A 72,089-nucleotide genomic window follows, 5' to 3' on the forward strand; every position below is an offset into this window, starting at 1 on the left:
ATCATGTCTTTAATACCAAGAGTTAAAGACAAATGAAGGCACGACTTAAATCAAGTACAATTAATATTTTAATAGAAGTCACATGGAAATAAATCACTAAAATAAGCACTTTAATTTGAGGCATAGGTTTGACTTTGTAAATGACTAGATTCACACACAAGGTATTTTAAGCCCTTTCAAAACCGAATCCAATTGTATTTATCTACCCGAGCTATTGGCATGTGAAAGGCGCCATAAGTTTCCAGAGGCCCCTAAATATGATGGCTGCTCCCTATTTTTAGCCATAAGTAAGAGTTGCTTAGCAGCATTGGAAACTCTTGTCAAAAACTACCGTCACTGTTTGGATGGCATTGGAAAATATCTGCTGCCGACAACCTCACACCCAGCATGGAAGACACTCAGCAATGACTGCCAGTGGAGAACTTTCCCAAGACACTCCAAAAAAAGAAGCCCACTCTTCCAAGAAGGGAAATAAATAACATGGAATGAGAAGAGAATTCAGAGTAGGTTATTTTAAGTTCAGAATCCCTTAAACTTGATGGCAAACAGGACTAAGATGTTGGTATATGACGGTAAATTATAAAAGCTACATTACTAGAGTTGTAGCACAGATATGCTCTGGTTTATTCCAAACAAAATGTGTACCAACATGTCTCTGACATTCTGCCATCAGTGGATGGCTACAGACAAGTTCTTTCAATAACACACTTAGCTCCTTAGTTCAATCAAACAGTGGTTTCTAATTGGATCAGCAGCACCAGAAGGAAATGATAACTTAAGAAACCCTAAAAGGGCTAATCTTGATAGGTTTTCCCCAAGAATACGGGAATATCATGGGAACTTATTAGCAAGAAGTTTGAAGAAAATTAAAAAGTACACTGGTGAGAAAAAAGCCAGGGAGGTGGAACTGAGGAATTTTCTTCGATCATGACAATGTCCCTGCCCATTATGTAAGGGTAGCAAGCAAGGGTTGTCCTACAATTACTTCGTTGGGAACCTTGGCCATATCCATCCTACAGGCCTGATTGTGCTCCTTTAGATTTTTAATCCCCAAACTCAAAAACATTAAACTGACGAAGAAGCATGCTGTAACAGGTGTTAAAGCTGTCTCTGTGACATAGTGTCAAACACAGAGCACAGAACTGGCAGAAGAAAAGAAAGTTGAAACACTATCTCTACAAGTATATAGATTTAAATAGAGGCTATGTTGAGAAAGACTACATTTCCATTTGGATGTTTTCATTTAATAGATGCTTCTATGATATTGTAAAAAACATATGTTGACTTACCTTAAAGATGCCTTGAGACTGAAGATTGCCTTGTTTTACCTAGTCCATTTAGTTTCCAATTCACTCACCCATTAAACACTAAGACTATATTCTAGTAAAAGTTTATAAACTGATGAAAATTCAACAAATGAGTCATTGATGAATTTAAAATATTAGTTGAAGCATAAATTATTTTAAGTGGCATATACTTAGACAAGTTATCTAATATTTAATGACATGTACAGCCATTCTCTTCTTCTTTGGTTATTTATTGCCTTTTCACTGAATTTGGGTTCTCTGATTTACATTTCTCATAGTTATTATTGTATAAGCCACTTGTTAAAACATAAAGATCTACATTCTTTGAAATGTAGCATGTATATAAAACAAGGATTTAGTAATTTAAGTGAAAATTTTCTAGCATTTTGGTTTTATTTTTTCCAATTTCTTAAAATCATCCTCTCCCCCACATAATTAGGAAATTATTTCTACATCAACAACTTACCACTATCCAGTCTCTTCTCATTACTTAATTTAGGTTTAATAGAAAGCTATCTTTTGAAATTCATATTTAGTTCACTTATATAATATCCAATTAGATAAAAATAATTTGATTAATAAGTACAATTGGCATCAACTGGTTTGGCATTAAAGAAAACAGCTGTTGTTAAGCATACGCATCAGTAGGTGGAAGCAAAGGTGTACAAGGGGTTAGCCAACTAGCTGTGAGTTTGCAATGTGCCTCAGAGCATCAATAAGTCAGTTTTTTTAACTGGAAATTAAAAACTGATGTTAGTATATAATATTTCAAAATATAGCAACATAACCAGAAATCAATAAGTCAATTTTATAGAAGAAATAGGGAGCATTAGAAATCTAGCAAGAGGTCAGTTATGAGAATTTCTATTCTGTATGCCAACCACTGTGCCAAGGATTGAGTATATGAAGTTAATATTTCCCATGCTCAGGCTACATTAGTAGGAAACTTCAACAATGCTTCCCATGAACAGCTCAGGTAGGCATGAGACCTTGTTCTCTCTTTAACTTGCACAGTGATATTTGTCGGTTATTGTTTCTTTCAGGGCCTGTGGTAGTTACATAATTTTGTGTCAACTTGAAGACATAAAAGTTTAGGGGTGGAGTGCCAATCAGGTGCCTTCTTGTTGGCATGACCTTTTCATAAGGAGGATCCTGGAAATCTCCTCACTCTCTCGGCCTTCACCTTCCCGTTGGTAAGCCAAGCTGAGATCTGTCAGAGCCCTATTGGATCCGCAAGGCTTTGTACCCACCAGTCTGTGATCTTCCTGCATTCTGCATCAGTGCATGTGACTGAGTGAGTCTGAAGAGGAATTTATGGACTATTATTGGACTTATGGACTTGTACAGACGTATGGACATAAGTTGGATTAAGATGGGATGTCTTCCTGGTAAATAACTACTCCTTGATATAAAACTCTTTCGTACACATATATGAGTGTCACTAAATTTGTTTCTCTAGTCAACCCGGCCTAACACAGGGTCCAAATTTTTCAACTCATGTTTTGAAACAGTAGGACAGTTTTACTTAGTTTGTTTTTTGTTTGTTTGTATTTACTATTTTCTATTTCTAAGAACTGATTTTCTGCCTTTTAAAGTTTCTATTGTTGTTTTTGATATGCAAAGAGAATGAGTAAATAATGAATCTATCCATTTTGATATCCCTAATTAGGATTCAACAGTGTTTTTGAATTATTTATTCCAAGTTGCAAAATATAAGTGTCAGATTATAAGAAATAAGTTATTCAAGACAGACGGGGTATAGCACAGCACCTACAGAACACACAACATTTCCCTAGTTCTTTAACACTTTCTACCTACCCTCTGTCATAACCCAGTTTTACCTTACAAATCCAACTAGACAGGAGCATGTACACTGGTACAGATCAGAGCTCTCAACACACAGAATCCAGGAGAGATAAAACCCTCGGGAACAGTAATGGGAGTAGCAATACCATGAGGGTTGGGGGAAGGTGAGGGGAGAAAGGGGAACCGATTGCATTGACCAACGTATAATTCCCCCACCTCCCAGGAGTAGGAAGATGGATGCAGGGAGACAGTGGGTGGTGCAAGATATAAACATAATACTAATCTATAATTTATCAGGGGTCCACTAGGATAAAAGGTGGGAAAAAGAAGGAGAAAATATCAGGAACTGATACCAGAAGAGCTCAAACAGAAGGAAAATCTTTTGAAAATGATGATGGCAACATATATACAAATATGCTTGATACAATTGATTGTTATAAGAGTTGTAAGAGCCCCCAACAAAATAATCAGTTATTTACATACTACTGTTGGTACTCTGATATAATAGAATAAATAATGAATGAGAAGTCATAAAACTAGGATCTGGATTATAGCCCTAAAATTTCAAATTGTTGTGTTAATGGAACAAGCCGGTAAACTTTTGAAATCTCAATTTATTCTCTGTAAAATAAGCATAATTATGTCTTTATCAGTTTACTTGGGAGCTTCAACAATTTCCTGAAAGAATAGAATCCCACTGGTATTGCTGTGTAACAAATCACCTCCATTTTGAAGGCTTTAAACAACAAACGGAATCATTTCTGTAAGTCACGAATACCACAGTCGTTTAGTAGTGTGGTTCTGATTCAGGGTCTGCCATGAGGTTAATCATTTTCCTCAGATATACAGACAGACACACATAAAGTTTCCCTCTCAGTCATTTTTATTTCTACTTGTTTATGGTACCTTAATTTAGTTAAAGGAAATTTTATTACTCTTAAAGTATGCTAAAATACACTCATTTGGTAAAAAAAATAAAAATATTTGTTACTATGATGTTAGATGTTAGCACATTTAGACATGGTTTCCCTCATATTTTGTGTCTTCCTCTTTCCCTTGTAAAACATACTTTGCTTTCCTGTGGTCATTCAACTAGTCTCATATTATATTCTTGAGTGTTACAATTTTGATCTTCAAATTTTTATTTTTAAATCCAGCTGAATTTATTTTTATGTCTGCTGTGAAGTATAATCTAATTTTATTTTTCCCATATGGATAACAAGATTTCCTGCATCACCTGTTGTTCCCCCCCCCCCACAAGTGTGAATTGCCGTCTCTTTCCTATATTAGGTTCATGTATGTAAGTAGGTCTGTTCTAGGCTTTCCATATGACTTTTTTTGGGGGGGTGGGGGAATCTCTCCAATATCACCAATAGCACACTGTCTTAATTATCTAGATCTTAGAACAATTGCTGCTATGTGATCAGATAAACTAGCCACAACTTGGTGTTTTTCAAAACTGTATTGGTGATACTGTAGACTGATTATAAATTTGGAAAGCTTTTTTTCCCCTCCTTTTTTAATGTAGGCATTTGAAGCTATAACTTTTCCTGTGTGCACTTCCCCCAATGAATGCCATAAGTGTTTGTATGTTGCATCTTCATTTGATTTTAACTCTAAATATGTTCTGATTTCTCGCTTGATGTCTATTGACACATTGATAGTTTAAATGTGTTGTTTTGAGGTCCATTCCACATACTCTCTCTTTCTCTCTCATTAAACATTTCTCTGTTCATTCCGTTGTGGTCAAGAGAATATTTTGGATGTTTTCAGTATTCTTAAAAATGTACTGAGATTTGTGACCTAACATTTATTGTGCAGAGATCTATGCACACTACAGAGAATATGTCTTCTCCTGTTGTGTGAAGTATTGTGTATCTGTCTGTTGGGCCTAGTTAGTTGATTTATACCGTTGAGCTCATCTTCTACTCCTTTATTGATCTTTTGTTTAAAGGGTGTATTATTTATGGTGGTATGTTAAAGTCACCTACTATTAGTCTAGAACTGTCTATGTCTCCCTTTAATTCTTTCATTGCTTGCTTCATGTATTTTGGGGCTCTGTTTTTATGTGCCTGGGTATAAATAATTGTTATATCTCCTTCTTGAATCCACCCTTTTTTCACCAGCTAATGTCTTTCTTTTTCTCTTGTAATCGAATTTTACTTAAAGTATAATTGTATTTATACAGCTGCCCCACTCAATTTTGGTTACTGTTTATGTGGAGCATTTTTTCATACCCTCTCAATTTCAATGCATCTGTGTCCTTTAGGTGTCAACCATATTAAAGTGAGTTACTTGTAGGCTGCTTATACTTGAATCACAATGTAACCCAAAATAAATTCTAGGCTTCACAAATTGACTCTGTGCCAGGACTCACTGTCAGCATTTAGTGAGGCTTATGGAAAGTCTTCTCAGGTAATTTCTGAACATACATCTGGCCTATGGCTTTGCCAGTTATATGTTGTTCTTGTTAGGTACCGACGAGTTGGGTCTGATGTATAGCAATGCTATGCACAGAAGAAGAAAATATTGCCCTGTTTGGTGTCCTCCTCATATTCATTGCTGTTTGAACCCAGTCATAAGGATCTTCCTCTTTTTCACTGTTAGCTGCAAAGGGTCCCTCCTAATAGGATGTTGTATAAAGTATAATCATCCCTGGTTCCAAGAAGAATTCTGGCCATAGTTTCACAAGACAGATTTGTTTGTTCTCCTGTAAGTCCCTGGTATATTTCATATTCTCCACTAACACCATAATTCAAAAACTTTGATTCTTTTTCAGTCTTCCTTATTCATTGTCCATCTTTTGCATGAATATAAGTTGATTGAAAGTACCATAGCTTTGGTCAGGCACACTTCATTTCCCAAAGTGACAGCTTAGTTGCCTAACACTGTAAAGAGGCCTTTTGCAGAAAATGTTCCCAATATAATAGTTCACTTGATTTCTTGACTGTTGCATCAATGAAAGTTGATTATGAATCCAAGTAAAATGAAATCCTTGACTTCAATTTTTTCCAAATTTACTGTAAAATTGCTGATTCCTTCAGTTCTGAGGATTTTGTTTAGATTATAGTTTTTGATTTTCATCAGTAAGTTCTCTTCTCTTTCAGTGAGCTTGGTTGTGTCATCTGCATATCAGAGGCTTTAATGAGCTTTCTTCCGGTCCTGATTCTGCATGCTTCTACCCATAGTACACATTCTGAGATTATGTTTTCCGTATACAGATTAAATAAGTATGGTGGAAAGACCCAGACTTGATACACACATTTTTTTAAGTTTAAACCATCCAGAATTTCTTTGGTCCAGATGACTAATAGACTTTTGATCTACTTAAAGTTTCCACATGAGCTCAGTTACCATACATACTCATGTATAAGCTGAGCTTTTCAGCAAAATTTAATGCAGTTTTTATGGTAAAATTAGGTGCCTTGTCTGATATTCAGGTCAGCTTATACTTGAGTATATACAGTAAGTGTTCTGGAATTTCTATTCTCAATTTTAACCACATTTTAAATTATTATTATAATTACTATTTACAGAGTCAAATGCCTTCGCCTATTCATTAAACACAAGTTAAAATCTTTCTGGGATTGCCTACTTTCCACCAAGATCCATATGACATCACCAATTATATTCCTTACTACATGGTCTCTTCTGAATTCAAATTGAATTTTTAGCAGCTTCCTGTTGATTTGGAAACTGATTTTTAAATAATCTTATGAAAAAATTCTCATCACACATTTATCAGCTTTTCATACTATGGTGGCTTGTGTGTTGCTATGTGCTGGAAGCTACACTGGTATTTCAAATACCATCAGGGTCACGCTAGGTTAACAGATTTCACTAGAGCTCAATACTAAGAGAATTTTAGGAAGAATACATTGCCTACCAAATTCTGTGGGATCAGCACTGAAAACCTCCACAATAGCAGAACATTGCATGATATAGTGCCTGACGATGAGACCCTTTGGTTGGAAGGCTTGGCTGGAGATGAACTGACTCTTTAAAGTAGGGACTACCTTAAGGATGGAGAAAAGTTTTCAAGCCCTTTATTGACTGATAGGACATAACTCAAAATGAGAAAAAACAGCTGTGAACATTAAGGATTGGTATAAAAAATGTATGGATTGTGAATATAGCAAAATTGGAAGTCTTTGAAACTGAAATGCATAAAGATAAATATCCTACACAGCAGTGAGCTGAAATGAACTGTTATTGACCATTGTTAATTAGACAATCATATGGTTTACTGTCTTAGAGGAAGTACAATCTGCATATTCCTTAAAACAGAAGGTGAAAGACTGTCTAGTGTACTTTGGATATGTCATCAGGAGAGATCGGTCCCTGGAAAAAAAGTAACATGTCATGGAAAAAGTAACACGTCACGGGAAAAACAACTTGTCACGGGAAAAGAAGATCTTTGACAATGTAGATTGACAATGGGCTACAACAGAGGATTGTGCAGGATTGAGCAGAGTTTTATTGTTGTACTATGATTTGGAGCCAACACAATGTCACCTAAAAACAATAAGCTAAATTTGACTTGTATTTGATATTAATAAAACTGTTTCATAATCACTGCATTCTATTAAGTCACCTTTATTTGGAATGGGCACAAGGAAGAAGCTCTCTTCCAGCAGAGATGTGTAAAAGCTTCCAGCCTTGTATCTGTTTCTTGAAATATCTCAAATGCTAGGTATTTAATCAATCCTTGAAGTTTTGTTGCTGTTACCAGGGCCTTAAGTGAAACTTGGACTTCTTTAATATTATCTGCTCTTTAGCACATGCTATTTCTTCAATTTGTTGAATATTGACCAAATAGTTTAGGAAAAATGACAGTGTTTTCATTCCATCTGCTTTTGAAGCTTACTGCTTTGCTCAATATTTTGTGCATAAAATCATTTAATATTGCAACCTGAGAGTTGAGTTTTTAATTCACTTCTTCAGCTCAGAAATGGCAAGCATGTGTTCCCCCTATGATTCTACAAATCCATATCTTAATGCTTTACTTTGTTTTCTGATCTTGCTGGTCAGCTCATTCATATAAGGGGTTTTGAAAGTCTTATTTTCTTTATGCTGGGCTCTCATGTACCTCCCTAGGTGTGGCCTGCCCTCCCTCCAACTACGGATCCAGTTGGGAGAAGAGGAGGTGAAACTATCGCTATTTGCAGATGACATGATCCTATACATTGAAGACCCCCAAAACTCCACAGTTGGAATATTTACAGCAATAGAGGAATATGGAAGAGTAGCAGGATACAAGATCAATAAACAGAAGTCGGTAGGGTTTCTATACACATCGGACAGGGCCATGGAAGAGGCGATTAAGAGGGAAGTACCCTTCACAGTAGCCAAGAACAAACTGAAATACCTAGGAATATATTTAATAAAAAATACTGAAGACCTTTATAAGCATAATTATAAAACCCTATTACAGGAAACCAAAAGCAACCTTCACAAATGGATCACCCTCCCCTGCTCATGGTTAGGTAGGCTGAACATAGTAAAGATGACAGTTCTTCCTAAAGCACTCTACAAGTTCAATGCTATACCAATCCAATTACCATCAACCTTCTTCAAAGAATTGGAAAAACTGACCACCAACTTCATATGGAGAGGGAAGAAACCCAGAATTAGCAGAGAACTCCTCAAGAAGAAGGACACAATTGGAGGACTCGCCCTACCTGATTTTAATGCCTACTACACAGCTACAGTGGTCAAAACAGCATGGTACTGGCACAATGACAGACACTCAGACCAGTGGAAAAGAATAGAAAGCTCAGGAGTAAAATCATCAGCATATAGACAACTGATCTTCGACAAGGGTCCCAAAAACGTCAAGTGGGAAGCAGATGCCCTCTTTAATAAGTGGTGCTGGAAACACTGGATATCCACATGTGGAAAGATGAAACAAGACGTTTACCTCACCCCATGCACAAGAATACACTCAAGGTGGATCACAGATCTAGAAGTCAAACCCTAAACCATCAGGACCATTAAGGAGGGAATCGGGACTAATCTCAGAGCACTGGCCCAGGGAGCACATAGGCTCATTGCAACAGGGAAGGGGACACACACAGGTGAACTGGAAATCGACAAATGGGATCTAATAAGAATAAAACACCTGTGCACCTCGAAAGACTTTGCCAAGAGGGTGACAAAGCAACCCACAGACTGGGAGAAGATTTTTAGTAATGACACATCAGACAAAGGGCTCATTACTAAAATCTACAACACCATCGTGACCTGCAAAAAGAGGAAAACAGTTAACCCCCTAAGGAAGTGGGCAAAAGAAATGAGAAGAACTTTCACTGGAGAGGAGATCAATATGGCCAATAAACATATGAGAAAGTGCTCAAAGTCCCTTGCCAGAAGAGAAATGCAAATCAAAACAACCATGAAATACCACCTAACACCCCTGAGGCTAGCCCAGATCAGTAAATCAGAGAGCAACAAGTGTTGGAGGGGCTGTGGTGAAGTAGGAACCCTCCTCCACTGCTGTTGGTCATGCAGATTTGTACAGCCACTGTGGAAAGCAATCTGGCGATACCTAAAGAAAATGGAAATTGATCTACCTTATGACCCAGCCATCCCTCTACTGGGCATATACCTGGTTGAAGCAGCAAATAAAACACGACCAGTCATATGCGCTCCAATGTTTATTGCAGCACAATTCACAATAGCAAAGACTTGGAAACAGCCTAAGTTTCCACCGATAGACGAGTGGATTAGCAAACTTTGGCACATACACACAATGGAGTATTATGCAGCACTGAAAAGCACCGATGAGCACATGAAACACGTTATTCTATGGGAAGAGCTGGAAGGAATTATGTTAAGCGAGGTAAGCCAGACCCAAAGGGACAGGTACAACATGAGTCCCCTGAGGTAAGTACAATCAGCATGACAGAAATAGAAGTCTTATTTTCAATAGAACCAACCTCAGACTATTTTTCTGATTGTAGATGTTTATTATATACCTTCATGGCTGGGTTTAGCTCCATCTACCTACCAGAAACGATAGTCTTTAGGCATGATCTTCTCCCCCTCAGCTTGGCTTGGACCCCAAGACAAGTCAAATTAAATGATCTCCTTCTGTCAGTCCTTTCAGTAATTTAATGTGATACTCTCAAATCACATACATACATGCCATTCTTAATTAAAAATATATACATGCCACACATGCACATGTCATTATTCATTTAAAAATAGAAAAAATTACAGTAGGTGAAGTATGTAGTAAACAACTACTCACAGATAGCCCTGCACGTTCATACTGTGATAAAGAAAATGTAACATATAGTCAAATTTTTATAAGACACTGAGCAGGACATAATGTCCTTAATTTCTAATGACAAAATGATGTCATTTACAGCTAACCTCTAAGGTTAGAGGCAAAGATGTAACATTCTAGTCTTACATCATCTGACCTTATAATGCAGTGCTAAAATGAGGAAAAGCACACGTATATATCATAGGCTTGATATCACTGAGAGATGGCATAAGGTAAGACCACCAATGAAAGGTAAAAGTCTGATGACTAAAGTTTTGGACTGTAATGAATTTGACTATACTTACAGGATTATGATTCTTCAGTTCTATCTGAATATCTAATGATGCATGATTCCTCTGCAAGAAACCCAGTGATTGTGTGCATACGAAAAAATAATGATTTTTTACTTAATTTCAAAATCAACCCACAGGGAAAGTTTTTTCTTCTCCCATGAGAGTCAGAGGGCAGACTCTCCCTCCAGGAGTGGGTACCACCCTACGTTAGGATGGCCATATTGAGCTAGAAAGCTGTGGGCCATGCCACATAGATGACTGAAGCCACTCTCCTATTTCAACAGCACCTTTCCCTTGACTGGAGCCCTGGCGGTGCGATGGGTTAGGCATTGGGCTGCTAATGTCAAAGTAGTTGATTCAAACTACTCGTCACTCCACAGCAGAAAAACGAGGCTAGCTGTTCTGAGAAGAGTCAAGGTTTACATACTAGGATGCTCATCACAAAGTTCACAGTTGCTCACCAGGAGAAAGACAGGGCTGCTTACTCCTGTCATGATTTACCACCTTGGAAATCATAGAAAAGAGTTATACTCTGCCCTAAAGGGATGCTATGATAGTAATGAGTTAGGGGTAGTCTGAAATTTTTATAGTCTTGTAAACTCCATATAAAGTCGTTATGAGTTAGAATTGCCTCAAAGACCATGGTTTTGGTCTTGACTCATAGTCCTTGATACTTAGTTGCTGACCCATTTTATTGGGTTTTTGACTACTAATAAAATTGTCTTTGGAAGTTTCTCCCCCTGTTCCCCACCCCACCCCAACCCCAACCCGGGGCATGGGAGTATGCAGCCACATGTATCACCACCTTTCTGTCCATAGTCATATTTGCCTAAATCTAAATTTTCTAAGATTTCTAGTAAATGAATGGCATGAACAGCCCAATGGAACAAACACTTGGTGCCCTTAGTCACTTTGTGCAAGTCCACCTTGAGCTATTTCTCTTTTCTATGTCATAGAAAACCAAACCAGCTTGGACTGCCACCATCCTCATTGAGAGATAGGTTGTCAGATGAGATCACAGATTTGGGCAAAGTCCAAGTCAGATGGTCATTTTTCACTGCAGGGAATGCAAGTATACCATATTCTTCCAATCCCAAGTCTGCAGAACTTAAAGGATTCTCTGTATTACCTGGTGGTACTAGAAACATGAGATGAACATGAGAGTAGTCACATTGAGACTGTGCTCAATTAAAGGTTGGCAGACAATAAGATACTTCCGAACAACTCCATATTTTAATTGTGAATATGCGGTATTTTTATCACAGATTATTTCTAAAAATAATTAGGGGAAATACTTTGGTAAAAATGCGAAGACAATATCTTTGTGTCATGACTCTCACAGTTTTTGCTATCCACCTTGAAAGAAAAATAATCTTTCTTTGCTCTTAGTGGGGTTATAAATTAAGCTTGGTTGTGTCATTAAAAGCAGCAAATTGGAATGCTTCAAGTATTTTTTTTTCTATAAAGGAAGAAGAAGTCCTAATCAGTCACATCGACTCCATCTTGCCCCCACACAAACACCACTAATTGACATGACATTATTTTCCATGGCTTCATTAGAAGTGATTTTAAATATATTAGTCTCTGATTTCAGGGTTCATACATCAAAGCAGATATGAAATTGCTTCACTTAAGAGAGCTCCAAAATGACATTTTCCTCATAATCCAACCACACACAAAGCACACACACACTATGAAATTGATCTCTTGCTTTTGTGTAATGTAAAACAAAGGAGCACTAGTGGTGGTAGTGGGTTATATAGGGAGGCTGATAATCACAAGCTTAATTGATCAAGCCACAAGCCCCTCTGCTGGAGAAAGATGAGGCTGCTCGCTGCACTAAAGATGACAAGTGTCAGAAATATAAAGAAGTACTTCTACTAAGTCCTATAGGATTGTTATCAATGAAATTAAATTCACTACCAGTGGATTTTGTTTTGGTTCTTTGGGTTGGAAATGTCAGGCAGTTTAAAGACTTTGGGTATATTTTACAGTTACATCTGTAAAAGGTAGATGATGGTATACATTGAAGGAAGACTCATAAAAATTTAAAATAACACCATTTTGTGTATCCTACAGAAATAATACCAATGACATAGCTTCCAGCATCACAGCAAGACACAAGCTACCACAATGTGACAAATTGACAGAGAAGTGGTGGAATAAGAATGAATAAGGATGAGAACAGAATGAATAAAGAAAACCACAGAAGAAACAATGCATTTGAATGGTGGTGCTGGAAAAGAATATTGAAAGTACCAAGGACTGTTCAAAGGACAAAAATGATCTGCTTTGAAAGAAATAAAGCCAGACTGCTCCTTAGAGGCAAAGATGAGAAGAATTCATCTTACATACTTTGGACATATTGTCAGCAGAGACCAGTTCCTAGAGAACGACATCATGCCTGTTAAAATGGGGGGGCAATGAAAGGGAAGACCTTCCATGAACATATGTAAATGTAAATATATATGAAAATAGGGAAATTGATCTATGTACATATATTTATAGGTTTAGTATTAAGGAAGCAGATAGACATTGGCATCTACTCAAGTACTCCCTCAACACAAGAACACTTTGTTCTAATAATCCAGCATTCTGAGATGCTCACCTTTATAACATGATCGCTGAAGACAAAGTGGGTGCATAAGCAAATTTGGTGAAAAAAGCTGATGGTGCCCAGTTATTTTGAAATGTAGCATCTGGGGTTTTTAAGGCTTGAAGATGAACAAGTGGCCATCTAGCTGAGAAGCAACAACCCACATGGAAGAAACACGCCTGCCTGTGTGATCATGAGGTGTCAGTAGGATCAGGCATCAAAAACCCAGAACAAAAAATCAATGTGAATGGGGCAGGGAGTGCTGAGTGGAAACGCAAAGCCAATATCTAGGAAATCGAACATCCCCTTGCAGAAGGGCCACGGGGAAGAGACAGGTCAGTCAGGGTGCCGTATAGCACCAATAAAACATACAGCTTACCTCTAGTTCTTTAATGCTTCCTCCCCTTACTATCATGACCCTAATTGTACCTTACAAATCTGGCTTAACCAGAGCATGTACATGGGGGTACAGTTAAGAGCTGGAAACACAGAGAATCCAGGACAGATAAACCCCCAGGACCAATATTGAGAGTAGCTATAGCAGGAGGGTAAAGGGAAGGTGGGGGAGAAAAGGGAAAATGATCACAATGTTCTACCTATAACCCTCTCCCAGGGAGATGGGCAACAGAAAAGTGGGAAAGGGAAACATGGTCAGTGCAAGACATGAAAAAATAATTTGTAAATTATCAAGGGTTTGTGAGGGAGGAAGTGTGGGGGGGGAGGGGAAAATGAGGAGCTGATAACAAGGGCTTAAGTAGAAAGCAAATGTTTTGAGAATGATGATGGCAACAAATGTACAAATGTGCTTGACACAATGAATGGATGTATGGATTGTGATAAGAGTTGGATGAGGCCCCAATAAAATGATATATTAAAACATTTTAAAATAAATAAATATAAAGTACATATATACACAGAGAGAGAGAGAGTGAGAGAGAGATGGTAAATGGAGATGACTCTTTACCGATATATTGAAGATTATAATGTTTTTTGTTTCATTGTGAGAAAAAGGAAGGGTATGGAAATTCATATGAATTTTTCTAAGATCCCTTATAGGTTAGTTTGTTGTTATTTTCTCCTAAACTTGTTTTCTTCCATAAATGGGATATATAAATGATTACAATAAAGCTAGCACAGCATTGCAGATTCTAGGTTTCTAGGGCTAGTTTCTTACTATCACATGGCCAGTGGATGCCTTGTCAAAGAAACTGCAACCTTCCTCATTACCAAGAAATGCAAACCCACTGCTGTGCAGGCAGTTTCAACTCATAGCAATGCAACAGAATAGAGCAGAGCTACCCCTGAGAGCTTCCAGGGTCATATGAGTTCACAGGAGCAGACAGCCACCTCTTTCTGCCACGAAGCAGCTGGGGCTTAGCAGTCCAGCGCTTTATCAATGCATGACCATGGTTCCTTCCCTGCTTCATCAAATGCTTGGGAATCACACGTGTATATTAGTATCCAAATGAAATCTACTTTTTAAGAGGATTTTAAAGCTTATCAGAAAATAAAACTTGGAGCTTTAGTTTGGATTTTCCTATCTTTTAAAGTTTGCATGGACTTATTACTTCTGAATTCAAAATCGTTCCTCTTTTTCTATCCCTGACTTATTTTATTTCAGTTTTCCCTGCTTCACAGAGGCAAACAGTTCTAAGTTGATGTTTGGTGCACTCTGTAGAGGAAAACTAACTGGCCTTGCCTCATCGTGATCCAGACACGTGACACAAACTGCCCTCAGCTCCCACACATTGCTCTGCCAACCTTGTTGCCTGAATATTTATTCATGCTAGTATTATTTCAGCCTCCTTAACATAGGTCAGTGAATAAAGTAATAAAAACCACGCGTTCTCATCAGGTGTATTAAAGCAATCCCACTTGGATTATGCTTGGGGGTCTCTCTCTCTCTCTCTCTCTCTCTCTCTCTCTCTCTCTCCGCAGACACTTGCCTTTTAGTGAAAATAGGTAAAGTTCTTGTTTGGTGCTTTAGTCCATACCATACAGGTCTAAAACTGTGAGATTCTGAATCTTAACCAGGAATGCTGCTCTATTGTTTATGTCTGTTTTCTTCATAACTAAGAATGGCAAGAGCTGAAAGATGAGCTACAAGGACTTAACATGAGACCAAACTTAATGAGTACTGTGCCTACCATAGAAAATTCTTTCCTCCCTCAACAAGCAAGCCCAGCCAGAAAAGAGTCTGTCTCTTAAACAGATTGGGCACAGCCAATAAGACTTCTCTGCACTGCATAGCTGAAAGAAGCAGCCCGATAACAGCACAGCAATTGTTTCCTTTTCCTCTCTCTCACTCTCATATCTGGGCTTCACATGTACATAACCTAGCTCTACAGTTCAAGTTCACAATAAAAATGAACTTACAGTTTAAAAATGGGGGAGCTCTTCAATAAGAGGGATTGACACAGTGGTTGCCACCATGGGCTTGACTAGAAGAACCGCGGTGAAGATGATGGAGGACTACGTGGTGCGTCACTGTATTGTAGGGGTGCTATGAATCTGAATCCCCTGCAAGGCATCTAACAATAGGAAACATTTATAGAATACTTAAGCCATCTAGTGTTTACAGATTTTAAAAATATTTCTCACTAATGAAAGGTGAAATTGGAGAGATTTATAAAAACAGAAAATTAAGATCCAGCAGCTATGTTCAGCTGGGTTCTCTAGAGAGGCAAACTAATGAAGTTTATATATCTATATATACAGACAGTTTTATTTTAATGAAATGGATTACACAGCTGTACTGGCAGGCTACTTTGAAGTCAGTGTGTTGGATGTAAGGCTGGGGGCTTCTTTGTGCAATTTTAATTTTAGGGGATGGTGAGCTGAAGATCAGAAATTCAGATGACAAACTTCTACCTGGAAAGGATAAGGAATCGAAGGACAAAAGGTAAAAAGGTAAGCAGCTGACAAGTCCAAGGATTTGTACACAATAAGGAAGGCCACTAGCTAAAGTTCAAAGAATCAGGGGTCATTGGACAAGACAGATACAGGACCCTGATCTAGCACAAAGCTAGCAAAATTGTCCTCAGTGTTAATTTATATTGGAAACATGCTCGACCCTTGTGGAAATTTCCTTTCAATTGATTGGTTGTTCATAGTAGATATAATTATAGAGATGGTTATAGTATGTGAGATCTCCTAATGAAGGACCCCTAGGTTTTGACTGCCAAAGCACTGGGTCAACTGGCCCAGCCATGCTAACACAAAACTTTCACTATCATGCCAGCCATCTCACCACCTAAAATACTGGCTCAAAAATTTACTTAATTCCAATCTTTTAACCTCTATGCATATTTGTAGAATAATTTAGAAATCGTAATTTATGCTTTCTGTATTGTATTGCAGGGAGTGCTGATGGCATAGTGGTGATTTGTTTAGCTGCTAATTACAAAGTCAGCAATTCAAAACCACCAGGGTGGATAGATGGGGCTTTCTACGCGGTAAAGAGTTACAGTCTTAGAGACTGACAGGCGTAGTTCTACCGTGCCCTATAGTGTTTGGGAATTGCCTTGATGGCAGTGAGCGTTTTGGTGTTTGGTATATTGTATTACATTCTAGTTTGTTCATTGAAGGGAAACTTTAAAGTGGACTTCCAGCAAGATAGTGAATTAGGCAGACAACACTACACAGACACTACAAAAAAAAGACATGATGTATCAAATGAAGCAATTCAGAAGGTAGTCCTGCAACCCTGAGATTTACTTCGGAGAAGTGAAATGAAAACCAACTAGGAGCAGAAGCTGAACTACAAAAAGGCAAGAAGAGATAGATTGCCAGCCAGACTAACATGGTGTGGCCTTTTTAGGCAGCATTCCATCCATGGAGCAGTCAGACATGCCAGTGGCTACCAGTGAGAAAAGTGGCATGCTCTCCTTTCCCACAACGTCCTGTTGACAAGAAGGATGATAACAGCTCACACACACACTGGCCATTGACACTGCCACCCTAGCAGTCCCTGCTTCTCTTGAGGTGGAAGGTATGCCCTTGAGGATAGGACACTGGAAGCTCTCGAACTCCCCTCAGCATACCAGCAGAGCATGCAGGACTTGGGTTCATGGCCATCCTAGATGTGCAGAAACTCCTTCCATGACCAGCTGTACTGAACTCTGGGGCCAAGGATTTCCTTCTGGGAAAAAAGCACCAAGACAATAGTCACCATGTGAGTTGGCATGAAACACTTCCTGCTTAGGTATCCTAGTCCCAGAAAGCATGTGACCTAGCAAGACCTCTATCTAAGACAAGTACCCTACCCTCTTTTACTCTGCCTTAGAACTTGTGAGTTCCTTAGCTTTCACATATCCAAAAGAGAAAAGAAAGAACCAAAATCAATACACTGCCTCAACCTCTCCAACAATTAGAAAACCAGCAGCAAAGTGAGTATACAGGCACCAGAAGAAAAGAAATAATAAAGATTAAAGCACAAATAAAAGAAACAGTACTCTGAAGTAGAAGTAGAGTGATCATGATGGTGGGACAGAAGGATGGTGAAAGGAAACATAGGAATTATCTAGGAAGAAAATCTATGGATATAGGCATGAGCATAGGATGTCCATATGTAATTATATTAATGCATAAAATAGAAGTATTGGCCTATTTGCATATATTTACATGGAAATACATTGAGGTAGTAGACGGACTTTGGGCCTCTGCTTATAACGCCCCTCAATACAAGAACATGTTGTTCTTAGAAATTGGCAATCTAAGATGTTCACCCTCCCAACACAATCGCTGAAGACAAAATGGGTGCATAAGGAAATGTGGTAAAGAAAGCAAATGGTACCCAGCTATCAAAAGATACAGTGTCTGGGGTCTTAAAGTCTTGAAGTGAAACAAGTGGTCATCCAGCAGAGAAACAAAAAGCCCACATGGAAGAAGCACACCAGCCTGTGCGAGCATGAGATGTCTTGGGTCCAAGTAAAAGGCATCAGAAGACCCTTAACAATCAAGCCAACAAAATCATGTGGTTAAGAATGAGGGGGATCGGAGCAGAGACACAAAGCCCATATGCTGCCTCTCATTTTACTAGACTGGAACATGCACGCCACCGTAGATAAGAGATAAGAGCTCAGGATACACGCAACCAGGAACAAGAATGGGAAGAGAGATACTAGATGGGAAGGTTGAAAGTGGGGGTGGGGGAAAGAAGGGAAAACTGATCGACACACAACCACACACCCCTCCAGGGGAAAGAACAATGGAAACCATAGGGGAAGGGAGACAGTGGTTAGTGTAAGACATGGAAATAATAATTTATAATCGTTTACCAAGGGGTCACGAGGGTAGGGGGTAGGAGGAGGGGAAAAAAGAGGGTCTGATATCAAGGGCTCAATAGAAAGTCACTGTCTAGAAAAGAATGACAGCAACATATGTACAAAAATGCTTCATACAATTGATGTATGGATTTTAATAAGCATTGTAAGAGCTCTCAATAAAATGATTTTTAAAAAACAAATAAAGAAACAGTAAAAATATCAGCAACAAGCCACTAAAGGACAAACCAAGCTATTAACTTATTACTTGTGATCATTATACAATTTCTTGTCAACTTGATAAATTAGTGTACAGTTAAGAGTCTAGCCTGTCAATCAGTTCACAGACTAATGATGTCTACTTGTGGGTGTGACCTTCTCATGAGAAACTTCCTCTCTCTCTGGAGGCTAAACACATGCTTCACCTTTCTGCTGGCAAAACACTCAGAGAGCAAGAGGAGCCAGATGGAGACCCATGCCAGTGCTGAGATGCTTCCACCAGCATCGGATACACAAGACGTTCCACCCACTTGCCTGTGACCTTCCTGCATTCAGCGTCATTGTATGTGCTGTGTGGCTCTAAAGGGGGATTTATGGACTAGTGTTAGACATATGGGCAAATATAGGAATTATGGACTTGATCTGGACTGGCCTGGGATGTTTTCTCAATATTGTCTTTTACACATATATGAGCGTCATTGAATTTGTTTCTTTAGTCAACCTGGACTAGCACATAACTTATTAACAAAATTGACAAATGGACTGAAATAAAAATGATTATGACAAAATTTGTGAAGATTTATCCTCAAACAATTATAAAACTTAGAGTAGACCTATTTCTAGAAACAAACTATCTACCCACACTAACACAGACTGCAGCAGAAAACCTAAACAGATTTATAATAAAAGAAGAAATTTATCATGTATCCTTTAAAAAAATCTCCACAAGTCAAGTCTAGACCTAGGTGACTTCACTGGCAAATCTTACCAAACATTCAGAGAAGAGCTGACACCAATTCCACTTAAATTCTTCTAGAATAAAGAAAAGGATGAAAAATCTCTCAATTCATTTTATGAAGCCAGACTAATCCTGCTAAAAAAAACAAGGCAGATATATCACTGAAAAGGAATCATAGATGAACACTTTCTAACCCAAATCCTAGACAATGGAAGTTAAGACTGCATTAAAAATTAATACATCATGACCAAGTAGGATTCATATCATGTAGGCAAGGATGGTTCAGCATTAGAAAAACAGTCTTTGTAATACATCTCATAAATAAAACAGAGCAAAAGGACCAAGCCATGATATCGATTGATGCAGAAGAGCTATTTTTTAAAATTCAACATCCATTTATGATTAAAAACACTCAACAATATTGGAATAGAGTGAAATTCCTCAACATAATAAAGGACATATATGCAAAAGTACTGGCCAACACTACTTTCCTTGGAGAGAAACAGAACACATTCCCCTTCTGAATTAGAACCAAATAGGATGGCCTTTATTACCACTCATATTTAATATTGTGCTGAAAGTAGTAGCCATAGTTATCAGACAACATAGAGATTTTAAGATATGCAAATTGGCTTAGAAAATGTAAAGCTCTCTATTTGCAGATATGATGCTATGGATGAAAACAATCCAAAAGATTCAGTTAAAAAAAGGTTAAAACTAATTGAAATATTTAACCAAGTGGCAGGGTACAAGGATAACATAAAAATCAATTGGAATGGCTTACACTAACAAAGAGATCTCTTAAAATAAAATTAGGAAAACAATGTCATTTACAAAAATCCACCCAAAAGATAAAATACTTGAAATCACTCTAACCAGAGAAACAGAAGACCCATTTAAAAAGAACCTTATAAAACACCACTATTACAAAGACACACAGAGACAGAGAGAGAGAGAAAGAGAGAGAGAGAGAGAGAGAGAGAGAGAGAGAGAGAGAGAGAGAGAGAGAGAGAGAGAGAAATGGAAGAGCATATATTTTGAGGGACAGCAAGAATGAATGTTTTAAAAATGTCAGTACTTACCCAGAGAAATCTATACACATTCCAACATCATTCTTTTAAGAGAAGAACAAACTAGTCAATAGCTTTATATGGAAATGAAAGAGATCCTGAATAAACAAAGTGCAACTAAAGAACAAAGTAGGAGACCTCTCCTTTCCATTCCAAAAACTTACTATACAGTAAACTACTAGGTAGTAAAAATAGCCTGGTATTGGTAGAGTGATAGAAACATTTACCTATGAAACAGAAGTGAAAGCTCAGAAATTAATCCATCCTTTTAAGTAGAGTTGCTCTTTGAAAAGGCGTCCAAACTCATTAAACAGGGGAGATACATTCTCTTTAATGAATTGTTAGTAAAACTGGATTCCCATTTACAGGAGGACCTAAATCCCACACCATGTACAAAACGGAACTCAAAATGAATCCAATGTAAAAATTAGAACTGTAAAGATCATAAATATAAAAATTTCAAACTTAGGAGTCCTACTAGAGGGCATAAGAATGCTATGAAATATAATACAAACATAAAAGCAGCAGAAAAAATTACATGACTGGATCTCCAAAATATTAGACACTATGTACATCAAAATATTTCAACAGAGAGAAAACCCACCCACTAGAATTAATTTTGGGTGAAACATATAAGACAAGGGGAAATATTCCAATTTTTAAAAGTGTTGAGAGAGTGTGGTGAAAAATTAGATGGTACCTGGCTATCAGTAAAAATAGCATCCGGGGTCTTAAAGGTGTGTTTCCAAATAAGCAGCTGTCTAAGTGTGATGTCAACTAAGTCCATAAGGGAGTAGCACATCAATATCACTGACCAAAGGACTGTAAATTATACCATCTGAAGCTGAAGGAGGGAACACTATCAGAACCAAAATTGTGAGGTTCTGGTTTGCAGAAGGCTATACATGACAGTGAAGGTGCAAAAAATATTTGTGAGCTCTATATAGGAAATTGGCTTCCAGGGATTTCCCTCTATCTATAATAGATGGATGGGAAGAAAGTGGTCAGCCAACAGAATGCATTGGATAGATGACTACAGGAGGTCAACATGATAAACCTGAAGTGAGTGGTTAAAACCTTGTCAGTTGATCCCCACTCAGGTACACTTTGGGCCTGAGCTGGTTTTCAGCATTATCTGGTTTTTTTCCCTTTCATATTGGTGCTTATATCAGATTGGTTTTGTCACTGGGGGTAACCTTCTTGAATGGTTGTTATATGTTTTCCTAGTTTGGGGTATATAAACTCCAGGATTGATGAAACTATAGAAACAGCAAGTAGAATAAGTGTTTCTTGGGGACACAGTAAGGTAGGGGGGTGAAGGGGAGAATAAGGAGTTCAAGAAGGAAGAGAATGTTGTAAAACTGATTGTGATAGCAATTGTACAGTAATCCTGGTTATGATTGAACTACAGAATGATATAATCCATATTAGCACCCAATAAAAACATTTTTGGAAATAAAACTGTTATTTAAGATATAAAGTAAACATGTTCAGAGAACATGAACAGACATTTTATTCAAGTCACTAAATTCGCCATCAAATATATGAAAACATGCTGGTAATCATTAGCCATTAAAGAGATGCAATTCAAAACCATGAGATGCCTCCTTCCACATTGATAGCAAAGTTCAAAAAGCCAGAAAACAATACATTTGGCAAGAGTGTGGAGAGATTATGCTCAGACAGTGCTGGTAGTATTGTAAATGTGTGCAGCCGCTGCGGAATGTGGTATTGTACTTCTTCACAAAATTTGGACTACAAATACCATGTGACCCAGGAATACCTCTTTCTGGTATACAGCCAAACAAGTAAGACCTGGAACATTAAGCGATGTGTGCACACCTGTGCTCATTGCAGTGGTACTTACAATAGCAAAGAGAGAGAAAATCCCGCAACACCGAGCAGCAGAATAATGGATATATACTATGACACATGCACCCAATCTTAAATAATAGCAATGGATCTGTGAAACACCTCCTAAATGCGTGAACCTGAAGGACCTTATGCTGGGAGAAAAGAGTCCATTATCCAAGGACAAATATGGTATGAGATCACTATCATAAAAAGCGAAGAAAATATTTTAATACTAAAAGAAACATTGTTTGGTAGTTACCAATTCATGAATGGCCCACTTTACTTCATCTCCCATCTGATTTTATTGTTACCATGAAACTGAAAGCTGTGTTTAACCTATTACAGGTGGGGGATTTTATCTCCTACCCTTCAAAACACTTTAGTTTGTAAGGGCATTTCTCAGTCCAGGTTTTCCCCCTTGACAGTTTTTGTTATGTATGGATTGTGATAAGAGTTGTATGAGTCCCTAATAAAATGTAAAAAAAGAAAAGAGGAGAAAAAAAAGAAAATGATTAGGGCAAAGAATGTACAGATGTGCTTTATACAATTGATGTATGTATATGTATGGACTGTGATAAGAGTTGTATGAGCCCCTAATAAATTGTTTAAAAAAATGCTATCTATCTTAGGCTTTCATCGTGGATTATTTAATACTCCCACTATATGTTACTGTTTCTTCTGAGTCAATCCCTAATTCACCTTGCAAATATCTACTTATTCTTTGAGGCAAATTTAAATTTCAAGTCTTATTTGACATAATTTTGGTTAGCAAACCAGGGTAACTCTTTAGAAAACATTTGCTTGTGAAGTTGATGAGCAAAGTAGACCATACATTTTACATTTTTTTAAATCTTTTTATTGGGGCTCATAAGGCCCTTATCACAATCTGTGCATACATCAAATGAGCAAAGCACCCTTATACATTCGTTGCACTCGTCACTCTCATAATTCACCTTCCACTTGGGTTCCTGGAATCAACTCGGTTTCCCTTTTTTTTCCCCCATCCCCCTCCCTCCCCGATCCCACCCCTGGTCCCTTGATAGTTTATAAATAATTATTATATCTTATCTTACACTCCCTGGCGTCTCCCCTCACCCGCCTCCCCCTTGACAATCTCCCAGAGAGGAGGTTACACATAGATCTCCGAGATCGGTTCTCCCTTTCTACATGCCCTTCCCTCCTGGTGTCGCCTCTCCCACCGCTGGTGTTGAAGGGTTCGTCTGCCTAGATTCCCTGTGCCTCCAGATCCCCACTGCACCACTGTACATCCTCTGGTAGAACCAGGTCCCCAAGGCAAGGTAGGATTGGGGTCATGATGATTGAGAGGGGAGGAAGCGTTCAGGAACTAGAGGAAGGTTTTGAGTTTCATTGTTGTTACACTGAACCCTGTGTGGCCCATCTCCTCCTCACTACCCCTCTGGAAGGGGTGTTCAGCTCTCTACAGGTGGGCATTGGGTCCCCATCATGCACTCCCCCTCTTTCACGGTGATGTGATTCTCACCACCACCCCACCTTTGATGTTGGAGACCTGGTCTCCTCTGTCCTTCATGGTCACCTATGTTGGTGTGCTGCTTCCGTGTGGGCTCGGTTGCTTCTGGGCTAGATGGCCGATTGTTTGCTTTCAAGCCTTTAAGTCCCCAGACGCTATATCTCTCAGTAGCCGGGCACCATCCGCCTTCTTCACCACACTTGCTTATGCACACTTTTGTCTTCAGCCATTATGTGAGGAAGGTGATCACACAATGATTGTTTTTGTTCCTTTGTATCTGCTACATGGTCCATTCAACACCTTGTGTTCGCTTAGGCCGTGTGCTTCTTCTCTGTGGGCTTTGTTGCTTCTGAGCTAGATGGCCGCTTATTTGCCTTCAAGCCTTTAAGACCCCAGACGCTATATCTTTTTTTGATAGCCGGGCACCATCAGCTTTCTTCACCACATTTGCTTACACACACGGCTGTCTTCAGTGATCATGTCGGGAAGATGGGTATCCTGCAATGGCTGCTTAGCAGGGCGAGGTGCTATTGTATTGGGGGATTATGCATGAGGAGGCCCAATGTCCATCTGCTACCCTACTACTGAACCTATAAATATATGCATATAAATCTATTGCCCCCATAAATATAAATATATTTACATATATACATGTCTGTATTTAGGCTTCTCTGTATGCACTTTGCCTCCTACTCCTTTCCTCTATTTCCTTTCGCTTTCCTCCCGACCCATTCCCATGTTTGGCCTGCATTCTGGATTCAGTAGTTCCTCTCAGTTACCTTGCTCTTAGTCACTCCCTTCCAGTCCTCCCCTCCCCTCCCTCCTCTGGTTTAGAACCATTCGCTGTTCCCTTGTTTCTGTGTTGGGCGACACATCCTCCCTTCCCCTACCTCCCACGCTCTCATGTCCCTCCAGGACCGTTGGTCCTGTTGTTTTCTTCTCTCATTATTTGTCCAGCCTATCTTGTCTAGGTGGACCTGCTGACATAGTAATATGTGCATACAAATGGATATGACTTTGACTGTACCCAAGTGGCCCATAAGAACATGGCTTTGACAGAAGCAACATCGACACGCGGATAAGAAGAAAAGCCACTAACATACAAAATTTAAAAGGTAAAAAACAAAACAAATTAAAAAAGACTAAGCAAAAAGATAGCAAATATTAAAAAGAAAAATTGCTAGTAGTTCAAGGTCCTTTCGCTGGCCTGTAGACCATCCTTTATACTCCCTCGGGCCCCCTCTGCTCTGCTTCCTCCGCTGCTCCATTGCACGCCCCCAGTGTTTGCCTCAGTGTGGCGGGGTCAGCTCAGTCGCCCATCCCCCATTGTGTCTCAGGTGCTGTCCCATGTAGGGCCATGTGTTGGTGCAGGATGTTGTATCTCGTAGTGTGGTCAGCTGAATGGTCCTCTCTGTATGACGGGCCCTTCTAGCTGGTCTATCGACTTTGGGCTTGGTGGACCCAGGTGTACTCCACTACGTCCTTTCTCCTTCTTTTGTTTCAGCTTCCTTCTGGATGTGGTGTGGTGGGTCAGTTCCTTTCCCACTCCAGACGATCTATTTTTGTTTTCTGTGGTATTCCCTTCGAGTGTGGGGGTCAGCCTAATTCTAGTTTGGGCCGGCTTGTCGTCCAGCCTCTTTGTGTAGACCTCTGTACTTTGCGTTGCCCTCCTTGTTTGGTGTGTCGTGTTGGGGCCCGTATGCATGTTCCAGATCTGTGGGGACACAACTGATACTCTCCCCCGGGTGGGTTAGTACCCTGCCCCCCCCCATACCATCCATTCAGATTCTCCCCTTCCCGGTTCTCCCTCTCTCTACCCCACTATTCATTCTTTATGCTGGGCTCTCATGTACCTTCCTAGGTGTGGCCTGTCCTCCCTCCAACTATCTATGCTTCCTCCCGTTTATTGTGGGATGGATGTTTATTCTTCTATTTCTGTCATGCTGATCGTACTTACCTCAGGGGACTCATGTTGTACCTGTCCCTTTGGGTCTGGCTTACCTCGCTTAACATAATTCCTTCCAGCTCTTCCCATGAAATAACGTGTTTCATGTGCTCATCCATGCTTTTCAGTGTTGCATAATACTCCATTGTGTGTATGTGCCAAAGTTTGCTAATCCACTCGTCTATCGATGGAAACTTAGGCTGTTTCCAAGTCTTTGCTATTGTGAATTGTGCCGCAATAAACATTGGAGCGCATATGACTGGTTGTGTTTTATTTGCTGCTTCAACCGGGTATATGCCCAGTAGAGGGATGGCTGGGTCGTAAGGTAGATCAATTTCCATTTTCTTTAGGTATCGCCAGATTGCTTTCCACAGTGGCTGTACAAATCTGCACGACCACCAGCAGTGGAGGAGGGTTCCTACTTCACCACAGCCCCTCCAACACTTGTTGCTCTCTGATTTACTGATCTGGGCTAGCCTCAAGTGTGTTAGGTGGTATCTCATGCTTGTTTTGATTTGCATTTCTCTTCTGGCAAGGGACTTCGAGCACTTTCTCATATATTTATTGGCCATATTGATCTCCTCTCTAGTGAAAGTTCTTCTCATTTCTTTTGCCCACTTCCTTAGGGGGTTAACTGTTTTCCTCTTTTTGCAGGTCATGATGGTGTTATAGATTTTAGTAATGAGCCCTTTGTCTGACGTGTCATTACTAAAAATCTTCTCCCAGTCTGTGGGTTGCCTTGTCACCCTCTTGGCAAAGTCTTTCGAGGTGCACAGGTGTTTTATTCTTATTAGATCCCATTTGTCGATTTCCAGTTCACCTGTGTGTGTCCCCTTCCCTGTTGCAGTGAGCCTATGTGCTCCCAGGGCCAGTGCTCTGAGATTAGTCCCTATTACCTCCTTAATGGTCCTAATGGTTTGGGGTTTGACTTCTAGATCTGTGATCCACCTCGAGTGTATTCTTGTGCATGGGGTGAGGTCGACGTCTTGTTTCAACTTTCTACATGTGGATATCCAGTGTTTCCAGCACCACTTATTAAAGAGGGCATCTGCTTCCCACTTGACGTTTTTGGAACCCTTGTTGAAGATCAGTTGTCTATATGCTGATGATTTTACTCCTGGGCTTTCTATTCTTTTCCACTGGTCTGAGTGTCTGTCATTGTGCCAGTACCATGCTGTTTTGACCACTGTAGCTGTGTAGTAGGCATTAAAATCAGGTAGGGCGAGTCCTCCAATTGTGTCCTTCTTCTTGAGGAGTTCTCTGCTAATTCTGGGTTTCTTCCCTCTCCATATGAAGTTGGTGGTCAGTTTTTCCAATTCTTTGAAGAAGGTTGATGGTAATTGGATTGGTATAGCATTGAACTTGTAGAGTGCTTTAGGAAGAACTGTCATCTTTACTATGTTCAGCCTACCTAACCATGAGCAGGGGAGGGTGATCCATTTGTGAAGGTCGCTTTTGGTTTCCTGTAATGGGGTTTTATAATTATGCTTATAAAGGTCTTCAGTATTTTTTATTAAATATATTCCTAGGTATTTCAGTTTGTTCTTGGCTACTGTGAAGGGTACTTCCCTCTTAATCGCCTCTTCCATGGCCCTGTCCGATGTGTATAGAAACCCTACCGACTTCTGTTTATTGATCTTGTATCCTGCTATTCTTCCATATTCCTCTATTGCAGTAAGTATTCCAACTGTGGAGTTTTGGGGGTCTTCAATGTATAGGATCAGGTCATCTGCAAATATCGATAGTTTCACCTCCTCCTCTCCCAACTGGATCCCTTTGATGTCCTTCCGCTGTCTTATGTTGTTAGCCAGAACCTTCAAAACGATATTGAATAGAAGAGGGGACAGGGGGCATCCTTGTCTTGTACCCTTTTTCAGTGGTATTGTTCTTGTCTTTTCTCCATTGACTATGATGTTGGCTGTTGGTCTTTCATAGATAGCTTGTATGAGCTTGAGGAACTTACCTTCCAATCCTATCTTCATGAGTGTTTTGATTAGGAATGGGTGCTGGATGTTGTCAAATGCTTTTTCTGCATCTATGGATATTGTCATATGGTTTTTATCCTTTTTCTTCTCGATGTGGTGTATGATATTGATGGATTTTCGGATGTTAAACCATCCCTGCATCGCTGGGATGAATCCTACTTGGTCGTGGTGAATGATATGTTTGATGTTCCTTTGTATTCTATTGGCCAATATTTTGTTAAGGATTTTTGCATCTATGTTCATTAGAGATATTGGTCTATAATTCTCTACACCTGTGGGGCCTTTTCCCTGTTTGGGTATCAAAGTAATGCTGGCTTCGTAAAATGAGTTTGGGAGCTTGCCGTTCTTTTCTATGTTATGGAATACTTTGTGGAGGATCGGTGTCAGCTCTTCCCTGAATGTTTGGCAAAATTCTGCTGTGTAGCCATCTGGCCCTGGGGCCTTTTTCCTTGGTAGGTTTTTGATGACACTCTCTATTTCTTCCTTCGCTATGGGTTTGTTGAGGTTCTTGATCTCTGTCTCAGATAATCTAGGGATAGATTGTTTTTCTAAATATTTATCCATGTCTTCCAGGTTTCTGAATTCATTAGAATATAAACCTTCATAGTACTTTGTGATTATCCTTTTTATCTCATTGGGGTCTGTTGTTATTGCCCCCGATTCATCATTTTACATTAAATGATTCATATGCATTGTTTTTTCTAATAAATTGCCATTCTCTCAATGTAGCATGTTCCTTCCTTCTAGTGTTTCCTGTGTCTATTCCTCTTTTCCTTATCCATCTGAACTTTGTCCTTGGGAAAATACTGTTCTTTGATCCCAAATGGTCAATTATTCTAAGGTATGAAGATACAAACCGTGGTGTTATTGCCCTTATAGACCTATTTGGCTGTAAATTAAGGCATGGCAATGATTTCAATTCCAGTCATGAAGGGTGGCCAAGGAGCATTGTGTTAGAGGTTCCATTGGGTTCTATCTGGCAGAAGCCTTGTCTTTCTTATGATTTTGAGTTTTGTTCCACTTATTTCCCCCACTCTTTTCAGGACCTCCTAAGACAGCGGTTTTCAACCTGTGGGTCGCAACCCCTTTTGGGGTCAAACGACCCTTTCACATGGGTCACCAAATTCATAACAGTAGCAAAATGACAGTGACGAAGTAGCAATGAAAATAATTTAGTGGTTGGGGGGTCACCATAACATTAGGAATTGTGTGAAATGGTTATGGCCTTAGGAAGGCTGAGAAGCACTGGTCTACTGCGATCCCTCTCAGCACAATTGGTAGTGGTAGCCAGGCACCATTTAGTTATGTTGTTCTTCGTCTTGGAGACCGGTGAATAAGTGGTCGATAGTGCGCTGGACTCATTGCTTCCTTGTATCTTTGGATTTTCATCACTCTGTTTCCTTTGGACAGTGAGAGACTGACATCTGTACCTCAGATGAACACTCAGAAGCTTTGAACACTTCAGTCACTACTCACCAATGTAAGATGTGAACTTGATGAATGATGTTATGCCACTTGACCTTCAAACCAGCATGTCTTGCTGCTTATAAACATGACCCGCAATGATAGATCATAGATTGCTATTGTTTGTGCTTATGAAAAAGCATCATAAGCCCTGGGTATAAAAAGACTGTAGGAGAGGAAAGCTATAGATTCATGAATCTGGCAAGATGCTAACTTGTGCAGAAAGTGTAACTGGCAATTGAGCAGAGCCAAGAGTCACTACATCAAAACGCACTACATCTGTTGCTACCTGGCAGGGCCATTTTCCTTCCAATAAAACTTGTGTTCTTGGTAAATTCAATTGAGAAGTTAATCTAATCTAACACTTGGGAAATGTGTGTTAACTTCCCTGGCATCCAAATATATATTTTAATGATATATAAGCTTCTGAGTATCAGGTTTGTAACAATTAAGCAGATGTTAGAAGTGAAAATTGCTCAGTGTTTATGGCAATTCTTTTGGAAATATGTATCAAACTTTTAATTTACCATATACTTTAGTGCAATAGTCTCAGGTCTCAGAATATATCATAATGAAATAATATAACAAAGAAGAATACACACTATATACATGCGTGCATGTACGTAGACACTAGTGTACAATTGTTTCTAATAATGAGAAACTGGAAGTGGAAGGTTGGTAAACTTGATTGTGGTAAAACCATAAATTTCTGCACTGTGAAACCAGTGATGATAATGAGGACATTATATTCACTGCCGCACAAGAAAGGTCGCACCACACAGAGTGAAGTAAGAAGAGCAACATGCATAGCAGATATAGAACAATCCAGGATTTATAGTCTAACACATACACACACATACCACACATCCATAAACATAAACATGCTCTCAGACACAATGGACATATGATTAAAGAGATGTCTGAAAAGACATTTATCAAAATATATCACTGTTTTAAACTGTAAAATAGGTGGGGATCTTTTTTCCTGTCTTCATTATAGTTTCTTCAACATTGAGTTTGTCAAAGTGATGAGACAAAGAGGGGTTCAAAAATTTTGTGGACAAAATCCACTATCTGTAAACTCCACTTTACAAGATTTGTTCAAGGCTCCCCATGATATGAAGAAAAGCCATTGGATTGTAATTTATACCTTAAATCACTAAAGCACAAGGAGAATCCCTTAACCCATGGAAGTGCAATCTTTGTAAGACTGCAGGAGGTTTTTCATAGCCTGGTAACTAAGGCAACTCTCTTTCAAGATGATATTTGTAGCATTGACTGTATGATAACAAAGAATCTCAGCATTGATTACAACTTACATGGGAATTGATGCCAGATTACAGCTCCATGGGAATTAGGGAAAGTATGTTCAGAATGAGTAAACAATCGTGGAACATTAAATCTCCATAAAATTGAAGATGAACTTAGCAAAAAGAAGACATAAAAGATTCCATTAATTTGCAGTAAATGATATTATTCAATTAGTTAAAAGATGAATACAAAAAAAGCTGAATACTGTGTGAATGGGTTGTAATAGTTTAGGCCTGCTAAGGACAAGGCCAGCAATTCAAACCCACCAGCCACTCCGCAGAAGAAAGAGCAAGCGGTCTGCTCCTGCCAAGATGGACAGTTTCAGAAAGCCTCTAAAGGGGTGCTATGAGTCTGAATAGACTCAGTGGTAGTTGGTTTTTATTTCCATCTAATAGAAAGTGTCCAAAAGTGATTTCTTTCTATATTTCCCACAAGGACATCTGGTGGTGTAGTGGTTAAACATTGGGCTGCTGACCCCAACCTCAGTAGTTCGAAACCACCAGCCACTCCAGCCACTCTGCAAGTGAAGGGCAGGGTTTTCCACACCTGTAAAGAGTTATAATCTCAGAAACCCACAGGGGCATTTCTACCTTGTGCTATAGAGTCACTGTGAGTTGGCATCAATTTGATGCCAGTGAGGCTTTGTTATTGTTGTTGTTTTTGAGGAGAGGGGGCATTATTGTTCACTGGGAAAGGAAAAGCTTTTCCAAAATGCCATTAATAAAAATCAGTAAAAAAATGCAGGCTTTTGTATGAGTGGTCCTTTTCAACACTGTAGACAATTTACCATTTTCTTTCAGATGCAGAACTGTGTGTATGTGATTTTAAATGTCAGTGATACCTTAAAAATGTAATTCTTAACAATCTAAGTAATATAAAACAAGGAAAGGTTATCTGCAGCTGTTTGCAAACTAGTGGTGAAAGATTTTTAATATAAAACTGTGTGTGCATATTTAAATTGTTCCACGTAACAATTTAACCCAAGAAGCTGGACACAGCAGGTACAGCTAACAGCATTTCTCCTCTCCCTCAAAGTCCTTTTCTGTGGAGCAGCTTCAACATAGTGCCAACACACTGAACTCTCCAGGTAGGAAATGTGATCTGCACATAGCACCTCTGGAACCAACTGGGAAATTCTTTCTGAACAGAAAATTCTCTATTTTATCACTGAGTTTACACCTAGGGTTAAATAAAACAATGCAAAGTATCCCACCTGCCTGCAATACAATATAGTTTTAATAAATAAAATAAAACTCTATTAATGGGTTGTCATTATGGGCCATCAAGTCAGCTCTGATTCATAACAATACTGGGCAAAACAGAATAAAACTATTCAGTCCCATGACAGCGTCACAATTCTACACGTGTCTGCGTCCATTCTTGCAGCAACTGTCTCAACCCATCTGATTGAGGGACTTCCTCTTTTGTACTGACCCTCTGCTTTATTAGGTATGCTATTTTTGTCCTGCAACTTCATCCCGCCTGATAGCATGTCCAAAGCACGTGACATGAACTCTCACCATGCACCCTTTCAAGGAGTAATCCAGCTGCACTTCCTCCAAACCAGATTTCCTCATTCTTCTGGCAATTCATGATATTTTCAATATTCTTTGCCAATACCATAATTAAAATGCATCCATTACTTTGGGGTCTCTCTTATTCCGTGTGCATGTCTCACAGACCTATGAGGATATTTAAAAATACTCTGTGGTCAGATACACTTTTGTCCTCAAAATAAGATCTTTGTTCTTTAATATTTATAAAAGATCTTGTGTTCACCATATTTTCCCAATGCAATGCCATTTCATTTTGGGGCTGCTGCTTCCATGCGCACTGATTGTGAATCTGAGGAAAATAATACTTGACAACTTCAATTTTTTTCTGTTTAGCATTATGTTGCCTGTTGGTCCAGTTTTAATGACATTGGTATCCTTTATATTGAGTTGTAATCCAATGCAAAGAATGTACTCTATGAATTTCATTAGCAAGTACTCTTGGCTTCCAGAAACCAAGCACATATGTTGGGGAGCCTTCCTCCAAGACATGACATTGGGATTGGAGGAAAGCTCATTCTATACTACTATGGTGATCATAATCAGTGCTTCGTATAGAATAAAAAGGAGCATGGGGTCAAAATAGCTGAAAACATAAAACACAATAGTAGCCCTTAAGGACAAAATATTTGACTTGCTTCATCTGCAAATATTACAGTCTGGGAAAATCTGTGCGATAGTTCTACTTGGTCTCTATAGGGTCATTGTGAGTCCGAATAGACTTAATGGGATACAACAACAAAAGTATGGGCACTGCATTTTCCTTCCCTGAAAACAACTTGCTAATTTCTTATATTGTCTCTTTTAATAGGATTCCATTCAAAGGTTTGCTGTTAAACTGGTGTAGGGAGTTTCCAGTCTTGAAATTGTCCACTGAGATGGGCAGTGGATGATTCTGCTAGATGTGAACAGATCAATCTGCTCCTGTATGAAACACTCATTTTGTTGAGTCCTGGTCTGAGGTAATTATAGTCTTTAACTGACCTCTCTTTTAATTTGGGGATGTCAATAAAATTATTAAAACACAGTGAAAAAAGAGAGGAAAACACCAAATTTATTAGATAACTACTTGTCCAACTATTGAACTAGGAATTGCTAGGCACTACTTTAATTGCAGCTCTGTGGTAGGCCAGTTGACTAGAGAAACAAATCCAGTGATACTCATATATGTGTGAGAGAGATTTCTATTCAGAAGTACTCATATAAAGAGGAAACATTGTTCAGTTCAACACAAGTCCATAAGGCCACTACTAGTTCATAACTCCCTCTCCAGACTCACACAGCGTTGCAATGACGCAGACGGCAAGATCCCCATCTGGTGGGTGCAAACTCACGTGGCTCCATGATCAGTGGAAACATGCCAGAGCTCCGGCAGCTCTCAGGGTCAGCAAGAAAGAAAGGTGAAAGCAGAGATGGGGGGAGTTTCCCAGGGCCCTCCTTATGAGAAAGGCACACACCCAAGGAGGCACCATTAGGCTGTAACCTGAATGCCAGGTTGGCATAACTTTACATATCTTCAGGTTGACATAAAATTATCTATCACAACTACTTTCCCAATCTAGGTATATGGGTAAGATTTGTATTGTGTGTGTGTGTGCATGTACATGTGAATGTGAGTGAAGAATTCTATTACAGCAGAAGGAAATATGAATTATATATTTTTAGAAAGATATATGAAACATATGTATGTCTTGTCATATGAACTAAAACCTATATTGCATTTATTAACACCATGTTCATGATGTAAGAGCAGACAGGAGAGGGCACAAAAAGAGCATCCCATTGTGGAGCTCAGTGTGGCAGCCAATTCTCGGGCATTGGGGTCTGACGGGGCTATGAAACCGAGCTCTTCAGCCTCATATTAGTCTCCCTCACTCTACTTCTTACACCTCCTCTTTGAAATTAGAATGGCAGGGTCTACATCTCATTGTTTGGCTATTTTGAAAGTTAGTTACGATGTTGGAATGATTTTATGATTTTAATGATGCTGAAGACTTTTATAATGTTATAGCATAATCAACAGAAAGGTGACTTACTTGGTATGGAAGGTCATGCATAGAAGGAATGATTGAAAAAGGTTGGGGGCAGGAAGATAAAGGACTATACAATTTTCCATCTAAAATGAATTCAGATTTTCTTTTGCTATAAAGGAGGAGGTTTTTCAGCCCTGTACTATGTTTTTTCAGTTTAACTTTTGAGAAAATATACATAGGGAAGGACACATCATTTCAACAATTTTTACACATATGCGTCATGGAAATTTTTTATGTTCCTCAAAGTGTAGAACCCAGGCTTCCTGACCTTTCCCACAACATTCTACCACTATTAACATAAAGTCACTATCCCTTAAGTTGCTGTGGTTAATTTGATGCCAATTAGACAAACCTCGGAGAATGCACAATGCTTATTGTAACGGGAAAAATCTCATACAGTTCATAAATTATAGTAAAAGAATTTTTTCAAAGAGATAGTGGGGAAAGGTACATTCAAATGCAGGGAGACATCAGTTCATGTTTGGGAGAAGTGCTGACTTTAACTCAAGTGCAAAGACTGATATTGTCCAGGGAACAAGGAATTACACTCCAGTCTTTGATTAGTTCGTCTATAGTTGAGGTGCCAAGGATGATAGGGTAGGGGTGGGGAATGGGCCTTAACTGGATAATTGAGGACAGTAGCATACAGTGATTGATTTCAGGGTCTAATTACATAGGTTTTCAATCACAGTCACAAAGCCTTCAGGAGGGAATCATAAAAATATTACTCACTGATGTGTACACAAGGTGTCTCTAGAATGGGTACACAAGATGTCTCTAGAATTTGTGATAACCATTAATACCAGCTCCTTATTTTCCAAAAGCAGGTTGCTAAAACAAACTATTTTTAAAGTTTTATGTGAAACTTCCAATAAAACTGGATCCTGGACCCTCAAAACAATGATCTTAATTACATTCTTGTTACAAAGAATTCTAGCCTAAACCCTCTCTATACAAAAGATAGCTAGTTCAAGATTCCATTCCTTAGAGGGGATGAGGGTAATTCAAAAAGTATTGCTACAAAACAGAAATTTTATTGAACAAAAATATCAACATTTAAAGTTATTGGCCTCAGCATATCTTCCATCTAGATCTATAGACTTGTAAAATAGTGTTTCCATCTCTAACATTTCCCCCTAAAATTTGGACCTCTTTGGTTTACATCATGTCAGGTAGTAGATTTAGTACCCTTGAAGAATTCAAATTATGTTCCTTTTCAATTTTTTTTTCAGTTTAGGCATCCAAAAGTCTTCTGAAGGGGCAAAATCAGATTTGTAGAGTGGTTAGGATAAAGTTACCAAAGAAATTCTCACATGAGAGCAGACGTGTTCTCATCATAGACACAAAACATTCTCACCCCAACTTTCCTGGCCTTTTTCTCACCAATCTGGTTTTCAATTTTTGTAAAATTTTAAAATAAAAAAACCCTTTGATCTTAGGGGAAAATCTACCTGACCCCAAAGGCTCTCCTTTGCAGCACAGATGGAAGTTTTCAAATCTGTTAGTCTGCACGGGAGGCGTGCTTTTGAGGCTGTGAGATCATCCCTCTCCTTAATAACACTTTCCATTGCACGAAGGACTAGCCAACCAGCTTCCCTATACTTGTCATTATCGCAAAACTCCTGGAAAATATCAAATATACGATTGCCTGTAGCATCTCCTTTGTCCAGCACGTCATCTACTTTAGGTGCTACTTTAGGTATTATCTTTGCTATTTCACACCATGGATTAGTACGGGTAATAGACGTATCCCCGTCAAGACTAAATAGGTTGGTAATTTTTTTGCAGACATCTTAACTAAGATATTCCTGGGAGAACATGCCTGCAACCATCCATTGATTGGAGGTACACGTTGAAATATCTGTGTTCAGAGTCAGTCTGTGCATGTATGGACTGGTACTACAGTCGCAGTAATGCTCGACTTACCCTAGTAAATCTTTTACATTCTGACTTAATCAGAATATATAAAGAAGAACTTGACATAAGTGTTTCCTTCTGTTGTACATAGGTCCTCTATGAGTCAGAGCCACATTGAAAGACATCAAGTGCATTATCCATTGCCAACCCAGTCAATGACAACTCATAGCAACCACATAGGACAGGGTAGATTGCTCTTGTGAGTTTCCAAGACAAACTCCTTATTGGAGCAGAAATGCCAGTCTTTCTCCTACATCTACAAAATTACACAGAAATCAACTCAATGACACTGTTTTCTGTTTTGCTTTGTTTTATAAACATTTCATTCACATCCTAGCTTGACAAGAAAGTGAAATTACTCATCTAAGTTCCCAAGGACTCGTATCAAATAAAGTACCTTGTGACATCTGCCAGGGAAAGTTTGAGTTTACTCCCTTGATCTCAGCTGAGCGAACATAAGAGGGTAGTCATATAAAAAGAGCTGTTTAATTCAGTGAAATAGATGTTAATTCATCCAGTACTGGTCAAAAGAGCTTGATTAACTGTTCTCCTTTACATGCTCATGGTGGTAATTTTAAGAAACAAAGGAAATTATTTATACAAACTAACAGAGTCACTATATCTTTTGATAGCCAGGCATCATCAACGATTGTATCTGGGAGATGGGGAGGTGGGCACACAGTGATAAGGCTTTTTGTTCTTTGATGCCTGATAACTGATCCCTTCAGCACCTTGTGATCACACAGGCTGGTGTGTTTCTTCCATGTGGGCTTTGTTACTTCTGAGCTAGATGGCCGCTTGTTTACCTTCAAGTCTTTAAGACCCTAGATGCTATATATTTTGATAGCCAGGCTCCATCAGCTTTCTTCGCCACATTTGCTTATGTATTCCCTTTGTCTTCAGTGATCGTGTTGGGAAGGTGAGCATCATGGAATGCCAGTTTAATAGAACAAAGTATTCTTGCATTGAAGGAGTACTTGAGTGGAGGCCCAATGTTCTTCTGCTACCTTAATACTAAACCTATAAATTATGCACATAAACCTATTTCCCCATCCTCATATATAAATATATTTGCATATGCACATGACTTTATTTAGACCTCTATAAAATGCCCTTTGCCTCCTAGATCTTTCCTCTATTTCCTTTGACTTTTCTCTTGTCCCACTATCATGCTCAGCCTTCTTTTGGGTTGCAGTAATTCCTCCCAAGTTACATTGCCCGTGATCAAGCCCTACCAGGCCTTCTGCACCCTCCTCACCACTGATTTGGATCACTTGTTACCTTTTACCTGGGTTTTGTAAATACTACTTCCATTCCCCCTCCTTCCCCATCTCCCATGTTCCCCCACAGCTGTTGATCCTGTTGCTTTCTCCTCCAGATTGTTTGTCTAGCCTATCTTATTGAGACAGATCTGTGGAGATAATAACGTGCACAAAAACAAGACAGAGCAAAACCAAGCAACAAAAGAAAACAAAACAACAACAACAACAAAATCCAATGACAAAAAAATAAACAAAAGAAAAACCGCAACAAAAAAATAAAAGCTTGTAGTTAATTCAAGGACTGTTTGTTGGCCTTTAGGAGTGTTTTCTGATGGCGTCTGATGGGGTGCCAAGTACTGGCTCCAAAGTCTATTTTTGGTATTCCCTGGGGACTTCATTGTTTTGTTCCCCTTGCTGTTTTGTTTCACACCCTTAGTGTTTTGTCTCGGTGTGGTGGGATCAGATCGGGCGCAATTCCCACACTGTGTGTCCAGTGTTGTCCTCTGTAGGGCTATGGGTCAGTGAGGGATGTCTTGTCGCATAATGGGGCCAGTCATATGGTCTTCTCTATGAATTGGCTATTCTGAGCGGGAATATCATCCTCAAGGCTTGGTGGGCCAGGATGTGCTCCACCTTCATTTGCTCCCATGTACTCTGATCAGACATGTCCTTCTGCCTACACTGAAGCTTAAATGCTGTCCTTTGAAATAAATGCTTCTAGAGGGAGAGGCAGCTGTCCATGTAGTTGGGATTAGGGTTGGTCCTTCAGAACTCACCACTAGTTCCCTACTCCATGCCAGCATGTTGCATTCATATCTTGGAGCACCTGGTTGAAGTCTGGTCCCTCTTTCTCTGCAGAGATATAAACAATGCCCTCCCCTTGGATGGGTTAGTGCCCTGTTCGCCTGCTATCCATTTCTTTTTTATTTTTTTCCTTCCCCCTCCTCCTTTTCAGTTGACCATTTGTATCCCCGGATTTGAAGGCAAAGCAGCAGCCATCTAGCTGAGAAGCAACAAAGCCCACATGGAAGAACATACCAGCCTGTGTGATCATGAGGTGCCAAATGGATCAGTTATCAAGCATCACAGAACAAAAAAAATCATATCATTGTGTGCTCACCTCCCAGATATGATCACTGAAGACAAATGGGTGCATAAGAAAATGTGGTGAAGAAAGGCGATGGTGCCCGGGCATCAAAAATTATAGTGTCAGGGGTCTTAAAGGCCTGAAGATAAACAAGTGGCCATCTAGCTCAGAAGCAACAAAAGCAACAGGTTCATGCATCAAAGAACAAAATATCGTATCATTGTGAATGAGAGGGAGTGAGGAGTGGGAACCCAAAGCCCATCTGTAGACAATTAGACATCCCCTTATAGAAGGGTCACGGGGAGGAGACCAGCTTTCCTCTAATTCCTAAATGCTTCCTCCCCATACACTGTCACAATCCCAATTCTACCTTAAAAATCTGGCGAGACCAGAGGATGTACACTGATATAGATAGGAACTGGAAACACAGGGAATCCTGGACGGATGATCCCTTCAGGACCAGTGATGAGAGTGGCAATACCAGGAGGGTCGAGGGAGGGTGGGGTAGAGAAGGAGAACCAATTATAAAGATCTACATATAACATTCTCCCTGGTGTACAAACAACAGAAGTTGGTTGAAGGGAGGCATCGGACAGTCTAAAATATGACAAAATAATAATTTATAAATTATCAAGGGTTCATTAAGGAGAGCAGAGCGGGGAGGGAGGGGGAAAATGAGGAGTTGATGCCAGGGGCTTATGTGGAGAGCAAATATTTTGGGAATGACGAGGGTAACAGATGAACAAATGTGCTTTATACGTTTGATGTATATATGGATTGTGATGAGTTATATGAGGCCCCAATAAAATGATTTAAGAAAAGAAAGAAAGAAAGGAAATAACAGAACTAACACAGTGCCTTAGCCAAGGAAGACAATCCAATGGCTATCTTTCCTTCAGAGACAGTGTTATTTATGAAAGTCATTTTAATGAGACCCAAGCTACTAGACAAGATATCTCTCTCAATTTAGGTAATGCAAAATCTGATGATTAGATTTTAAGTCAACATGAACCTGTGGAAAAATAGGAGTGGAATTCAGCCTGTTAATTAGGTCACACACAGCCTGATGATGTCTCCTTGAGTGTAGCCTTTTTATAAGTGAGAAATTGGGAAGTTCGCTTGCTGGTGGGCTCGCTCTTCACCTTCCCTGCTTGCCTGAAATCTGTGTCTGCTTCCAGGGGCTGCCCCATGTGGGCTAGTTACCAACCCTAGGAGCTGTCTGTGATGCTGCCATGTTCCCACACACTTTGTATTCATGGGACTGTGCACCCACCAATCTGTGATCGCCCGGTATCTGTATCACTTTTCTGCTTCACTGTCTGCAGCCATATGAGTCTGAACAGGGCTCTAGCTAGGGACTATAGATGGACTGTACCTGGCAAGTCTTCTTGACATAAAGTTCTTTCCTATCCATATAAACAAATAAGGGGTACATCACCCCCCAAAACCCGATTATTTTTTTCAAATCTATATATTTATTTTTTTTAACAAAACAACCTTATCAGCTTCAAAATACTCTCCATTACATTTAATATATTTGTCAAATCTGTGATTCCATCTGGGAAACATTTGTCAAACTGGATTTGATGACTGACAGCACCTCCCCCACTTTTTTTCCTTCTGTGTCATCAAATCACTGTCTTTTCATGTCCCTTTACATTTGCAGATAAAAAGAAGCTGCAAGGAGCAAAGTCTGATGAGTAAGGTGCTGTTTTTTTTTCCCAAAACTGTCACACTGAGATGACTGCCCGAGCAAGTACATTGTCTTGGTGGCAAAACCAGTCCCCATCTGTCACAAATCAGCCCTCCCCCTTTTAAAGGTCACTCAATGTTATGTAATCTTTTCACAACTTCTAAACAGAAAACTCGAACAATCTGACCTGGTGGAAAGCACTCCAATGTCACTACGTGTCAACATTTGCATCCATTTGGGAATTGGATGGATATCCAGAACAAAGTTCACCATAAAGGACATTTTACCTTTCGGAAATGCGAAAGCCACCCATATGCTCCAGTTTTGCTCATAGTGCTGTTCGTGCAAGCTGTGCTCAATATCACAAGTTTCTGTGGCAGCTTTCCTGAGCAGGAAATACAATTTCACAGATATACACCGTTCTCTTAAATTGGCCATCACAAAAACAAACAAACAAATAAAACCCTCTATTTATGTGAAACTGCTTTCATGAAAAAATTCACTGTGACCAGAGAGAACGTTCCCAGGCATCAGCAGAGTGCACTAACCCAGAGCGATTTGCTGGCTGCTTGCCTAATGGGAAAAATTTGCAACTATGGAAGCTCCACCCAGTAGAGCTTTTTCTGATTTGGGGGGATACCCACACTTAAGTGTCACTGGTTTTGTTCCTCACTGCAACACAACTTGATGCAGTAAATACCCTGAAGTGAATACCATCAGTCAATTCTATTCAATCAATTCTGCCAAAAAAAAAATAGGAACCAGCAACAAATAGCTACATTTCTAAAATTAAAACAAATAACTAAAAATAGGTGTTTAGTCCTGCTCCCAAATTTCTCATGCTGGCACATTACAGAACAATTTTAGGTACAGGGACAAGCCATTTAATTTATAAAGCACCAAACCCAGTGCAGATTGAATAGTAGAGAAGAATTTCTGTGCTGAAATCTAAATATACCATCAACTGATTGTTCAAAAAGAGATGAATTATTGTAGGCACTACATAGTGACTTAAGCAAGACATCATGGTTCGTTACAAGCCTGGACTTCTGAGCTATTAAGGCATTTATTACTAGCACTCCATAGCTTTTGTGAGGGATAGGCTCTTAGAAAACTGAGGGTAACTTAAAGCTGGGAATGTCAAAAGCAATTTTCTCCTCAGAAAGAAAAGACAAAGGGAGGCTATGCGGACATCCGTTTAGCGGAGCCAGCTGCAGCAGTCAGTCCAGGGCTGAGGAAAAGAAGAGCTGAGGCGTGTCCATGCCGGCACCCTCCTCTCTGCAGTAAAGGAAGAAGGCACCTGAAAGGGTGCCTCCTGAGATGGAGGCCAAAGCTCCCCCCCTGAGTACATCTGCAGAAATAAAGAGCCTCACTTTCATCGGACCCCACTTCTACAGAGTTTAAGGACCTGCCTGAAAGCTTCAGGGATATTTTTCCTACACTAGAACTTGCCTGATGAATTTGATGGAGCAAAATTGCATTTGAGGAGCTCTGGAGGTGCAATGCATAAGTGCTTGGCTGCTAACGGAAGGGTTGATGGCTGGAACCTGCCGGATGCTCTGAGGGAGAAGGATGTGGCGGCATGCTCCCCAGAAGTGTGACAGCCTGGAAACCCTTAGGGAAGCTCGGGGCTGTTCTATAGGGTCACTGGGAGTCGGGATTTGACTTGATTGCAATCAGTCTGTGTTTATTTCTTGGCAATTATACTTTTTTGAAAGAACTAAGTCGAAAGGACCAAGCATTATGGTGCAAGAGAAGACAAAAGAGAAACTTGACTAGTGAGCTCAAGTTGCCATTGCTGCTTAATGTCCTGAGATGATTGTTGGCTGAGAATAAAGTTCCGTCTTGAACAGCAATTCAGTATGTTAATAAAACTCAAAGTAGAGGTGGTGGCCTATTTTCTGCCTAATTTCCATCAGTTGTTTAGAACAATCCCCTCTATGGAATAGTTGTCCTGTGTCCTGCCCTACACCAGGGATGCTTTCCAAGAATCAGCTCAGTAACAGCACATCAATCTATTGACCTTAGAAATGCTGCCTCGGGGAGACTGTGTGGTAGCAATGGTACAAATCTGGTTGAACTATATGATATATGTATTAACTCCCAATTAATAACAATCAAATACATAAATAAATAGATAGATAAATGATAGGGTTTTGTTGTTGGCCTTGCTGTTTAAAGAAGTGGGTCAAGTCCATGGACACATAGCACTTTTACCTTGGAACCTGTACTGTTCACGGAGTGCTTTGGCATACATCCTATGACTCACTTTCACAGGATCCAGCATAGAAATCATTCCCCACAAGGGTACAGCAAAGAAGTGGCAGAGAAATTCCAACCCAGGTCTTTCTGACCCCAAATTCTCTGCATTTTCCATTACATAACACAATATCTTGACATTTGTTCCCTGAACAATGGCTGGAAAATGCAGCATTAAAAGCACTGTGCTCCATGATATATAACTATTAGGAAATAAAATATGAGAGGCAGTTTGTAATCAGCCCCTCATTTAGATTTCAGTACTTGGACTTTCAGATGCTTTTTAAATGAAAGTTTCCAAAAAGTCCACATGCATTCAATTGTGCTTGAAATGCTGCTATGGGTGAAGTCTCAATGCCTTTCAGGAAAGCAAAAGCAATTCTCGAGAAGGATTATCAGGGTTCCTAATTTCTTCTTTGTGTCCTCCTGAATGTTTTAAACTAAAATAGAAAATTTAAGTTTAAGAAAACTCAGTGTTTCACACTTTCTTCAGCTTCTATCCTACACCCAGCCAACCATGAAGGTCATTCTGAAATTTAGACAAAGGGACAAGCAGTGATTAAGCTCATGGCTCAAGATTTTGAGACAAAATCATACTAGCGTGTCATGTTTAGAAGTAACTCCATAGCATTGCAGCATGTTTAGCTCACACATTGTCTACGAGTTCAGGAAGGTTCAATTCTCGGCCAGGATGGAGCAGAGTGCCCCTTGCTGGCATGCATTCTGAGCTTTAACACTCCCCTATTTCCCTTTAGTTGAAATCTATTAACTGTAATGAAACCCTAATACAATTCAGGGAATAAAGGTAGAATTCAGAGCCATGATATTAAAGCACAGGGATAGAGAGACAAAACTATTTGGCAATACAAAGAAATTCAGAAAAAGAAAGACAAGGAAAGGTATGCATTCTCTGTTCATTATACTCTTGAGCTTCAGGGAGGCATTAGGACCATGTCTGGTTGCATCCAAACCTATTAAGATGCAGTAGGTTATCTCATCTCTGCCCCCACCCTTTATGTTTCCTGACTGTTGAAAGGAAATTTGAAATCATCTTACTGGATCTTTCCAGTAGGTACGCTGAGAATAAGTCCAGGGTAGAGACTTATAACCAACCAGAGTTGGTTCATGGAAGAATCAGGAATAAAGTCCAAGCCTACCACTTGCCAGATTTACCAATGTCTACCCTCCAGTCAATTCTGACATGTATTACTCCTATTAGACAGGGTAGAATGGCCCCTTTGGGTTTTTGAGGTTGTAAACCTTTATGGGAGCAGAAAGCCTCATCTTTCTCCTGTTGAGTTATTGGTGGGTTTGTACTGCTCACCTTGCAGTTAGCAGTCCAACTTGTAACTCACAACACCACAGGATTCTTAACTACTCCCACAGAAGGATATTGACCAGAAATCAAAATAGAAAAGACTTCCAAAGGTATGAAATAGGCAATAGTTTATGATTGCAGGTCACAATGTTTCTTCCCTAAGAATGAGTTTCAAATTCACTTTGTTAAGATGTTATCTTAATATTTGCATTCCATTTATCAGTTAGATATATTTACTCATTAGGGTAGGTTCTACCAATGAAATTTGGAAAATTTTAGTAGCTATAAACATAAACCTACTATTTCTTTGGGTAGAGAGTAATTTAAAATTTTAAAGTACCGTGACCATTAAGAGTGACTGAACTATTGAATTATATGATGTTCGGATTGGGTTGCAATAAAACTGCTTAGAAAAGAGCTCTTATCTCAGTTTACCATGCCTGAAGACACAATAACACAACAAAAGAGTCAAAGTAATATCAGAACATGATTGCAGGACTCCTCTAGGCCTCTCCTGACCTCTTGTTCTGAGTTCCCAGCAGTTCCCACACACTTGACTTTATATCTGGATTCTGCTTTGTCTATTCTCTTTAAACCTGGTATTACAATTCAGGTGAGTCCTGACTTAGGTGAGTTCAAATGTGTCCTGTCAATGTTATATTATAGAATGTTGTCTCTGGTAAAGCCCCCTAAGGCTCCATTATCTACACCATGTACACTGGTGTACCATTACCTCCACCATGTGCATTGGTCAGGGCAGACTGCCAGGATACTCATCCAGAAGCCCTGGATCACAGAAGGTACAGTCAACTCTAATACAGGACCTTTCCCTAACGGTTGGTAAAGGTCAACAAAATGAGTAAAACCTCAAGGAAATAGATTGATACCACAGCCCCAATAATGGACTCAAAGACCACCAACAATGACAAAGATGTTTGAAAGTTAGACAACATGTAATGTTGCCCTATGTAGGATAACTAGGAGTCAGAGACTACTCATTGGAAACTAACATTATGAAAAAAGCAAAGGATTGAGTATCAGACTTGCGTTGAATTTCCTGTGTGACTTCAATCTTCTTCTTTTCACTATATTCCCCATTTTTATCAATGAAAGATTTGACAGTCAAATCTTTCCTCCATCCTGATTATTCATTAAAATGTCAAGAATATTTTGAAACATAAAAAATCTTAGCAGCCATCATTGAATCATAATGTCTAAGGACTGAGCTCAGAAGTAAACAATTATAAGCTCCCCCTGGGGCCTGTGTAGTCAATGAATATAGGGCATCATTGCACTACGTATGCTTTATGGTCACTTCCATGTTTCTAGATAGTTCTTGCTCAGGAAACCTGGTTCAATTCTCCTCCGACAGAATACTTAAATGCTTGGTTGTTAGCCAAAATGAGAGATTACAGTTCACAAGAAAGTTCTGTGGTGCAGTTGTACTGTTTCATATGAGGCCAAAATGAGTGGAATCTACTCAATAACACCTAACAACGGTAATAAAAATAGCAACTATAAAGCACTGATGTGACTTTGATTACTAAGATACATTCAATCCAAACTTTGGCCTTTCCAATGGACTCATCTGCATGCAAAATCTTGACAAAGGAAAAATGGAGACAGAATAAGAATGTACACATTTGAATATACTTGGACTACTGACAGCCACGCGAAAAAGAAATGAAAAACATGTTAAAGAAATATACAACCAGGATGCTCTTCAGAAAACATTTACTTTCAGCACATTATCAGGAAAGACCAATCATTGGAAAAATACATCACGTTAGGTAGAAGATCAGTGAAAACAGGGGTGAACTGGCTGAACAGCCATCAAAATGGACTCAAACATACCAGTGATCATGAAGATGGTACAGGATTATACAAGCTTAAGTCTATTTAATTTGAGAGCTTCAAAAGTTTGGTGGAAATATTTCATTCTCTTTCAAAATTGCATTTTTCAACCAACATAAGGTCTCCAGGAGTCTGAGTACATGAGGAGTCAACTAAGCACAGCAAATAAATGTAACTTAATATGTTAATCTTTAAATGCTCAATTGACAGATAATTAGCATTTGAATCGACTACTAAAAATCCATCTCCAGGGAATGGATCAATAGGCAAGGTGGTCAAAATGACTGAGTTTGAAGAACTTTTATCAGCCAATATTATAATAAGGATTGACAAAAGGATGGGGCTTTCATTTATGTTGTGACAAACCCCACTAAACTAATAGGAAAAGTGAGGTTTGCAATGTCAATCAGATGCATTGCTTTGTGTGCTGGTAAACATTACTTATATAACCAAGGCAAAGGATACAACCTGTAAAAGATTCCTTTTGTGATGGTGCCAAGGAGAGAGCAAACAAAAATAAGAGAGTAAACAGAACCATATTCAGAAAACTTTCACTCTTCAACAGTTCATCACAGAATGCAAGGAGTGTACCTTATATCAGACCCTAGAAAGTTACCTCTCTCCCAAGTCTCTAGAATTCATCGAATCCAGTACCTTCATGGAAATAGAGAAACATATGCACAGGGAAGGATACCTGCTTGGATTGGGGAAAGTACTTACTAGCAAAATTGATACTAGAACATAGGGGTTTTGAATCACTATTTTCCAAGTTGGTGTTGTTTTTCTCTTCTCCCCTCCACCGCCACCCTGCCCCAACCCCAGAAACACTAAATGTTGTAATGACAATTTATGAAAGTGACTAGTCAATGGAATTATTCCAAGAAATTCTGCAGATAAAAGGGACATATATCAAAATAGAAAAAAAAAACACAACTTTAAAGCTATTTCCCCCACCATGAGAGCTCCTTTAAGAGACAAAAGCCATCCAAAATATTCTCCATACTCCTTTCTAAGTTAAAAAAGAAGCAACATTATTGCCAATCACATACATAATTAATATCTAGTACATTACCACAGGTTACATTCACAGTATCTTTGCTCTTATGAGATATTGTTCATCATACATGTGATGTATTCAATGTCAAATTACTGTGCAAGTATACATCCTCCAATAATAGCACTGTTCCTTTGGGAAAATATAACTCACTTTACAATTATTTCCTTTGCTTTGCAGTTTGCAAGAATGTATTGTGGCAAAAAGTTGAAATTACATGTCTAGTCAGTAAGTGCCTAATTTTACATGACAATATAGAATTTGCATGAGCATTTAAAATTATGCAATTGGGGCCAAAGTACTTACATTTTCTGATCTTGAATTTTATGTTTTCTCACAAATTGTGATGTGGATGAAATGGAATTCTAGATGCAAAATCCCTAGTGTTTTTCCTGACATATAATCCAAATCATATCTATTAATTGCTAGCCATATTTAACATTTTAATATATATGCTACATTGCTGTGAGGGTGTGTCTGTGTTATTTCTCAATTATAAGGTGCATAATGCACTTTGCACCTAGAAAAGTATTAAAATTATTTATATACTTTTCTATTCTTTTGTATATGAAATCCAGGATTGGTGCATCTATAGAGACAATGAATAGCATAAGGGTTCCTGGGGGTGGGGGCATAGGGAGAGAGGTCAAGTGATGCTGATATCAGGAGCTCAAGAAGGAAGAAAGTGTTTTGGAACTGATCGTGGTAGCAATTGTACAACAACTGCTCAATGTGACTGAACTATGGAATGACCTGCTATCTCTTCTAGCTCCCAATAAAATGATTTTGGGGGAAAAAGGAAGCATATGCATTAATTCAACAGTCCTATGAAATAGGTATGATAGCTTATCCTCAGTTTGCAGATGAACAAAATGAGGGTCAGAGACCTTAAAGAATTACCCCCTAAGGCCAGAAGGCAAGTAAATGGGGATTCCTGGGCTTGAGAGCCAGGAATGTGTGCCATTCGATTAATTGCTTGTTCATCTGATATTTTAGCTTATTATATTCCTATGTTCCTTCCTTATCACGTGGCCTGGATCTTTACCTCCATTCGTGCTTCTTTAATTTGCATTTTTCCATCTTAGAAGAGGTAGACTAAATACCCACCCTAAATTAATAATGCCTTATAAACCTGACAAAGGAAACACATTCCTAAATGAGATTAGAATCACAGATAAATGGGTCAGGATTCACAACACATATTTTAAATGGACACAATTGATTCCATAACAATTGTTATTGCAAAGACTGACAGGTAAACTATTACAGAAATTTAATATCACTGGGGTACCTCAAAAACCCTCAAATATTTCAAAACTATGTATTTAATATTTTTACAGAACAACCTTATCACATTCAAAGTACTCTCCATTACACTTAATACATTTATCCAATCTGTGTTTCCAATCTTGGAAACAGTTTTCAAACTCATCTGCTTAGATGGCAGCAACACCTTCCTCAATTTTTCTTCACCTGTTCTATGTTGTCAAACTGCTGTCCTTTCTGTCCTTCTTAATTCTTGGATATAAAAAGATCACATGGAGTGAGGTCAGGTGAGTCGGGTGTGTGGGACAAGAGAGGCATGCTGGGTATTTTTTTTTTTTTGCCCAAAACTGGTGCACTGAGATGGCTGCGTGAGCAGGTGCATTGTTGTGGTGGCATGCATAGTCATGGATTGTGTTGTTAAAAAAAGTATTTGCAGTGAAGAAGTGGGGGGTCTTAAAAAATTATCATATGATTTCCTACCCATAGGTGGAAACAACCAGTACTTTCCATTAAAAAGCAGCAATACAGAAAGTAGTGTCAAACCAAACACCTTGAGGGAATGAGTGTCTGTGTCTAGAGAATCAGTGAACAACAAGGTTAACTGGTGTAACATCATTCACAACCATCTGCATTGAATGAACTACAGCCAGAATGCTCCTTAGAAGGAAGGATGGGAAGACTAGGTTTCAAATACTTTAGACATGCTATGAGGACAGGGTAATTTCTGAGGAAGGACATCATACTTGATAAAATTGAGGTTCCGCAGAAATGAGAAAGATACTCAAAAAATGAACTGCGACAATGGCTACAGCAATGAAATTGGCTCAGAAATAGCAACAGCTGTGAGGATGGCACGTCACAGCCACAGTTCACAGAGGCAATGTTCTCCCAGCTGCTTTGGGGAATTGTCACTGGGGTCTGAAAAAGTTCAAGAGCAGCCACTGAAGGTGCAAATATTGGTCTCTCTACCTGAGGGGAAAAGAAGAGAGGTGATCATCGAAAGAGACATAGCAACAATTAGTCCTATAGTCCATGTAGAGACATCAGTCTCCACAACTCTGAGAACAGACCTAAAATGTGCCAACTGCTCTGAGAAGGCTCACATAAAAAAAAAATCCAACTTGGTTAGAATGGGAGAAAAAGTAGAACAAAACTCAAAATCATAAGCAATCATGCTTACTGGCAGGACCCCTAAGACTATGGACCTTACCCTCGCATCTAGAACTGAACTCACAGCCAAGTTAGAAACATCAACCATATAACATTAAAAAGTGCAGCATTTGCCCAAGATCTAAGGACCGCGTGTTAGGAAAGAAGAAGGAATGGAAAGAGGAATCCCAAGGAGGACGTGGGCTAAGTAATGGCATATTGACAGGATTGCAGTGAATGAGATCGAACCAACTGGTAGTGTGCAAAAGTATGATTTGCTTTGTAAAGCGTACTTAGTTCACAATAATAAATGTTTTATTTTGTTTCGTTTTTAAGTAAGAATATCTGAGCACTGAAACAATGTATGATATGAGAAAGAGAGAGAGAATAGAAAATCCTCATGACCATTTGAGTACACCCCCCCCCTCCAAGGTCTCTTTGAAAAACATCCCCAAAAGGTTAAGAAGGAGCACCCTTTCCAGGGATGGGAAAATTGGTGTTGCCATGTGCATTGACTGTAACTTATTTACAGGACAAAGAAATCTGTCTTGAAAGAAGTACAGTCAGAATGTTCCTGAGAATTGATGATGGAGACTTCATCAGGAGAGATCAGTCCTTGAAAAATGACATCATGCTTGTTGAAGTAGAATGGTAGCGAAAAATTGGAAGACCTTCAACCAGATGGATTGACGGTGGCTGCCACAAAGGGTTCAAGCACAGCAACTATTGTGAGGATGGGGAAGGACTAGGCAATGTTCCGTAGTCGGATATAGCCTGTTGTACATAGTCTCGAGATGAGTCAGAACTGACTTGAAGGCACCTAACAACACTCAGTAGCCCCATAGGAACAGATTGGCTTCTTCATGAAAGAGTTAATGAAGACATTGCATCAGTGCCAAATGTGCAGCTTTCATTGCAGAAGGTTGTGAAGAATTATCCCAAGTATAACAGGCATATTTATTTAATAGGGAAATTCTACTCAAAACATTGAGAGGCTAAATATTGGTGGTTTAAACCACCTAGTTTTGCTTCAGAAGACAGGACTGGCAATCTGTTTCTGAATGGTCACAGCCTTAACTACCCTATGGAGCCCACTCCTACTCTGCGCACTCGGGGTCACCCTGAGTCTTAAAGGACTGGACAGCAACTAACAACAATAACAAATGGCATTATAAAGAGGCAACGACAGATATCTACAAGTTAGAAACAGCATGCACTATAATTAGTGGAAGAAATGTAATTTGAAAATTCAGAGAAAGCCCATAGGTGGAAATACCCAGCACTTTCCATTAAGAAGCAGCAAAACAAAAACTAGTGTCTTCAAGACAGAAGAAATAGGCAAGTTAAGTCATATGTTCACTTATTATGTACCTGCATAAATAGCATGCATATGCATATAACTTGCAGAGTACATATAGAAAACTTATGCCCAAAGGGGTTATGTGGCTTAGGGGACAAGGAGAAATATAACACAGATGCAATTTTCATTAAAATGTAGTATATGAATATATGTGCATGAACAAATATATAATCTAGATTAGGATATTACTTGAGAAGCAAGAGCTTTGTCCTATATGATTCAGATTCCTTTCTTTGCAAATGTGGCCTAACAATGGTGTCCTGCTCCGGGTGAATGTTTTAACAACTATAGGTACAGTAACAAAACATCCAACACATCTTCAACATGAAGCACTTGTCAAACTCATAAACTCAAGTTGCTCAAAGGCCAAGTAGAATCTATTCACATTCATAATTCTCTTTATTAATAGCAAATAGTAAGGCACTAAGACAAAGCATTTAACATTAATTCACGTAGTGGTGGCAGTTTAACACACTAATTCAGCTTGCTGTTGTCAAGAACCCTTATTAGTCAGAGCTAAAAATAAAGGGCTTTCTTCCAATGATTCATCAGGCTATTTCCTAATCAATGGTAAATAACTCTGACAAAATAGCTTTGACTTCAAAAGTTTAATAACTTTGATTTAAGAATTTGTTTCTTTTTTTGAGGCGAAGTTGCACATTCAATCTTGATTTAATTTATTTGGGGTCACCACACTGGTCTTATTAATAACCAGAAGTATTGAATGTTAACACAAATGAGTTTGCCCCATCCATTTTTGACAGCAGGAAGTAAATATGCACTAGAGGTTAATGAAACTGCATTGAGTAAACCTCCTCTATTACTTTGGTTCCTCCCAAAGATTGAATTGGAGAAATGTAAGCTTTAGTAGGAACTATTCACTAGTCAAGTATACATGTGGTCTGAGAAGAAACCAAATGCTCCTTGGGTACAGACTATTCATATTGAGAAATGCTGTTTTTATATGCCCTCTATTTTCTAATCTACTTGTGGCCTTCATTCTCTTCATTTTCTGCAAAATTTTAGTGCCATTCTTTCATCCACTGCTCATAAAGCCAGTGATATGAAGAACAACTTTTGAAGTCAGAAGAAACTGTGGAAAACACTCTCCATTTATTTTCCAAGGGCCCTTACATAACAAGCTTCACCTAACTCATGATGGTCACTCGAGGTAATTTCATAAAGAAAAGAAAACTGTAAGAAATGTTTTCCTGAGAGATGACGGAGTAAGGGCCTCATGTCCCTCATAATGAAGTGAGAGGAAACGCCAAATGGCAATTTCTCCCTTCTGCCAAGAAGCAAGCAACCATAGAGTGGAGACCTTGAGATTAGGGCTGGGATAGCTACAACACACTTTTTACTTGAAAGCGCTGTCTCTCTAACGTGAACAGAGATCATAGAAGTAGCATTTAATAGCAGAACAGTGAGGGTACGGGGTAGTAGCGGTACTTTGTAGGCTGAGTTTGCAGCGTTTGCTGACACTGAAATAGAAAACTCTTGACAATGCTTATGTTCTGATCAAGCTGCCCACACTCATAGATGAGCCCAACCTACCTTTGCAGGCAGAATTCTGGGACCCAGGGCAAATTAGCACCATTCCTGCTAGCACGGGACTCACTCAGGTCCTGTTCCTGAAAGCTGGGACCTTGGCTTCAGCGTTTTTCTGCATGTTTCACGGCAGTATTGTGCTCTGCTCTTCTTTTCTGCCTTTCTGAAATACAACAACAAAGAGTGACGCTCTCACATCACCACTACAGCTTTCTTTAGTGTGTATCATCTGAGGAAGGTATTGGGGTGGGGGAGAGTCATTTAATATCTGAGACTCACCTCTGATCTCAGCTTCTCAGTCAGAAATAACACTAGATCCCCACAGGCCTGTCTACCCCTTTTATAAACTGTGCCATGTACAAATGGTCTGAGTCAGACTGGGAGGTACACCCTCTTGACTTCTGTCACTCTAGACCTTAAGGCAATAAGCATTGAAAGACACATGAATGTTTATCAGTTCCGCACAGGTGAGCAGCTCCAGATAAGTTGGGAGAAAGGCTCTACTAAAAAGCTAGGCTAGAGTATGAAAACCAACATCTAGGAGGGTGTAGAGATCCTGTGAGTATTATAGCAACACCAATCTAGCTAAGAGGAAGTACTAAGAGGTTGAAGAAGCGGGAACGTGATGGTGGGGTTGGAGGAGGCAAAAAGAAACAAGGGAAAGCTTTAGAAAGCAAAGTCATAGATAAAGGAATTTACAGAGGTGTATACTTATGTAAATGCAGTAATCCAAAAAAGTAGAGGTATTGGCCTATGTACATATATTTATGAGGCAATACACTGAGGCTGCAGCTGGACCTGGGGCCTCAGCTCATAAGCCCCCTCAATACAAGAACACTTTGTTCTAACAAAATGGCATTTTGTGATGCTCACTGTCCCCAACCATCCCCCACCCTCAACACTATCGCGGAAGACAAAATGGGTACATAAGCAGATGTGGTGAAGACAGCGGATGGTGTCCAGCTACCAAACGATATAGCATCTGCGGTCTTAAAGGCTTGAAGCTAAACAAATGGCCATCCAACAGTAAAGCAATAAGCCCACATGGAAGAAGCACACAAGCTGGTGTGATCATGAGGTATCACCAGGACCGGGTAATAGGCATCAGAAAATTCATAATAAACAGCAAACAAAGAGAAATGTGTTGGTAGAAATGAGGGCGTTTGGAGCAGAGCCCAAAGCCCACATGTGGACCATGGAACATCCCCTTATAGCCGGGTTGCAGAGAGGGGATGATTTAATCAGGGTGCAGTAGAGCTCTGATGGATCATGCAATATACTTCTGATCCTTTGAGGCCTCTTCACCCCCCATTGTCATGACCCCAGTGCTGAATCCAACTCTGGAGTGGACAGGGGCATGTACATAGGTGTAAGCAAGAGATAAAACCCACAACACACAGAAACCATGAACAGGAATGGGAATAGCGATTCCGAAAGTGTAGAGATAAGTGAGGGAGAGGTTGGGAGGAAGGGGGTATCCATCACAAAGAATGACACATAACCACACACCCCCATCCAAGGGAAAGAACAACTGTAACCAGAGGAGAAGGGAGACAGCGGTCAGTGTGAGATATGAAAACGTAACAATCTATAATCTATCAAGGGACTATGAGGCTGGGAGGCGGGCGGGGAGGAGCCGATCCCAAGGGCTCAATAGAAAGTAAATGTCTAGAAAAGAACGATGGTAATATATGTACTAATTTGTCCGATACAATTGATGTATGGATTGTAACAAGAGTTGTAAGTGCCCCCCGTAAAATGATCTAATAAAGAAAGAGGAAGAAGGAGCTCAGGCCTCCTGCTCGTGGGAAAGTCCGCTCAGTTATGGTGCAGGCAGCCAGCCCCAAAGACCTCACAGGATTTTAGAACAGGAAACCTAGCACGAGTGCAAGTCCAATGGGCTCAGAGTTGTGGTTTTCACTTACATCTCTCTCTTTCTTTCTCTTATAATAAATCTTTTTATTGGAGGCTCTTACACCTCTTATAACAATCCATATATCAATTGTATTCAACATATTTGTACATATATTGCCATCACCACTTTCAAAACCTTTTCTTTCTACTTGAGCCCTTGGTATCAACTCATCTTTTTTTCTCTCTCCCCCCAACCCTCCCACCCTCGTGAATCCTTGATAATTTATAAATAATTTTTATTTCCATGTGTTACACCACCCATGGACTCCCTTCACCCAAATTTCTGCTGTTCATTACCCTGGGGGTAGGTATGCATTGATAATTGCTATCAGTTCCCCCTTCCTCCCCCTTTTCCCTCTCACCTTCCCCTACCCTCATGATATTGCTACTCTCATTACTGTACCCGAGGGGTATATCAGTCCTGGATTCCAAGTGTCAAGAGCTTTTATCTGTACCAGTGTTCATGCTCTGGTCTACCTGGATTTTTAAGGGAGAGCTCGGGTCATAATAGTGGGGGAAGGAAGCATTTAAGAGCTAGAAGAATGTTATGTATTTCATCGGTGCTATATTGCACCCTGACAAAGAGGCCTGTGGGGCCAGCCTCTATCCCAGCTATGTCAAACCCACATGCCCCCCTCACCAGAAGAATACTCCACAGAGGACAGCCCTGAAGATACAGCCAAGGTGAGTGTCAGGTCTGCCCAGACCACACCGGAGCAAACTAAGAGGGAAATAGAGAGAGAGATTGGACAGCATCCTGGCCTACCTACCTTCAAGAAGGACATTCCTGCTCAGAGCAGACAGTGTACAGAGAGGACTATAGGGTCGGCCTCACCACAAGACATGGTGACCCCTTACTGGTCCATAGTACTACAGGGGGCAGCACTGGAGACACAGTATGGGAATTGTGTCCACTGGGACTCCTCTACACCCCACACCAGGGTGTAACATGAAGGGAGCACAACAGAGTGGCAAGAGGAACAAAGCCACAAAGTCCCTGAGGAATTCTGAAAATAGACTTTGGACTGGGGGTGGGAGTGGGGTGAGAGCTTGGCACTGCACCAGACTAAATTGGAAAGCATTCATAAGGATCATCAGACAGAGTTGGATCTATTCGTAGGCGATTTTTTGTTTTGTTTTTCCTTTTCTTTTCTTTTTGTAATGTCTATCGATATAAGATAGGCTGGATAAACAATCTTGAGGAGAAAACAATGCGATCAATGATTCTGAAGGAACATGGGAGAGAAGAAGGTGAGGGAAAGGGTGTGGGGAAGCAACAAACCCATGAACAAGGGAACAACAAGTGATCTAAAATCAATGGTAAGGAGTGCTAGAACAGCAGGTGGTGTTGATCAAGTGCGATGTATCAGAGAGGAAGTACGCAAAGCTGAAAGATGGTCAAACATGATAATGGTACAGGAGGACAGTAAAAGGAAATAGAGGTAAGAACTAGGAGGCAAAAGATATTTATAGAGGTGTAAATTAGGCATGTTCATATGTAAATATATTAATATATAGCACTAGGGATATAGGTCTATATACATATATTTATAGGTTAAGTATTAATGTAGCAGACAGACATTGAGTCAGTACTGAAATCCTCCCTCAAAGGAAGAACACTTTGGTTTCATAACCTGCCATTCTGTGATACTCACCTTCCCAACACGATTGCTGAAGACAAAGCGGGTGCATAAGCTAATGTGGCGAACAAAGCTGATGGTGTCTGGCTATGGCAAGATATAGGATCTAGGATTTTAAAGGCTTGAAGTTAAACAAGCAGCCATCTAGCAGGGAAACAACAAAGTCCACATGGAAGAAACACACCAGCATGTGTTATTGACGGGATCAGGTATCAGGCATCAGAAGACCCAAACAACCATTTTTATATGAATGAGGGGGGATCTAAATGGAGACCCAAAGCCCATTGGTAGAAAATTGTATCACAAGGAAGGCACATCTCTTAACAAAGAGAGGAGAGCCTCTTTGTGTTGATGATGTTATCATGTCCTGCTCGTCGTTTTCATGTCCTGATGCCATCCCAGTTACCTGAGGTCACTGTTGTTCACTCATTGCTTGGGGTAAGAGACATCTAGCAGCATACTTCCTGTTCTAGCAGCAGTGTGCTCAGCATTTTCCATATATTCTTCTTGAAGTCTCATCACAGTTCTAATGTAGGATTGTGATTACAAAACTGTCATTGTAGAAGCCTAAATGTGAAAGAGTGGACTTAGTGGGAGGCACTTCTGGACTGGGATACAGTGGGGCCAGACTTAAGTCCCTTAGAGGTTTTGCTATGCTGGTACCTTGTAAAGCTCTCAGAACAAGTAAATACTGTTCTCTTATATAAATTTTTATCAGACACCAGAAAGGATGAAGGCAAGATGACTTTGGAAGACTCTGACCAGAGGAGATGCTGCTGTTGTTGTTAGGTGCCATAGAGTTAGTGCCAACTCCAGAACCCTTATGCACAACAGAATGAAACACTGCCCCACCCTGTGCCATCCTCACCATTGTTCTTATGTTCAAGCCTCTTGTTGCAGACATTGTGTCGATCCATGGTGTCGAGCTCCTTCCTCTTTTTTGATACCACTCTACTTTAGCAAACATGATGCCCTTCTCCAGGGACTGCTCTCTCCTAAGAACCTATCCAATGTGTGTGAGAAGATGTCTCCCCACCTGTCCTTCTAAGGACCACATCGTGGTTGTACTTCCTCAAGGCAGATTTATTTATTTTTTGGTAGTCCATGGTACCTTTAGTTTTCTTCGCCATCAACCATAATTAAAACACGTCAATTCTCCTTCAGTCTTCTTAATCAATGTACAACTTTTGCATGCATATGAGGTGATTGAAAATTCCATGGCTTGGGCCAAGGTGCACCTTTGTCCTCTAAGTGATATCCTGCCATTCCAACAATTTAAAGAGGTCTTGTACAGCAGATTTATTAAATACAATGCAATGTGTCCTTTGATCTCTTCACTGATGCTTCCACGGGAATTGATTGTGGATCCTAGCTAGATGAAATCCTTGATAACTTCAATTCCTTCTTCATTTATTATGATGATGCCTATTAGACCAGTTGCAATCCACACTGAAGGCTGAAATCTTTGATCTTCACCAGCAAGTGCTTCAAGTCTTCCTCACTTTCAGTAAGAAAGATTATGACATCTGCATATCACAGGTTGGTAACAAGTGTTCCTCTAATCCAGACGCCACATTCTTCTTCATATAGTTCAGTTTCACTGAATATTTGCTCAGCATACAGATTTAATAAGTATATCGAGAGGATACAACACTGATTCACAACTTTCTTTCTTTTAAACCATGCAGTATCCCCTCGTTCTGCTCAACAACTGCCTCTTGTACAAGTTTCACACTATCACAATAAAATGTTCTGGAATTCCCATTCTTGTCAAGAATATTCATAGGTCATTATGGTTCACACAGTCAAATGTCTTAGGATAGTCAATAAAAAACAAGAAAACATCTTTCTGTTAATCTCTGCTTTCATCCATGACATCAACAATGATATTCCTTGTTCTATGTCCTCTTCCAAATTCATCTTGAATCGCTATTAAATGTTCTTCAGCAAAATTTTACTCCCATGCATTCTGATGATATTTACCTCTAGTTTGAATATCCTGTCAGGTCACTTTTCTTTATAGTGGTTACAGCTATGGATCTCTTCAAGTCCGTTGGCCAAATGACTGTCTTCCCAATTTTCTGGCACAGTGAGTGCTTCTGTTGCTTCATTAGCTTGTTGAAACATTTTAGTTGGCATTTCATTAATTCCTGGCTTTGGTTTTGGTTAATATTTTCACTGCACCTTGAACTTCTTCCTTCAGTACCATGGTTCTTGTTCATGTGCTACCTCTGGAAATGGTGGAATAGCTGCACTAGTTCTTTTTGGTATAGTGGCTCTCTCTATTCTCTTCATTTTCTTTGGATGCTTCCCATATCATTCAATATGTTGGCCATAGATTCTTTCAATATTGATACTCGTGGCTTGAATCGTTTCTTCAGTTCTTTCAGTTTGAAATATTTTGCATTTTTCTTCTTTTTTGGTATTATAATTCTAAGTATCTTCATAATTCAGTCTAATATTTTACTTCATCTTCTCAAACTGCCCTTGAAATACTCTGTCGAGCTCCTTGGCTTCATCATTTCTAGCATTTGCCTTAGCTGTTCTGTGGTTTTGAGCAAGCTTCATAGTTTCATAGATTCCACACTGAGGTTTTTCCCTTTCCTGTCTTCTTAATGACTTTTTTTTTTGTTCTTGATGTCATCTCACAGATCATCAGCTCTTCTGTCATTATTGTTTAAAGTGTCAAGTCTGTTCTTGAGATGTTCTAGAAATTCTGGTAGGGTAGACTCAAGGTTGTTTTCATTTTCTTCAGTTTCAACCTGAACTTATACATGAGCAAATGATGGTCGGTTCCACAGTTAGTCCTCACCTGGTTTTAGCTGCTCATATTGAACTTCTCTATTTTCATTTCCTACAGGTATAGTCAACTTCTGTGCATTCCATCTGAAGACATTCACATTTCTGTTGTTGAAAAACAGATGCATGCAATGAAGACATTGTTGGTCTTACGAAATTCTATCACTCAATCTCCAGCTTCGTTTCTATCACAATGGCCACATTTTACAAACTACTTTTTCTTCTTTTTGTCTCCAACATTTGCCTCCCAATTTCCAATATTTATCAATGCATGTTGATTGCACATTTGATCAATTTCCTACTGAAGATATTAGAAGTGTTCAATTTCTGCATCACTAGTTATAGTGGTTGGCAGATAAATTTGAATAATATTGATATTAACTGAATTTCCTTGTATGCATCTGTCATTGACAACATAGTTAACTATAAGATTTTTCTGATTTAAAAAGGCCAATACCAATCAATTTTCACTCACTAATACCTAGAATATTGATCTTCATGTATTCCTTTTCATTTTTGCATCTCCAATGATCTTATATTCATACTTTATTTATTTCAATTTCCAATTATTAACTGATGCTTGAAGTTGTTTTTTCACATGCCAAATCAGCTAATGAGGGTCCCAGAGGCTTTACTCCATGTGCATGATTCTGATTATTTGAGCAGGCAGGTCTTCTCTTAGTCATATCTTAAGTGCCTTCTAACCTGAGGGGCTCATCTTCCGGCACTATCTCCATTTCCATTCATGAGGTTTTAAGTAACTGACAATGTTTTGATACTATCATAAGAATTTCTGTGGCAATCCACAGAAATCCATAGCCTAGTCTTCTTCTTTGTAATATGTTCTTAGTCTGGAGGCTCCACTGAAAGCTATTCACTATGGGTAACCCTGCTGGTATTTGAAATACCAGCGACTTAGCTCCCAGAATCACAGCAACACACAAGTTATCACATTAAGACAAACTGACAAGCAAGTTGTGTATTGTATGGGTGGGACTATGCAAAAAATGTATATGGAGGGTGTTAGTTTTGCCAATTGGGTAGGCTTAACATGAACCATTCCAGAAATAAGGAGTGCTCACTGCCACCAAGAATTAAAGTATAGGAGTAAAGTGCATTATTTGAATCTGGCATTCCTGAGCGGAGAACCTCGTAGACTCGGGAGACAGAAAGAGAGTGAGATAATTAAGAATGGAGAGGGTGGGAGATGAGGAAAAAGCAGTGTAGCATTAGCAGCAGAACCAGTAAACTGCAAGGAGAAGCCACAGTGGGCTTTACAATCCACATACTGAGAGAGCCAAGTGCCTTTGGGCCAAGGTCCACTGGCAGAGTGGGGTGTCTTTGGGGACTTATCAGTGGAGGTAAACAGCTTTGTAGGGCTTGCCCAAGCAGGGCAGAGGCATAGGAAAGACCGAAATAATAAGAGGCCAAGAGGCCAAGGACTAGGGGATGACTGTCTGTGGGCATGACTGAGAAGCTACCCTTACCGAATACATCTATTCAGAGTAGTTGCTTATCCTTATCCAGAGTATAACCTGCTACTTCTCCCAGTTAACTCAGTAGTCCTAAGTATATACATGTCTCATTTTATTTTGTCCCCCCTTATGTGGATTTTCAGATACTGTTTTGCTTGTTTGTTTTAGAAATGGAAAGTCCGTGGCCAGCCTGAATGGTGTCTCTCACACCATTCTTCCAACAACAGACAAGCACTTCATGTCTGCGACATTTTGGTAGTTTTCACTATATATCAAATGCTTCCATCATACTATTACATATTTAACATACTACCCACACTATTTACTGTTATTGAGTTGATTCCAACTTATAGTATCCCTATAGAACAAGTTAGAACTGCGACATACAGTTTCCATGACAATAAATGTTTACAGTAACAAATAGCCTCATCTTTTCCTGTCACTGAGGAGTTAGTAGATTTGAACTGCCAACCTGTGGCTAGCCGCCAAAGGCTTAACACAAAAGTGATTAACCTAGGGCTCCTAATGAACTATAGTAAAATGTAAACATAACTGTTATGTGTACTAGGAAAGCAAGAAATTCACCAGGCTCAATAGTTTTGTGATGCTCATATTGTGGATGTCTGAACCCCACTGCACAATATCCCCATGTCATGTCTATATTGTCAAGGAGAAGGAGGAAATGCCAAGAGAATGATGCTTGGTGTCAGAACTGGTAAAACAAAGGTTGGATGCAGGAAGTATATCTGATTTCCCTCTCATTGGAATCCATCTGGACTATTGCTCCGATTCTCCTTCCCCTTTGGGAAGTTACAGGTCTGATACTCCACTAGTTCCCTCCCTCTGCACACCAGCTGTAAAAGAAATTCTGTCGGTAGAAATTATAGTTCTTTCCCACCTCTCATGAGCTTCTACCTATGTGATAAGCTTCTATCTATGATTCATCAGGTTGGGCTAGGTGGTGTATGAGGCCATATTGACTAGAGAAACAAATACTGTGACACTCATAAATGCGTGAGAGCCTTATATCAAGAAGTAAGTAAATATCACGAAAATATCCCAGCCCATTCCAGATCAAATCCGTAAATCTGATACTAGTCCATAATTCCCTCTTTCAGACTCACACAACTTCATGCAATGATGCAAACTACAGGAAAATCCCAGGCTGGTGGGTGAAAGTCTTGTGGATACAATTGCAGTGGAAGCATCATTGGTCTGCTCGAGGCCTCAGCATGGCTCTTCACATAGACCTCCCACAGCCTTGGCAGGGGAGCAAGCTATGTTTGTTCAAGAGCAAACTACAGAACCCACTACACCTACATGGAAGAGCCTTGATCGGGATCAGCCATCTAGCTATGCAATTTGAACTGGTATCTTTATTTCCAGACTATAAATTTTTCTCAAATGATTCATATCAGGGGAAAGGAAAAGAATTTGGTGAACTATTATTTCCTTTACACTTGAGAGTACGTAATTTTAGCACATTTTGGAAGAGAGTATTCAGATTTAAGGAAGGTATGCACCTTGCCTTGGTTAGCCATTCAGTAGAGTTTCCCTGATTCTACATAAGGAGTGTCCGTAATCACATCCTAGTTACACGGGCAGCCATAGTGTCATAGTGGCTGCTAAACACATGAGCTGCAGTTTGACACCATCAGCTTTTCCTCAGGAGCACGATGAAGTTCTCTAATTCAGTTAAGCCTTGGAAACCTATAGAGGAATTATATTCCATAGAATTGCCGTGATTTTTATTTGCTTACTCACAATAATCTATTAACACCACAAGCCAGTATCAATGATTACCACCTTGTTTCAAACCCTATATGCATGGGTTTGTTGACTCAAGTTTATTAAAGTACTTAAAGGCAGGAATTGCTTTACTATTTTTTCTTTTAATCAAGGGCTGATATAGGGTGCAGAGGGTTGTGTGATACCACCAGGTGATGGAACTGTATTAATTAATGAATTAAAAATAATTGCAACAAACTTCCTATGAGGCAGGCAACAATAATCAGCAATTTAATTCTATTCTCTGCACTTTTAGGTGGATACAGTTAATATCCTCATTGTATAGGTAAAAAAAAAACAAATTTAGCAAAACAAAGTGAATTTCTAAGCAACTACTAAGTGTTCATGGTGAAATTTGAGCAAAAGCTTATCTAATTTTAAATCTGTTTTTTTAACATTTATCTACATTTGCTTCCTACAGTTTGAACATTTTTCTCCTGACCTTTCTAATCAGGAAGGAGGCCAAAGCCCAACATTTTGGCATCGCAACATCTCTTTAAAGGAAATCTGTCAGCCAAGGGCTTTCCAATGCTGGGCCCCACAATGCCCAGCAAAATTTTCAACACCAAGTGGTTATATGGTATATATTTGTACCTTGAACAAAATCCAGAATTTCCACCAAAAGAACAAGAAAACAAAAAACACAGCATGCGTCCAAAACATCTATAAAATACTGAGCTGCATTTTATTGGAGAGGCTTCACTGTCCTTAGGGGGTACAATAGTATTTTTCCCATGGGTAAAAAAATTGCCTAAAATTATCTAATTTCTGGTTTTTCCCCGACCGAGTTTGCTACTGTCACTGTTGTGGTCTGTAAGCGTCTTTGGCTATACAATGAGGATATTAATAATACCTGGCTCATCTCAAAGAGTTGCAGGGAGAATGAAAGAGATAAAATTATTCTAGGGCATACATCTATCATAGGATTTATCATATTGTGCTGTCATGATATGTTCTTGTGACTGCTCCCACAGCCGACCATGAAATTCTTAAAGGAAAAGGGGCAGTCTCCTTCTACTTGTGTTTGCAGTAGCTCTCTAAGTAAAAAAAAAGTCATTGGAATTATTAATGAAATAATGAATTCATGAAACAATGAATAATCGAATGCATTTTTTACAGAAGAATAGTATGACACTGTTATATGTGATCGGGTGTATATATATACATATATATATTTATGTCTGTGTGGATATAAACAACACACACAAGTGATGTGTTACCTGTTATGCTTTTATTACATCCTTTACATGAAGGAGAATGGGTGATGGTTATGCAACTTTTAATATTATTTGAAAATAATTAGATTATAGGCTTTACATGAATAAATGTTAAGGTTGAGGTATGTAAATTATACATCACTCAAGTTGTCAGTGTGTTTGATTTTAATGCAATTCCGTTTTATTCCAATGGAAACAGGTCTTATCTGTTTTGCTTTGTTGTTGCTTGTTTGCTCATATTTTGGAGGACCTGACAAGTGGAGCTGATCTGAATTCCAGTCTCCATCTGTGGGCCTTCTCCGAGCTCCTCGGTTAGAGTTGGCCTAATCTCTTTCTTTGTAGGTCTGTGCCTAATTTGCAGGGGCTTCTGGCCTCGGGAAGCATCTCCAGAACAACAGACTGTCCCAGTGACCTGGGCAGCGCTCTCGCAGTGTGGAAGAGGACTTTGGATTCCATGGTGCTTTGGGGTTCTAACCACAAGGTGGGTCGGCAATTTGAAACCATCTGCCACTCCATGGGGCTTTCTACTGCCACAAAGAGTTACAGTCTCAGAAACTCACAGGAGAATTGACTCAATGGCAATGTGTTTGTTTCTGGTGTTGAGTGTGTTATGGCCTTTCCAGCTTTTTGTAATGGAACACTCTGAATTACGTCTGCCTCCCTGGAGATAAATTTCATGTCCCCCACAAAATCCCTGCTTACAATGGCCTCTTTTCACCAATCGAAAGTTGATTTCGAGTTACCATTTTCTCTCAACTTGAGAACTTGTGAAATTTCAGCTATCTTATTCAAATTTCCCTGTTTGAGCCCACCCTCAAAGCCAATTCCAGAACATATTGCTCAGTCATTTCTCACCTAGTGTCCATGAGATAGTGTTTTCCCCAGCCTCATGCTTTATCTGGGGGCTTTATTAAGATGAATTCTATTTCCCTGGGCCCTGCCTTGCACTACTGATGTCCCCTATAAGTGTTTCAATGGAAGCAGTAACTAGGGTACCCACGTCTGACCACTGTGTCCTATTCCGGAAATCAGAAGCTGAATACTGTCTATGATTTCTTTTATATTGTTTCTCTCTTATATTAAAAGCAATCTAACAGAGACACTGGATCTTGCTGCTTTCAATAAAGAAACAGGAAGTATTTTAATTCACATTAGCACATTTAAAATGTATTTTCCATATCATATTATTTTGAATATGCATGTATGCTCCCCATGAAAATTAAAAATTGTGGTTGAGGTATTAACATAAACTAGGCGCCAATGACTTCAAAGGCCAATACCTATTTGGAGTATCAGATCTAAAGTATATTTTTCAGAGAAAGGCAATGCTTCCAAAAATGCACAGAATCAACACATCCAAGTTAAAAGATAACATTTTGTGCATGTGACCTGAAGGCAGCAACTGAGAGAAACCCTTATCTGGTTTCAAGAGAAATGTTGCACTAAGCTTTTGCCAAATGCAAGAGTAAAGAGCTGATTGTAGATGGTGTCAGTGTACAGAACCATTCATCTCATTGCAAGCAGACCGAATGCCATCGAGGAAACTTTGACTCATAACAGTAGGACAGATTAGAACAACTCCTATGGTTTTCTGGGACTGTAACTCTTGGGGATCTCCGGCCAACACATAACCACTATGCCACAAGGGCTCCTGGCGGAACTGTACCTCTTTAGCAGAATAAAAAGCCCTTGTCTTTTCCCCATGGAGCAGCTTGTGGTTTCGAACTATTGACCTTGTGGTATCCCAGTGCGTAACTACTACACCACCAGAACTCCTATGATAAGCACTTTAAAAATACCATATATATTTGTAGCCCTTTCATGCAATAGAATTCAAGTTGTTTATAAAAAAGAAAACAAAAACAATGATAATAGGAGAAAATTGCCTTCCTGGATAGAAATAGAGAATAGCAACGTTTATGGATATCGCAAATAAAGAATTCAAATCTTTACAAAAAATAAAAATAAAAATACCATATATACTTCTGTATAAGCCAAGTTTTCAGCATATTTTAAACGCAGTTTTTGTGGTAAAATTAGGTGCCTCGGCTGATAGGTTGGCTTATACTTAAGTATATACCGTATATGCCAACCGACAACCTGAAATGTCTGGAAGATGATAAAGCAAATGATTGAAGAAAGAATGCTTTGCCACATCTGTCTTAAACTGAAATAAGTTTGTTTGGATTCATTTAGTATTTTAACTTTTTATTGTAAACTGGGCAAAAGTTGACCGACAGATTATCAGTTCCAAGTCCATAAATTCATACATATTCTGTTGCTGGGGAAAATAAGTTTTAGAGCTATTCTGACCCTTGCTCTAGCTATTCAAGTATACTTGACTGCTAACTAAACTCACAAGTGGAGGGAGAAAAGAAATCCTGACTTCATGTCAGGTCCAGGCCCTGCTAGGTTTTTTCTACCTTTAGCCAAACTACTTAAACGATCTTAATCACCACTTTCTAACAAGCTCCTGGGCAAGTTTGTCTCTGTGTGATCTGTAACTCACAGAGCCATAACTCTCCACAGGCAGCCTTATCTGTGAATGTCCTTGATCCACAATAACTTTTTCCCCATGGGGCAAGTAGTCTCTCTTTGTAGTGGCAGCCAGGAGTGCTGTATAGAGTTCGAGATGGCATGCTGATGAGTGACAGTGGGGGAAATTCTGGGTTTAATCAGCAATACTTGCGAAGGGACGGGGTGAGAACCACAGCACACTTCCTTTGTATTCAGTCACCTTGGCAAAGCCATTGTGATACTTGAAGGTACCGTTACTGGTTTTGACAAGTAAGGGAGCGGTTATGTATAACAGGAGGCAAGGTGGGGGAGAAGAGTGAGGAATTGTGAATCAAAGTTAGTGTGGAAGGTGTTGAACTGCAAGTTTTCCCCTTGGGCCAGTAGTGTGTTTGAAATACTATGAAGCCACCCTTGGGGGAAAGCATTGTCCCTCTAAAACACATATTAAAAGAAAATGGATATGATTATGCTAGCTTAAAAGTTCACATAGATAAATGAAACCTGCATGTTCAGTGCACTATATCATCTTGCTCAGGCCACAATAATATAATAGGGAGCGCCTGCGTGGTACAAACTACAGCTGCTAACTACAATTGGAGGTTTGAGTCCCAACATGGTTACTTGAAAAGAAAGACCTATTTACAAAACAACCCTACACACTACCCGCCATCCACAAATCACTGCCATCCAGTCAAGTCTGACCATCCCTACTGTATAGCTCAGAGTAGTCCTTCCCCTTGGGAGCGCAAGGCTGTAAACCTTTGTGGGAGCAGAAAGCCTCATCTTTCTTCTGAAAAATGACTGATGTGTTCCAACGGAAGCCCGCCTCCTAACAATCTACACCACCAGTCATCATGAGTCACAATTAATTTGCTGGCAACTCATAGGTGAACTGATACCAACAATAGAGGCAAAATGAATTAAAACAAGATTTACAGTTTCCGTGAAATTAGTTATTAATACACTCTAAACTTGATCTCTATTTTGAAATGATTTTTCTTAATGTTTCGGAGGATCTTAAGGAGGCCCAGTAGCACTGCTGAATAAGTATTGGACTGCTGATTGCTAGGTTAGCCATGCAAACCCACCAGGTGCTCTGTGGGAAAAAGATGGGGCTGTCTGCTCCAAATACCAATTGGTAGCCTTACTTAGGTTTGCTATGAGTCAGCATTGACTATATGGCAATGAGTTTGGGGTTTGTTTTTGTTTTGTTTTAATATATTTCCCTATATTGCTGCTAACAAATAGCTTGTAATTAAATATTTATTTCTTTCACTACCTATGATCCACAACCTATATTCAATAATAATTCTCCAAGGCATTCTCTCCTAATATTTTCTACTTAGACATTTGTAAAATTAAAGGTTATTATTATTGTAAACATTATTTAAAAGGCTAAAAGGCATTTAGGCTTCAATATTAAATTAAAGACAAAAATATTTTATCATGTTATTGCGTTGAGTGCCATATAATTGCTGTATTTATTTCAGTGTAAAGGAACAAATGAAAAATAAAAATATTCCAAATGATTAAAAGCAATTATTTCCACTTCAACATTCAAAACCATGCTTTCTAAAGGTAGAGTATAAAGTACAATAACGCTTTAATAAGAGCAATTTTTATAATTATACCTCAATTTAATTACCCCCAAATTAATTAGAATCTTCTGCTTTTCTGCTAGGCTTATACAAAGCCATACTTCCGAATATGATACCAACTTCTTTATCAATTAGATAAATCTTCAGAACAAATATGTTTTCCAGAAGTCAAACTAAACATGGAGGGGCTACTTTAAGTTAGTATTCTCTTTACTTAGTATTTTTCATCAAAGAGAAACATAAACTAATTCAATTCTCATATCAGCTTTCCATTCTAAAATCTAAAAAGTCTTTCACAATATCCCACTTAATGACACCCACCATAATTTCATTTTCATAGTAAGATTGGCTACTTGTATAGTTGAATTAAAGCAGAATCATATGTCAATATGTAAAACAACCACCAGGAAGTGCATTTACTTAAAATTCACTCCAATAGGATTTTTTCCATATATATATATATATATATATATATATATATATATATATATATAGAGAGAGAGAGAGAGAGAGAGAGAGAGAGAGAGAGAGAGAGAGAGAAAGTGGAAAAGTGGAGCACATCCTGGCCCACCAAGCCCTGAAGATGATGTTCCTGCTTAGGGCAGCCAATGCAAAGAGAGGACCATAGGGCCAGCCCCACTAGGAGACTTGGCATCTCTCACTGACCCATAGCAATATGGGGGACAACACTGGAGACACAGTGCAGGAATTACAACCGATTTGACCCCATCACACTGAGGCGAAACACTAAGGGTGTGCAACAGAACAGCAAGTGGAGCAAAGCAATGAAGTCCCCAGGGAATACCAAAAATAGACATTGGGGCCAGGGCATGGCACTATATCAGACTCGACTGGAAAAGGCTCCTAAAGGTCAACAAACAGACCTTTAGCTATTTGTTGGCTTTTTTTATGGTTGTTTTATTGTTTTCTTTTCTTTTGTTGCTTTGTTTTGCTCCATCTTGTTTGTAGTGCATATTATTATCTCTGCAGGACTCTCTAGATAAGATAGTTGGGATAAACAATCTGGAAGAGAAAACAATGGGACCAACAGTTCTGGGGGACAAGGGAGGGGGACAGGGGAAAGTGAATAGGTGTTAACAAAGCCAGGAACAAGGGAACAACAAGTGATCTAAAGTGGATGGCAAAGAGGGTATAGCAGGCCTGGTAGGGCTTGATCAAGGGCAATGTAACTGAGAGGAATTACTGAAATCCAAATGAAGGTTGAACATGATAGTGAGATAAGAGGAACATAAAAGGAAATAGAGCAATGAACTAGGAGGCAAAGTGCATTTATAGAGATCTAAATACAGGCATGTACATATGTAAATATATTTATATATGACTATGGGGAAATAGATGTATGTACATATATTTATAGGTTCAGTATTAATGTAGCAGATGGACACTGGGCTCCTCTACTCATGTACTACCACAACAAGAGAACACTTTGTTCTATTAAACTGGCATTCCATGATGTTCACCTTCCTGACACATTGCTGAAGAAAAAGAGGCTAAAAGCAAATGTGGTGAAGAAAATTGATCGTGCCCAGCTATCAAAACATATAGCATCTGGAGTCTTAAAGGACAGAAGGTAAACAAGCAGGCAGCTAGCTGACATGAAACAAAGCCCACATGGAAGAAGCACATCAGCCTGTGAGATCATGAAATGTCCATAGGATCAGGTATCAGGCATCCAAGAGCAAAAAATTGTATCATTGTGAATGAGGAGTAGTGCGGAGTAGAGACGCAAAGACCATTTGTAGGCAACTGGACATCCCCTTACAGAAGGGTCATGGGTAGGAGATGAGCCAGTCATGGTGCAGTGTGGTACTGATGAAACATACAACTTTTCTCTAGTTCTTTAATACTCCCCCCCACCCCTCCCAGTATCATGATCTCAATTCTACCTTGCATGTCCAGCTAGACCAGAGGATGTACACTGGTATAGACTGGAGTTAAAACACAGGGAATCCAGGACAGATAAAACCTTTAGGGCCCCTCCCTGGGGGACAGGCAACAGAAAAGTGGGTGAAGGAAGACATTGGTCATTGTAACACGCGAAAAATAATAATAATTTATAAATTACCAGGGGTTCATGGGGAAGGAGGGTATTGGAGGTAGGGGTAAGCAAATGAGAAGTTGATACTAAGGGCTCAAGTACAAAGAATGTTTTGAAAATGATGATGGCAACAAATGTACAAATGTGCTTGATACAGTGGATGGATGGATGGATGGATTGTGAGAAGAGTTTTATGAGTCCCCAATAAAATGATTTAAATATATACATCTCCTACATAGCTTCTTGTTTTGTCCATCAGGAGAGCTTATTTCATAGATTACCCTCAAGAGATGCATCCCATGAGAAAGAAGTCTTCCCTTCCATCAGTTTCATCTTTCACTATTAACCTAATTCCCTTGATGGATTCCAGAGAAGCTTATTTTAACCATCAATGACACAGCAAATTGTAATTGCCTGCATTTTAATTCTCTGAAGAAAATTGCAATTCCTCTTCAAGGAGAATTAGAGTTCCAAAGTCTTAGAGCTTCAGCCAGGCTCAATTTGCATTCATAAAACAATTTTAAATTTCTAGAATTCTCATTTCTAAAATTACATCTTAAGACAAAAGCAAATAGTTCTTTCCTTACCCACTGACAACTGGGACCAATAACTTGTACAGAAAGCTGTTGCAAGTTTTTCAAAATCTGGAGCACTCCTATGGCTGTTAAAGAAGTCCATTAGACCGCAAGCCTCCAAAGAGCAGTCGCCCCTCCATGTCGTTGTAAACAGGTGGAGTTTACTTTGGGATTTCTCCATCTCTATGTTTTCTAGCGCCTGTCAGATTGTCCTGAAATTATCTAAAGCTATTTCTGGCCTACAAAATAATATTAACCCCTACTCTATTAGAACATATTCTACTTTCTATCATTGTCCCTGTTTTCCTAAGCTAGGTTTTTACAAAGAAAGCAATGTGTTATATTGAATATCCCCAATGTACTAGGCACTAAGGTTTCCCAACCGCATCACCAGGAAGGATATTCCAGAAAGCATATTCCAGACTTCATAGTGAGAGGGAAAATGACAAGGACAAGAGACTAGATGACCAATAGTGGAAAGGTTTGGAGTAAGGGTTGAAAAAGAAGCTAGAGTTCTACCTAGAGTTAAAGGGCTTATGTACTTTTAAGTCATGGAGTTTTCCTGTCTTTTTGAATCCAGTGAGTGAAATGGGCTATTGAAAGATTTCAGCAGTAGAATGGTGATGAGGTATGGTTAGGGTTTTTAGTAGATCAGTCCTACCAATGATTGGAGAGAAAAGTTAGAGAAGCTAGAGTAGTTAGGGGCTGTTGCAGTACTATGTGTGATAGATGATGATGATGGCTATGTTAGAAAGTGAAGTATGAAGGAACTCTGACACATCCAAGGGGAGCAATTGAAAGGGCCGTTAATACATAGACCCGGTGTCCAAAGGAGATGTCTGGGATATAGATTGAATTCCTATCATAGAGACATTTGCATTTTTCAAGCATACATTTCTTGATACATAGTAGCAATAAAGAAAATATATTAGTGTATATATTAAATCCCACCACTGCCTCTGCTTTGTCATAAGTACATCCCCATCTCAGTGCCATGAGTAATTTTAGGACAATCCTCCTTTGACTGTAACAAATCATCACATAGAAAAGCAGTGGTTTGCACAGTTACTGGCTCTCTCTTTCCTACTGCCCTCCCAGGAACCATAAATTGAAGGCTGAAAAGGAAATTTCAAGCTGAAAATTAGACTATGAAACCTGAATTATATTAAAGAACACAGTCTTCTTTAAATGGGCCAAAATACGCCCACAACAGGACAGAAAAACGAAAAGATATTTCTAGAAATTATTTATGTATGCATATATTTGTGATAATGTTCTTCTACATTTCAAAATGACCTGTAATTATACAAGAAGGAAAGTAGGAAGGTTGAACATAAATCCAATGGAAGAAGCTGTCTCAATGTTCTCAGTCATCTGAAATTATCAAATACCATAGTGATCTGAATTTCTTACCTATTCAAAGTCAAAGACATGTGAGCTGATGTTTAGTTCTATCGTTTGTATATTCGGAAAGAAAGAAAAAAAACTGGAAAATATCTTGTGCTTCTAGGAGAAAATGTGAAGTTGTGGCTTTCTGAAAATATGGGATGCAAGATCTCTTTGCTGTATAATTCTAATTTGACCACAGGCAGCATGCACACTTTTCTGGGGAGATAAATTTCCTTGTACACACTTGATATACAGTTGGTCACATAAGAAACATAGCTGCCTGACAAACTGAGTGCGTGATGCTCTGTAAGGAAAGGCCCAGCTCTGCCAATGGCTACTCGGAGCTCCAATTGATCCACTTGTCTAGATGTGTAGTCATTATCCTATTTCATACTGCTGTAGTTTTAACACGTTTGGGTTGACAAATGCAGAATCAGAGCGCAGCAGTGGTGTAAAGACCAGATTATCCTATGTTCCACCCATGAAATACTCTTGCCTCCTAATCAAACAATAATCGATCTATACTGTAACTGCAGTTCATAAATGGCTGCTTCCTAAATAGAAATAAGGCAGGCAACTCCTAATACCCAATTCTAAAAACAAGCTACTTTATATGTATTTTTATTCAGAGGACTCACTGTGTTGAGCTTTGTATAAATGTGCAAAATCAATGGTGCATCAGAGTGAATTTTGTTTGTAAATACTTCCGTGGCATTTGTCTCCCATATTTACTGCAATATAAAAAGTGTTCCAGACCATTTCGTATCCAAAGGGCACATGGTGAATGCCATGAGGCAAAACTGATGAGAGGGCTTCAAAAAGTTCATAAGAAAGTGTAATGAGAAGACAATGGAAATTTCCCATGAACTTTCCCCCCAAAATCATTTTATTAGGCTATGATACAGACACAATGCCATTCAATAGTTCAGGCATATCGGTGTTGTACAATTGCTACTAAAATTAGTTTAAGACACTTTCTTCCTTCTTGTACTCCTTGATATCAGCTCCACATTACTCCCTGCCCCTGATGTACCCCCCAAACCCTTATTGGAGTTGTCTCTACAGATTGACCCAACCTGGGTTTGATATAACAAAAAACATAGAAAGATACATAACAGAGAGTCAAGAAGGCTACCAACAATAATTAAATGCA

This window comes from Tenrec ecaudatus, chromosome X (assembly GCF_050624435.1).
Source record: "Tenrec ecaudatus isolate mTenEca1 chromosome X, mTenEca1.hap1, whole genome shotgun sequence".
NCBI classification, from domain to species: Eukaryota; Metazoa; Chordata; class Mammalia; order Afrosoricida; family Tenrecidae; genus Tenrec; species Tenrec ecaudatus.